The sequence below is a fragment of the Aethalodelphis obliquidens genome, unplaced genomic scaffold (assembly GCF_003676395.1).
Source record: "Aethalodelphis obliquidens isolate GAN/ISIS:26980383/991018 unplaced genomic scaffold, ASM367639v1 scaffold72, whole genome shotgun sequence".
NCBI lineage: Eukaryota > Metazoa > Chordata > Mammalia > Artiodactyla > Delphinidae > Aethalodelphis > Aethalodelphis obliquidens.
This window is the reverse complement of record NW_020838016.1, coordinates 3,353,395-3,425,483: the sequence shown is the minus strand read 5'-3', so window position 1 is coordinate 3,425,483 and position 72,089 is coordinate 3,353,395.

Below are 72,089 nucleotides of genomic sequence, written 5' to 3'. Positions count from 1 at the left end.
TGGGTCCCAGAGTGACTGTGGAAAGCACACTTTCCAGCTGACCTGTGCTGGTCCTGTAACAAAAGGAGAAATAAGTCAATGGTGGGTTGAGTCACTGAGATTTCAGGCTTAATTTGTTCACTGCAGCAAAACCCAACCTGGAAAAGTTAGAAATTAAGTCACACTGCAGAAAATAGAGTATGATTTCCAATACACCCAAATTTGTGGACTAGATTCATACCTGCCAGAAAGGTATTTGCTGTCTGTGCATCTTCTTTGGTCGTGCTGCAGGTTTTAAGCTTCTCTAGGTGTGGGGCTGTAATGAAGCCATTGGTCACACGTCCCTTCACCCTGGCATGGAAAAAGATAAAGTGTGTGAAAGCATAAAGTAAGTACAGGTCTTGCCTATGGATGGACAACCAAAATGCCAGTTCTCCTTCCTCTTCTGAAACCTTCACCTTCCTCTGGTGTGATGACTAGGGAAGCAGGTGAGAAGCAGGACAGGCTCAAGAAAAAGCATCTCCTTCAAGTGCTGAGCCCTGGGTTGGGCCTGAGACTCAGAGAAGAACCAGGAGCTGCCCTTGACCTTAAGTCTAAGGGCCCCAAAGGGGAAACTGGTGCTGTCACAACAGTAGTATGACACACAAGAATAGAAGACCAAGAGTGCTGGGATGAACAGAGGAGGGAGTTGGAGAAAGTGTGTCACGGAAATGAAGTTGGAAAGGAAATGATCCGAGCTAATGTTTATTGATCATTCACAAAGGGTGCGATGCTTTGCACACAGTATCTCATTTAACCTTCACTATGATTCTATGAGGCAAGTGCTAGTGACTCTGTGATATAATTCAAGGTCCTTTCCTCTCCAGAGTCCAGGTGCCTAGAGGGGATGGGAATGAGGCCACCTGAGAGTTGTTCTGAGCATTCAGCCCAGGAGACATGGGAAATTCAACTTGTAGCTGCTATATTGGAGGTCCCGCCAACCTCCTCAATCCCTATATTCTCAGAAAGGTCTCAGCTCAGCTTCTGTGGCCAGTTTCTACTTGTCAACTCCTAACCAGTGATGAGCCCTGAGATGGGGCACAGAAAAAGGTGTTCAGTCTCCAAAATGGGGAGGTCTGAGAAAGGACCAGACATGAATGGGGCACCTGTAATATATCATGAATTATAGAAATAGTATCTCATTCCAATTTATGGGTGAGAAGCCTGAGGCTCAGAGTGGGGCAGTGACTTGCCTAGGCTCAGAAACAGGGAATAAGAGGCAGCATCAGGATTAGAACTCAAGTCCTCTGACTGCCCCCTGGCCCCCAGCCTGTGTTCCCCAGTCATGAAGGCCTTGTTGGATTCTTTGTGGTGTGAGCACCTATGACCGTTGCTGCATCTGACCTCAGGAGCACCCCTACCAGGGGCAAGCAGATAAGGGTGTATGGATAAGAGGCGGTGGCCAAATGGCTATTTCAACTACCCATTCGCTCACTAGGCATTTATTTAGGTTCCAGGAGGTGCCGGTCCCTGAGCCAAGGTCTGAAACTACTGCCAGGAATTGGCTGGGTCTTGCAGCTCCTGCTAGAGAGGTGACCATGGGCACATTGCAAGAAGGGCCCTGGAACTTGACAGGTGGCTTCTGATGAAATGGAAGACTTATGTCAGGGAGCTTGCAGGGGCCTAACCAGGGGGAGGTGAGGCAGATGAGGCTGGGGGCTCTGCAGTGAGATAGCTGTTTTGAACCCATTCTCACTTCCAGGGCTGAAGATGCTGTTAACCTGTGACTCATTTCATGGAGTACTCAGGGTTCAAGGTCGCTTTCCCTTCATACCCCAGGGAAGGCTGGTGCATGCTACTCCAGGCCTTCTACTGCTACATTCTGACCTGGGTGCAGACATCCCTATGGGATCAGTGTGCTTCGAAGGGCTGATATTTCTGAACGCAATTGATTCTGCTGCCCAGCTGGCGCTGTGGGACCATTGGTAGGGTCTGCACTGGATTTTCTGGAGCCCAGAGCTCACCAAAGAGGTTAGCTCTTCTGGAATTGAGAATTCTGGAACTGTAAAACCTTCTCTCTGGTTTGCCTCCAACTTCCTGGAGGATCCTGGAGGGGATGAGCAGACCCAGCCTAAAGTGATGTGATGCCCTGGCCTTAGGAGATGCCCCGTCCAGAACACGGGCTGCTTCTCTCAGTTTCTTACAGATCCAGTGCAAATCCTGGGACAGATTTTTAAAGAGCCATGAGATTCAGCATCGACTCACAAGGCTGCTGTCTGAAAGCATAAGGCCGGTACAAATTTGAAAGTTTAGAATGGCAGTGGGGGTCCTAGTCCTACAGAGTCTCAGGTTCCTGTTTGAATTCAGACACCAAAGAGATCCATGAGACCCTGAATTGTGAGAAAGCCTGAAGGGCTTGGTCACCTAAGCCGTGTCAACAGCCCAGGTGTCTGGGTCCTTTCTGACCTGATAGGGCGGGGCCTGGGTAGGCTGAGAGAACCAGGTGGGGACCAAACCCAAGGCAGAGGACCTGGCTCTGTGACCCGAACAAGAGTTGGATCAGTCTGGCCTCAGTTTCTCATCTCCAAGGTGTGAACTGAGACATTTGTTAAGCTATCACTGTTACCACTAAAACAATGTGATGTGACCTTGGGCAGCTTCTCTTAAGCAAACATGTTCACAGATTTTTATTAAGTTATGTCCTCATGTGTAAAGTAAGGAAGTGGGATGGACAGGCTCGAAGCTTCCTTCCACCTTGACATCCTAGGATTCTGGGTTGAACTGAAGCTTGAGACATTCTCTGTTACGGTTTCCACCCACAAGCTGCCACTGGCGCAGCCCCAGACAGAGCTTTGGCTGGAAGTCATAAATCTGGGTGGCTGAACCTGCTGGGGAAATAAACATAGTATCAATACTCCAATTGACATACAATCATATCTGTTTGCATTGAGCCACCGCATTCATTTTCTTGCAGTGGGAAAAGACTTGTTTGAGAAGAGCAGTGCATCTCTAGACCTCATCTCCCCCACCTGCCCTTCTGTGGGGGTCGGTGTCCACTCCAGTGTGTGCTCCTCTGGCCCCTGTACTCATGCTATTGATCAGGTCAGGGGCAAAAGTGAGGAGGGCGTGACCAGCGGTGTGGCGCTAGTGGGGGTGGGGTGGGGTGAGGAGTGCCCAGATGCTGCTCAGAGGGGAAGCCCATCAGAACTGTGCCAGTGAAATTCAGTGGAGGGGTAGCTCCAAGGGAGAGGCACTGTCTGCTAGGCAGAATGAAGAAGTTTCTCCTCTGGTACTAAACATTTCCTTCCCTTGGTTATCTGTCATGGAGAGATCTCAGTGGGTCATTATCGTGTTACCACTTAGCCATCAATTAACAAAAGTCTACCCCTTTGGGTCATTTCTCATAAATCAATCTCCCAGCTCCCCTCATTATTTGGTTGTTTTCTTTTAACAGCCTCTCTTGCACTGTAATTTATGGGACCCCATCATCCAAAGGCGAGCACCACTCCTGCTCTGAGTCCCAGGAAAGCCTTTTGTGGAATTTTAAAGGACCAGTGAAAGAAAATTGCACAAGTGAGGAACATTTTGTTAGATTAAACCTTTCTGAATTAGGGTTATATTCTTTTCCTCCACAGCTGCATCCAGAAATGCAAGGGGCAAAGAGTTCTGGGGTGGGAGTGGGCGAGTCACTGAACTGGGCCTGCTTTGCATTTTCTCACTTGAATCTCATTGTGTTGTTTCCTCTTCATATTTATTACGACTTAAGGTTCATTTACATTCCCTCTCTGTCCACAGTGATCAGAGCAACACCTTCCAAATTAGCATCATTTGCAAGTTTCATTAACATGCTGTTTACACTACTTCTTTTAGATCATTAATAAAGATGACCCCCTGTGTACCTTACCCGTCCTCCCCCCAACTCCATACATTTCCATTTGCCATCACCCTTTGTTTGCAGACTTGGAGTCAGTTTTAAATTTATGTGGCAGCACTCCTTACTAAGCCAATTTGAATTAATTTTGAGTGTAACACTTTATACCACTATATCAAATGCTTTTCTTATAGTTGCATGCATTTCATCAATAGTGTCCCACTACGTTTCTATTTGGTATTCAGGTTGAAAGCTCTCAATTCTGCCTGGCATTTTAGTTCTTTAAAAGTCACTGTATCCTCTGTACTGACTAGGGACTTTCTCCTAATTTTTCGCTTATTTTGAAATGATTGATGTTATAAAAGAAAGAATTTGGAGAGCTATTTATGGCAATCGATAGCTTTCATCTTTCTCATGTCTGCTATTGTGGTTGAGTAAGTAATTTTGGTGAAATTCCTTCACATTCCAGGATGCATGAGATCTGAACCTTCTATTTGGAAGGCTATGGATTCCCCCAATATTCCTTCCTCTTGTTTGAAACCATCTGAGTGTTTTTTTTTTTTAACCTGTGCACACATTTTGAAGATATTTTAAATGCCTGGTATATCATGGGTTCTGAAGAAATTTTTTGTTATTGTTGTTGGTGAAATGAATACAATATAGAAATCTATCAGTCATTCATGCTTTCCCCTAATCTGCACCATTGCTTCATTCTGTGACGTAGTGAACAGGTAGAAAAAAAATCAAGGCTGCTAATGGAAGATATTTTATCATTCATTCATTTCTTCCAAATATATTTATTGAGATTTTACTTTGACCAGACACTGTTCTAGGCTCTGAGGCTATTCAGATGAACAGAAAGAATATTTTTCTTTCACCACAGTTTGAAAGATGGACAATGAGCAAATGTGCAGATATGAGATGGACAATGAGCAAATATACAGATATGAGATGGACAATGAGCAAATGTGCAGATATGAGATGGACAATGAGAAAATATACAGATGATGCACATGTATCAGATTTTGATGAGTGTTATGAAGAAAAATAAAGAGGAATAAATAAAGACACTGAGATTTTGTAGCATTCAGAGCTTTTTTTGTTTTTTTAATGACTGATCTACTTTTCAGCTCTGAATGTCATATCTGGGAAGATGTAGAGTTTCTAGAAGCTCCATGAGTAGAAATAATGACTACCACAGAACTTAGAATTTCATTATAACAAGTGGTTAACCATGTTCTATTTGAGACCTATTGTGTGTGCATCTGAAGATGTGTCCCTGCTGGGCCAGAATTTTGACTCTTATAGCTCCTGGGACCCTCCCAGTTCAGGTGTCTTTGACAGGACTCAAGGAGTGTTATCTTTCTGAATTTTATGAAGATAGGCTAAGAATTGGTGGAGAACACTGAATTCACCCTATGGACAGCACCAGGAACAGATTACCAAGTGGTCAACTAGGTATGAAGATACATGCCAGAGACCACAGTATCCAGACCCAGCAAAGGATATCCAGGCATGGGTCTGCAGTGGATCTGCAGTGGCCGTTGAGCTGAGGATAGAAGAGCTAGGAGGACCTCAGCTTCTTCCCCAGTCCAGAGTTATTCTCTGGGCTACTATTAACAGGGATCATTGTCCTTAAGTGAGGTCACTTGTGCAGTAAATTTCATGATGGCTGTTTATTATTTTTAGATTAATCTCTATTTCCTCTATTTCATTTTATCTTCATAACATTCTTTGGTGGAGAAATGATGGTTCCAAAATGTCAAAATTGCTAAGTCACTTTCATATTGGAAACTCTAAGATGGTACTCCTCTATCCACAGGATCAAGTACAAATGCTGAGCCCAGCTCTCACAGCCTCCTGGTCTGCTGCCTTCCCAGCTGTCGAGCCTTATGCCCTGCCCTGCTCTGCTCTGCCCTTGGGTTCTAAGAGGATCAAATTACCTATGCTACTTTCTTGCACTAGATTATGTCTTACCTCTCTGTCCTCCTGATGTTCCTTCTGAGTGGGATGTCCTCCTCCCTTGTCTTCAGCTTCCAACTTTTGTTTAGGCCTTAGACTTGTCTTAGGTGCTGCTTCCTCCAAGGCTCAGGCGGGGGTGCCTTACTTCAGCACCCTGGACATCTCCCTAGCCTCCCTCTTACATATTCCTGGTGGGATTCCAACGTGACAGTAACAATGTCTTACTCGGTTTCGTATCTATACCACCTAGTACAGTCCCAGGCACAGAGCAGGCATTCAGGAAATATGTTCAGGAAATAAATACATTCAGGAAATAAACTAAACTGAATTGAAGATGGGGAAAAATGAGGCGTCATCAACCTCATTTTGCTGTTGAGGAGACCGAGGAAGGTAAGAGGAAGGCATGCTGGGGAGGGTGGGTGGCATGACTAATGTTATCCGGGGAGAGCTGAGTGAGGCTGATATCAGAGTGCAAGGTACTGGGCACCTAATCCCCCTGATCTAGACTGATTTCAAAGTACTGTGAACTTTCAGTGCTCAGCCAGTCTCTCAGCCCACAGGCATCATTTTTGTTCAAAATACTTCTGATTTGCAGCTAATGATTTTTGGTGGTTATCACGGTTATCAGATGGCCTATTTTTGTTGGTGGAGTTTATTCTTTCTGTGAAAGTTCTTTTTTTTCTGTGAAATTCTTATGTATGTATGTATGTATGTATTTATTTGGCTGCATTGGGTCTTCATTGCGGTGCGTGGGCTTCTCAGTGCAGTGGCTTCTCTTGTTGCGGAGCACGGGCTCTAGGCACGCAGGCTCAGTAGTTGTGGTACACAGGCTTAGTTGCTCCGCGGCATGTGGGATCTTCCCGGACCAGGGCTTGAACCTGTGTCCCCTGCACTGGCAGGCGGACTCCCAACCACTGTGCCACCGGGGAAGCTCTCTGTGAAAGTTCTTATTCGTTTTCAAGTTAAATAAGATCTGACTTTTATCCCCGAAAGAACTTATATTTCAAACCCCTGATTTGAGCAGGATTTTGGTTTGAGTTTAGGTTTAACTCATCTCTGATTAAAGGCTTATCTTCTAAATAACATGTCTTAATTGTTACTCTTTCCCTTTCTAGACCTTCTAAATTTAGATAAATGAGACCAATTATTGCGTCCAGAATGTTCAGTTTCTACTCTGGTCCTAGAATTTGGTCTCTAAGAAATGTTGATTTTCTTCTTGTGGGATCATTTAAAGTCTTCAGTTTCCCAGTTGATTCCCTTACTCGAGGGGAGAAAGGCTATGGGCGGGGCCTGTTGGCTGCTGGTTCACCAGAAGCTGCAAAGGATGGCCATTTGGTCTCCTGGGAGCCTGGACATGACCCACAGGGACCTCGCTAGCTGTGGGCAGAGGGCTGTCCTGCGGCAAGTAAGCAGGTGCGTGAACAAGCCCACTAGAGCGTTGTGTCTGTGGACACCCAGGTAAGGGAGAGGAGCCTTTGAAGATGTGCTGTGTTGACATGTAACCTGCAGGGGAGGAGAGGTTTTTTTTCAATTCCTTTTCTTCTTTGTCACTTCCAGAGATGATCTTGAATCAATGATGGGGAGATACGGAACATCATTCATACATCACTTCAGTATATATTTAGTAAGTACCTGACGTGGGCCAGGTACCAAGCCACATCTTGCAAATGAGGTGGGCAGGAAGGTGTGCCCCTGCCCTGACCCTGCAGTTAGGGTGAGGGGGAGAGACTGTTACACTCAACATTTTTAGATTACACTCAGAATTCTCTTTTGCTGCTAAGAGAATTTTCCCTGCAGGGTCTCAGAGCTTGGGAGATCAGCCTGGGAACTGACCTCAATATTATAAGACCTAGAAGTTGGGAGAAGGAGCTAAGGGTCTTCTTTCCTCAGATGCCTACCTGCCTCTCTCACAGAGTTCCAGCCCTGTCAACCCTGATTTCTTATTTCTTCTTACCCAGACCCTCCCCTCAAACTGTGAGCCTGGAACTCTGGGTCCCTAGGGCCCCTGTAGACAGAATCCATTTTGGGCAGACACAGTCATCATAAGATATGACTTGCTCCGTCCAAGTCTTGTTGAATCTGAGATCATTCAGATGTTGCAGGGCTGAAGGCTTCCTCAGCTTGATCCACGGACACCAGGTTCACAAGCACTAGTGTAAATAGCTTTACAAGAGCAGTAGCCCTTTACCTGCTTGAAAGTGGAATCATCAGGGCGGCTCAGAAGTCTGCACTGACCTACAAACAAGGTAGGGTGATTAGAGTGTAAGCACAGACTAGCTCTGTTCAGAGAAGAAGGTTTTCACTAGGATCCTTGGGCTGATCCCAGCTTTAGAGGGTTTCTGAGTGCCACCCAATTGCACGTGAATTTTCTTTTTGTGAGTGTGAACATATGTGCATTTTTTTTTCTTTTTTTGAGAAGAGGGTCTGTGGTTATCATCAGATTCCTGACAGGTGCAGAATCTGGAGTGCAGGGGACTTGATTCCATTCCTTGCTTCCTTTCTTTGTCAGCTGGGTTGGGGGAGACATTAGAGCTCTGTCTTCATCTATAATGGGCTGTTCTGAAGTCAAAATGAGAAATACAGGGAAACTATAAGGTTTGCAAACTACAGACTACTATGTGGGCCCATCCCGTCCCGTCTCCCTTCCCCCCTCCTCTTACCTCCCTGCTTCCTGGCTGAATTCTAACTGTTCTTCAAGACCCCATTCCAGGAGCACTTCCAAAAAATTTTCCCTGGCTGCCCAGCTTGCTACCTCTGGGTAAGGTGCCCCTCTCTGTGCTCCATCACTGACCTCTAATAAGACAAATTTTGCTCTGTTGCCATAATTTACTTCCTGTCCTGGGTACGGACCTTGTATCCAGATGGCACAATCCTTGAGGACAGGGATGGCGACTTGGTTGTTTTCTCCACCTGGCACAGTGTAGTTTTAAAGTATCTGTGTTCAATTGATAAAATCTTAGTTAATTTGCTTTTAAATTGTGCCTTAATGAGCTAACTACGAATCATTTTTATCTATTCATCCAAGGCAAACTCAGTTCCTTTTACTATGTGTAAATGAAAGCTATAAAATGGAATCCTTTAAGAGCATCTGAGTACTGTCTATTGGATTGGCCTTCTAGCAAATGAATCTGAATTAATGAGGGTTCATCTCCCTCTCTTGAGGGAAGCAGGGCATAGGCAGTTGCCTGCTGCTGTGTCTGGCCAGGTGCCGTGCCTGCCACATTCACTGCTCTCCCCACTGGCAGAGCAGCACACGCCTCTCCAGCCTATCACCTGCGGCACATGCTGCCCATCAAGATGGAGAGGTCTGGGGTCAGGAGCTACACAGCGTGAGAAAGTGCCCCAACTGGCCTCGCCGAGGCAGCCCGTGACTGGGGCATCAGGCTGTCCCCAGGCCTGCCTTTTGGCCTCTGCAAGTACTGCCATCTCCCTAATGACCCTCTTCTCCTTTCCTTTGCTACTTGCTGGCAGGTTATTCCCAGGAGCCATGAAGGTTTGTCTTCTGAGTCTCTTCCTCCTGGTCTCTCTAGGGCCTTCCCCTATTTTATTTCCTGCTCCTATCCTAGGAAGTGTCCACATATTCCATCCTGCCTACTTTTATTTCTATTACTGGAAGGGAAAAAGGAATTATGTGCTTCCCACTGGCTCCAGCTCTGCTGGTACTAGACATTGTGTAGACTGATGCAATGTTACCAAGGAGGAAATTATTAAAAGGACGAGGCTAATTTTCTAATTCACACCTGGAAAGCAAATCTGATGGCGCTGGCACCGATCTTCAATGAAATAACATTGTTTAAGAAGTTTCCAGAGAAATTCATCACTAATTGATTTTTGAACTGTGGAAAAAGATAACACAGAGAGATGAGATATGAGCCTCCGTCTGGCCTGCCTCCGCCGCAAGGTTTTCATTTCCTTAGTTCTCTTTCCCATGGAAAAATCAATCTATAGCAGCTTCCTGAATTGGCGTTGCAGACAGTAGGGCTCACTGAAAGGTCCACGTTCGAATGTGATGTTTTTTTTCTGCTTCAGTTTTCCTTTGTGTGGACCCTGCTGTGAGGTCTTAGTGAAAAGCCATGGGCTTCCACGGTGGAGCTGGAAGATTCTTTGTGACTCAAGTAAAAGGCAGCAAGTGGGAGACAAGGACTTGAGAACAGGTTGGGGGTCCTCAGAAGTGGCAGTTCTGTAGTGGGGACACAGGGGCATAGCCTTCCCTTTGTCCCTAGGGGCTTCCCAGACCTCTTCCCTCCCTCAGTAGGCATCATTTATGTATACATATGTATTCTTTTGAGAGGCACTACTGATCTTATATTAAGTATTAACAAAAAAAATTTTAAAATAAGATTTTGTTTACATAAATTGATCTGAAACATGTGATTCCATTAGAAACCGAATGCCAGCTATGCAAAGCTAGCTCCATGATAAGTGGCCCAGCCCCTCTTCACACAGGTTGCCACACTTTCCTATCCATTCTCTATTTAGAACTTCAGAATTCTGCAACTGAGCTTTAGGCTCCTGGACTAACCAGAGAAGAGGGCTTCTGGTCTTCTCATCTTCCTACTGATGTACTCCATGAGTTTGTCTTTGGATTTACAGGAATTATGAGGACAGTGGGGGTCCTAGATCTCAGGAGGAATAGCCTTGGCTTAAAAGGCCTTATTCCAAGTCTGGCTTGCAAATGTATTAAGGTAGATAGATTGGACTTGAGGTGTTCCCCATAAAGCAGTCAGTAGTCTTTGCCAGGCCCTCTGTTGCATGTTGGGGATACAACAGGACCTAATTTTGCCCTCAAAGAGCTTACAGCTAGTGAAATGGAAGTACCGTGATGAGGAGGCTCAGAATGCTATGAAATCCATGAAGGCAGGTGCCTTCCAGGTGCCCACATTGGTGAGGGCAAATCTTCTTTACTCAGTCTACTGAATCAAATGCTAATCTCTTCCAGAAACACTTTCACAGACACACCCGGAAGTAATGTTTTACCAGTTATCTGGGCATCCCTTAGGCCAGTCAAGTTGACACATAAAATTAACTATCATACTCACTCTTCCTTCTTTGGTGATTTATGGAAACTCACTAGCATCCTCCCATGAAGTGCATTTTATCAAGGCTATACCCACATTTTTAAAATTAGTTTGTGAAAATAATATTAGTGACTATGATGTCAATAACACTCTGAAATTATATGGGATTTTTCCAGTTCACAGTGTTTTTACACATTGATCACTCTGGTTCTCTACGTCATGTCTATGAGGTGGCATATATCGAAACTTACTGTATGTACTTTAGATGCGTCGCTCCACTTAACCCTCTCAATAATTCTATGAGGCAAATACTATTATTGTTTAAACATTTCAGATGAGGAATTTGAAGGTCAGAGAGGTAAAGTGTCTTGCCTGAGGTCACACAGCTAGCATAAGTCTTTGGGGGAGGATTCAGTTCCACAGCAGTAGTGTGCTCACTTGCATCTTCTTTGAACCCTAATTATGCCAGCGACCTCTGAGCTGGGCATGGGCTACTGCTATGTGGTGACAAAGGGGTGGGTGGGCTGCTGAGCTTTTAGCTCTGGACCCCCCATAATACCAGGTCACTGCAAAATTCCTTTGTGGTCTGAACACAGGACAGCATGCCTCACTGTGTTGGATGAGCCTGGGGAACATGGGATGCTGTTCACTGGAGCAGGTAGCTAAGGGTCTGAACTGGGGAGACAGCAAGAAGAGGGAAAATGAGAACAGTTATGTAATCTAGTGGAGAACAATACAAGGAACGAAACTTTTAGAGCATTGGAGGGAGGTCTGAATATTTGAGAGGATGGCTTTAGAAGCAACTAAAGCTCCAAGGAGTCATAAGGAAGAGGAAAGGAGAAAACAATTGTTGCTTCTTAACCAGCATAAGAAGAAATTGCAGGGGGACTCAAGGTCAGTGTTGAAACATTTGGAAGGTGGTGGCAAGCTCTTGTAGAATTCCACTGAAGACAGCATACAGAGGACTCTGGCTAACTTAGGGCTTTGCAGCAAGTGGGAGTTTTGTTAGCCTCTAGGAAGGATTTCTTGGATGCAAGGTGTTTCTAACACAGTAACAGATGTAGTCAAGCTACTTGTAGTCAATAGGATATCTGTCAAGCCACTTGATAACTTGATATCTGGGCACCCAGCACTCTTGGACACCTTTCCTATATTTGGAGAATTTCTCACCTCTGAGTTTGTGTCTCCCCAAGAAAGAAGCCAGAAATGGGCTTTCCCAGTTTCTCTTGAGCAGAGTGTAGGCTTAAGGTCCTTCCAACTAGATGAACCTGTGTCAGGATTCAGTTAAGAAGCCAGGGATGCTAGAAAGCAGGTGTCCAAAGGAGTCCACTGTGGCCAGGGAAACACCAGAGCCATTTAGCATCCAGAGTTGGCTATGTCAGAGTCTGGTGGAAATACATGGTATGAAGTGTTGCCGCTGGGACATGTGGTTTCTGCGCTGGGGTGGGGTGGGTGTGCTGGTGCGGACCCTTTGGGAGCAATCTGGAGGGTGGCATGATTTGACTATTGTTCCTGGCTTCAGGACTTCCCAGAGATGCTGAGAGCTAGCAGTACTCTTTCATAAATTTCTTTCCCACTTAAATCAGCTAGGGAGGGTTCTTTGGTTCACAACTAAGAACCTTGACTGGTACAACAGGTTACAGAGCTTATAAGTCTTTGAGACTTTTAGAAACAGGAAAAGCATTCAGCTGGCATTTCAGCATGATCAGAATTTGTATCAGTCAGGGTTCTTGGTTGTGAACAACAGAAACCAACTCTGGGTATTTTAAGCAGAAAAAGAATTTATTGGAGGCTCAGAGATTCAATGGGAGGCTAGAGAAGCAGCTTGCAATATGTGCAGGAATCAGGTGCTTGAGTCAAGAGCCCTGCTAAAACAGGGCACAGTCTTTGCTCCTCCAGGATCGCACTGGACCTGCCATTAGACACCAGGAATTAGACACCCCTGTGGCTTTCAGGAATAAACATGACTTGTCCCAGTGTCATCATACCACTTCCCAGCATCTGGATGGGAGAGTCCAACTGTCTGAACTTTCAGGGAGTAGAGCCAGGCAGAATCTACCCACTGTGGGCTTCTGAAGTGAGAAGCTGGGCACTATAGCCCACCAGTATTACACACAAAGCAGCATTACCTCAAAGAGAAGGGGCATTTGATAGAACAATAATAGACGTCTGTATCCAGGCACATATCCTTAGCTCCTGGTGCTATGAGGTGTTGAGCTGCAAGAGATAAATGGAGGACAAACACCTAGCAGATGAAGAGGTGTTCATGCTGCAAAAATCAATGAAGAGACAAAAACTCATTCTTTCCCACCACAATTTCATTGTTTATTTGCATATTCTATCCCTTTTATTATTTCTTTTTCCTAAATCTAAAGCTTTAAGATCTATATCCATCCATCCACCCATCCATCCTCTAGCAAACATTTACTAAGCACCTCCTCTGGGTATGCCCCAGACAGGTGCTGGTGATGCAGAAATGAACCAATAAGGCAGTTTCTACTTTAAGGAGCTCAGTCAGTGGGGGAGCTTCTATATAAGCAGGCAATTATAGTATAAGGTATGTTCGTTTTTTTGCTGCTGTGTAACAAATTACTCCAAATTTCATGGCATACAGTTAGCTCACAGTTTTGTAGGTCAGAAGTCCATCTGCTCAGCATATCACAAGGCTGAAAGTTGTTGGCTGGACTGAGTTCTTGTCTGGAGGCTCTGTGGAAAAATCCACTTCCAAGCTGATCCTGGCAGGCAGAATTCAATTCCTTGAGGCTGTAGGACTAGAGTCCCTATTTCCATGTTGACTGTCAGCTGGAGACTGCTCTTAGCAACTAGAGCTGCTCCTTGGTCCTTGCCCTGGGCACCCCCCCCACCCCCCGCCCTCCATCAGCAGTGGAGAACCTCCTTGGGTTGAATCCTCTCATGCTTTAATTTCTCTGACTTCCTGTTTTCTGGCCAGCTGAAGAAAACTCTGCTTTTAAAGGGCTCTTGTAATCAGGTTAGGACTACCTGGTTAATCTCCCTATTTTAAGGTCAAGCATATAGCATATACAATACAGAATTATGGGAGTAAAACCCATCGTACTCACTGTCCCAGAGACTATGCAGAGTGTGTACACTGAGAGCTGGGGTCGGGTGGGAAACCTTAGGGGATATCTTAGAATCCTATCTACTGCACTAGGTGACATGTGCAAAGTATGGAGGTATACACAAGGAATGATGGGAGTACAAGGGAGGGATACCGATCCTAGTTTTGGAGGTAGGAGAAGTCAGGGAAATCTTTGTGCAGGGGTATCATCTGCACTATATTAAAGGTTGAGAAGGATTTAGTCCTGCAAAGTGAGGATCAGCCATAGGACCATTCTCGCTAGAACGAATGACTCCTGTGGGGCTGGGGTTATGACACAGCACTGTGTATTTGGAAACAGAAAGTTTGGGGTTGCTAGAGAGTAAATTCCAGGGGAGGGGGTGGTCAGACCAAGACATGACAAGGCCCAGAGGGGTCAAGTCAAAGAGGACTTTACCATCCCCAACTGGAGGAATTAGATCTTTGGGCCGAGATTGGAATTTCTGATTTGGGGTGGGGCCCAAGAATTTGCATTTCTAACAAGTTCCCAGGTGATGCTGATACTGCTGGCCTGAGACCACACTTTGAGAACTGCTGCTCTGGGGAATGAATGGAGGAGAGCAAGACTGTGCACCCGAAGGGGGCCATGGTTCCAGTGTAACAGGAGTTATTGAGGCTCTGGTGAGGCTCAGAGTCAGGGTTGTGAGCATGGAGTGGATGAGATTTGGTAAAGACTTAGGAGGCACTGCTGGGGTGTGGGTGTATGAGGCAGGACAGCATTAGGATGACCTGTCATGACAGAGTTGCGAGGGACCTTAGCCATTACATAGTCCAGACCTCTCATTCCTCTGATGGGCAGTGTGAGGCCAGAGAGAGCAAATGACCCCTTCAAAATCACACAGACTTGATGCTGCCACCAGGACCTGGGACTCAGATCCCCTGGTCTCCACGACAGAGCATTTGTAAGTTAATTTGGAAAGAAGAAAACAAAATAAAAAGGAGGCAGCCCCAAGCCCTCCCAGAAACTGGTCAGTTTCATTCCTGCAGCTCCCAGCTTCCCCTGCCTGCTCCTTGGGCAAGCACACTTCCTGGAAAGGTCACTGCAGCCTGCGTACAAGAGCCACAGCATCCCCTCCCTGGACACCAACCTGTAAGGGTTCCTGAAAGAGAGGTCAACCTTATCAAAGGAGTTTTAAGTCCCCTAACTGATCTCCTTTCAGCCCCAGGCTCTTGGTTGCAGGAGAATTTTCATGGCTGAGAGGACCTGCTAGTGACAAATCTGCTGAAGCGTGGAAACAAGATTGGGAAATTACAGCACGTTCCTGGATTTCCAAAGGGACAGATACTGAACGCGGACATTCCTTTTCACGCACACACAGACTTCAGTGCATACATACATGCCTGCGATGGAGATCAATTCTAACCCCCAAAGGCCCCTCTGTCCCACTGAAGTGCTTATTAAATGAATCTGTGTTTCCACTGGCAGCTCAGAGTCATCTAGAATAGGAACACAATGTGATGTCAGTCAGTATTTGTTACTGTCAGAGCCTTCCTCTTCCATCCACCCCTCGTTTATTGTCTTTTTGGGGCCCGTTTTATCTACTTTCTGTGGGCAAAGTCATTAATCTTCCTCCTGGCTTGGGTGCTGTGCGTCACTGACAGCCAGGGTCCCGGCTTCTTGGGCTGCTGGGTAGGGGCACCTCCCGGCCTCGCGGTGCCGGAGCTTTGATTAGAAAGAGTGAACGAGCGGAGCCATAAAAAGGACAGAGAGGGGAGGGGTGCAGACATCGGGGGTCCCAGGAGGCACTGGGGATCTGCGGAAAAGGTCACTCTGTTTCTGAATCATTTCCAGTGCACCCTGACACCAAAATACACTTAGTCCTATGCAGAGTCACTTGATAAAGAGGCTAATGAGGTGGAAAGATGTCAGCAGAGCTAAGTGGGCCAGGCTCTCGGGGATGCGCCATGATTCACCCTTCCGTTTCCATGGAAACCAGAGAGGCTTGGCTTCTTTCTTCCTCTCCTTCGTTTTGGAAGGTCTCTCCTTGGTAACCTTGACCCTTTCACATTGGCAGCCAGAGATAAGGAATTCCATTTTCCCTTATCTGGTCATGGTTGGCTGGTAGACACTGATGGGTCTGCGATGGGGGAGGGGTACTGGCCGGGGGCTCTGGCGTGCCTTAATTCAAATGCATGAAGTGGAGGGTGGGAGGCGATAGAAAAAGAACACAGTTAATTAAGGTTGATATTGCAGAGAAGGTTGTTTTCTGAATAATAAATTCTATGGGCTTCAAAAACAAGTGTAATTAAAGGAGTGCAAAAAGGAGAGACAGTTGAAGGGCAGAGGAGGACCACTTTGGTGAGAGGGTGTTTTGGGGGGGTTGGGGTGAGGGATAGAGGCTACATCTAAGAAGCCCTCACTATACTAGGATCTTGATACACAGAACAAACACTGTGTTCAGTGATAGCTTGTGATATTACTGTCCGTACAAACACCCTTTGCCTTGAGCAGTGGGGTCATTTGTGGCTTCAGCTAATGGAGAACAGCTTTGAAATTGATCCAGATGGGAGAGCTGCCTTTAGGTTGCTATCAAGGAGAAGGATTTTTCTTCAGTTTGGGCTCAGGGCTCAGAAATGTTGCTTCTGGGCAGATGCCTTCCCCAGACATGCTGTATATCACTTTTCAGTTCAAATGCCCACTATACTCTTATGTGCTCTGTGTCTTCTGGAGTAAATTATCGGAATTAGATTTTTTCTTTGTTCCGGATATATACCCAGGAGTGGAATTGGTGGATCATATGGTAGTTCTATTTTTAGTTTTTAATGGAACTTCCATACTGTTTTCCATAGTAGCTGCACCAATTTACATTCCCATCAAAATGGCAGGAGGGTTCCCTTTTCTCCACACCCTCTCCAGCATTTATTGTTTGTAGACATTTTTTTTTAACATCTTTATTGAGGTATAATTGCTTTACATTGTTGTGTTAGTTTCTGCTGTATAACAAAGTGAATCAGCATACGTATACATATATCCCCATATCCCCTCGCTCTTCTGTCTCCCTCCCACCCTCCCTATCCCACCCCTCTAGGTGGTCACAAAGCATCGAGCTGGTCTCCCTGTGCTATACGGCTGCTTCCCACTAGCTATCTATTTTACATTTGGTAGTGTATATGTGTCCATGCCACTCTCTCACTTAGTCCCAGCTTACCCTTCCCCATCCCCGTGTCCTCAAATCCATTCTCTACATCTGCATCTTTGTTCCTGTCCTGCCCCTAAGTTCTTCAGAACCATTTTTTTCTTTTTTAGATTTATATGTTAACATACAGTATTTGTTTTTCTCTTTCTGACTTACCTCACTCTGTATGACAGACTCTAGGTCCATCCACTTCAATAAAAATAATTCAATTTTGTTTCTTTTTATGTCTGAGTAATATTCCATTGTATAAATGTGCCACATGGCTGTGAAATATTCCATTGTATATATATGCCACATCTTCTTTATCCAGTCACCTGTCGATGGACACTTAGGTTGCTTCCATGTCCTGGCTATTGTAAATAGTGCTGCAATGAACATTGTGGTACATGACTCTTTTTGAATTATGGTTTTCTGAGGGTATATGCCCAGTAGTAGGATTGCCGGGTCATATGGTAGTTCTATTTTTCATTTTGTAAGGAACCTCCATACTGTTCTCCATAGTGGCGGTATCAATTAACATTCCCACCAACAGTGCAAGAGGGTTTCCTTTTCTCCACATTCTCTCCAGGATTTATTGTTTGTAGATATTTTTGATGATGGCCATTCTGACTAGTGTGAGGTGATACCTCATTGTCGTTTTGAGTTGCTTTTCTCTAACAATTAGTGATGTTGAGCATCCTTTCATGTGTTTTTTGGAAGTCTGTATATCTTCTTTGGAGAAATGTCTACTTAGGTCTCCTGCTCATTTTTGGATTGGGTTGTTTGTTTTCTTGATACTGAACTGCATGAGCTGCTTGTATTTTTGGAGATTAATCCTTTGTCAGTTGCTTCGTTGGCAAATATTTTCTCCCATTCTGAGGGTTGTCTTTTCGTTTTGTTTATGGTTTCCTTTGCTGTGCAAAAACTTTTAAGTTTCATTAGGTCCCATTTGTTTATTTTTGTTTTTATTTCCATTTCTCTAGGAGGTGGGTCAAAAAGGATCTTACTATGATTTATGTCACAGAGTGTTTTTCCTATGTTTTCCTCTAAGAGTTTTATAGTGTCTGGCCTTACATTTAGGTCTCTAATCCATTTTGAGTTTATTTTTGTGTATGGTGTTAGGGAGTGTTCTAATTTCATCCTTTTACATGTAGCTGTCCAGTTTTCCCAGCACCACTTATTGAAGAAGCTGTCTTTTCTCCTTTGTATATTCTTACCTCCTTTATCAAAAATAAGGTGACCATATGTGTGTGGGTTTATCTCTGGGCTTTGTACCCTGTTCCATTGATCTATATTTCTATTTTTGTGGCAGTACCATACTGTCTTGATTACTGCCACTTTGTAGTATAGTCCAAGCCAGGGAGCCTGATTCCTCCAGCTCCATTTTCTTTCTCAAGATTGCTTTGTCTATTCGGGGTCTTTTGTGTTTCCATACAAATTGTGAATTTTTTTTGTTCTCATTCTGTGGAAAATGCCATTGGTAGTTTAATAGGGATTACACTGAATCTGTAGATTGCTTTGGGTAGTATAGTCATTTTCACAATGTTGATTCTTCCAGTCCAAGTACATGGTATATCTCTCCATCTGTTTGTATCATCTTTAATTTCTTTCATCAGTGTCTTATAGTTTTCTGCATACAGGTCTTTTGTCTCCTTAGGTACATTTATTCCTAGGTATTTTATCTTTTTTTGTTGCAATGGTAGAGGGGAGTGTTTCCTTAATTTCTCTTTCAGATTTTTCGTCATTAATGTATAGGAACGCAAGAGATTTCTGTGTATTAATTTTGTATCTTGCTACTCTACCAAATTCATTGATCAGCTCTAGTAGTTTTCTGGTAGCATCTTTAGAATTCTCTATGTATAGTATCATGTCATCTGCAAACAGTTACAGCTTTACTTCTTCTTTTCCTATTTGGATTCCTTTTATTTCTTTTTCTTCTCTGATTGCTGTGGCTAAAACTTCCAAAACACTGTTGAATAATAGTGGTGAGAGTGGGCAACCTTGTCTTGTTCCTGATCTTAGTGGAAATGGTTTCAGTTTTTCACCATTGAGAACGATGTTGGCTGTGGGTTTGTCATATATGGCCTTTATTATGTTGAGGTAAGTTTCCTCTATGCTTACTTTCTGGAGGTTTTTTCTTTTTTATCATAAATGGATGTTGAATTTTGTCAAAATTTTCTCTGCATCTATTGAGATGATTATATGATTTTTATCCTTCAGTTTGTTAATATGGTGTATCAAATTGATTTATTTGCATATATTGAAGAATCGTTGCATTCCTGGGATAAACCCCACTTGATCATGGTGTATGATCCTTTTAATGTGCTGCTGGAGTATGTTTCCTAGTATTTTGTTGAGGTTTTTTGCATCTATGTTCATCAGTGATATTGACCTGTAGTTTTTTTTCTTTGTGACGACTTTGTCTGGTTTTGGTATCAGAGTGATGGTGGCCTCGTAGAATGAGTTTCAGAGTGTTCCTCCCTCTGCTATATTTTGGAAGAGTTCGAGATGGATAGGTGTTAGCTCTTCTCTAAATGTTTGATAGAATTTGCCTGTGAAGCCATCTGTTCCTGGGCTTTTGTTTGTTGGAAGATTTTTAATCACAGTTTCAATTTCAGTGTTTATCATTGGTCTGTGTATATTTTCTGTTTCTTCCTGCCTCAGTCTCAGAAGGTTATGTTTTTCTAAAAATTTGTCCATTTCTTCCAGGTTGCCCATTTTACTGGCATAGAGTTGCTTGTAGTAATCTCTCATGATCCTTTGTATTTCTGCAGTGTCAGTTGTTACTTCTCCTTTTTCATTTCTAATCCTGTTGATTTGAGTCTTCTCCTTTTTTTCCTTGATGAATCTGGCCAATGATTTATAAATTTTGTTTGTCTTCTCAAAGAACCAGGTTTTACGTTTATTGACGTTTGCTATTGTTTTCTTTATTTCTTTTTCATTTATTTGTGATCTGATCTTTATGATTTCTTTCCTTCTGCTAACTTTGGTTTTTTTTTTTTTTTTGTTCTTGTTTCTCTAATTGTTTTAGGTGTAAGGTTAGGTTGTGTATTTGAGATTTTTCTTGTTTCTTTTTTTTTTTCTTTGCGGTATGTGGGTCTCTCATGGCTGTGGCCTCTCCCGTTGTGGAGCACAGGCTCTGGATGCACAGGCCTAGTGGCCATGGCTCATGGGCCCAGCCGCTCCGCGGCATGTGGGATCCTCCCAGACTGGGGCATGAACCCACTTCTCCTGCACAGGTAGGCGGACTCTCAACCACTGCGCCACCAGGGAAGCCCTTTTCTTGTTTCCTGTGGTAGGATTTTACTGCTATAAACTTCCCTCTTAGAACTGCTTTTGCTGCATCCTATAGGTTTTTGGTAGTTGTGTTTTCATTGCCATTTGTTTCTAGGCATTTTTTGATTTTCCTTGTTTCTAGGCATTTTTTGATTTTTTGATTCCTTCAGTGATCACTTGGTTATTTAGTAGTGTATTGTTTAGCGTCCATGTGTTTGTATTTTTTACAACTTTTTTTCCTGTAATTGATATCTAGGCTCATAGCATTGTGTTCATAAAAGATACTTGATATGATTTCAATTTTCTTAAATTTACCGTGGCTTGATTTGTGACCCAAGATATAATCTATCCTGGAGAATGTTCCATGAGCACTTGAGAAGAATGTGTATTCTGTTGTTTTTGGATGGAATGTCCTATAAATATTAATTAAGTCCATCTTTTTTAATGGGTCATTTAAAGCTTGTGTTTCCATATTTATTTTCATTTTGGATGATCTGTCCATTGGTGAAAGTGGGGTGTTGAAGTCCCCTAGTTTATTGTATTACTGTTGATTTCCCCTTTTATGGCTGTTAGCATTTGCCTTATGTATTGAGGTGCTCCTCTGTTGGGTGCATAATATTTACAATTGTTATATATTCTTCTTGGATTGATCCCTTGATCATTATGTAGTGTCCTTCTTTGTCTCTTGTAATAGTCTTTATTTTAAAGTCTATTTTGTCTGATATGCGAATTGCTACTCCAGCTTTCTTCTGATTTCCATTTGCATGGAATATCTATTTCCATGTCCTCACTTTCAGTGTGTATGTGTGCCTAGGTCTGAAGTGGGTCACTTGTAGACAGCATATATACCGGTGTTGTTTTTGTATCCATTCAGCCAGTCTATGTCTTTTGGTTGGAGCATTTAATCCATTTACATTTAGGGTAATTATCGATATGTATGCTCCTATTACCATTTACTTAGTTGTTTTGTGTTTGTTATTGTAGGTCTTTTCCTTCTCTTGTGTTTCCTGTGTAGAGAAGTTCCCTTAGCATTTGTTGTAAAGCTGGTTTGGTGGTGCTGGATTCTCTTAGCTTTTGCTCGTCTATAAAGGTTTTAATTTCTCTGTCGAATCTGAATGAGATCCTTGCTGGGTAGAGTAGTCTTGGTTGTAGGCTTTTCCCTTTCATCACTTTAAATATGTCCTGCCACTCCCTTCTGGCTTGCAGAATTTCTGCTGAAAGATCAGCTGTTAATTTTATGGTGATTCCCTTGTATGTTATTTGTTGCTTTTCCCTTGCTGTTTTTAATATTTTTTCTTTGTATTTAATTTTTGATAATTTGATTAATATGTGTCTTGGTATGTTTCTCCTTGGATTTATCTTGTATGGGCTCTGCGCTTCCTGGACTTGATTGACTATTTCCTTTCCCATGTTAGGGAAGTTTTCAAGTATAATCTCTTCCAATATTTTCTCAGACCCTTTCTTTTCCCCTTCTTCTTCTGGGACTCCTATAATTTGAATGTTGGTGTGTTTAATGTTCAATGTTGCTCTCTGAGACTGCCCTCAATTCCTTTCATTCTTTTTTCTTTCTTCTGGTCTGAGGTAGTTATTTCCACTATTTTATCTTCCAGGTCACTTATCCGTTCCTCTGCCTCAGTTATTCTGCTATTGATTCCTTCTAGAGAGTTTTTAATTTCATTTATTGTGCTGTTCATCATTGGCTGTTTCCTCTTTAGTTCTTCTAGGTCCTTGTTAAAAGTTTCTTGTATTTTCTCCATTCTATTTCCAAGATTTTGGATCACCTTTACTATCATTATTCTGAATTCTTTTTCAGGTAGACTGCCTATTTCCTCTTCATTTGTTAGGTCTGGTGGGTTTTTACCTTGCTCCTTCATCTGCTACGTATTTCTCTGTCTTCTCATTTTGCTTAACTTACTGTATTTGGGGTCTCCTTTTCGCAGGCTGCATGTTCGTAGTTCCCGTTATTTTTGGTGTCTGTCCCCAGTGGGTAAGGTTGATTCAGTGGGTTGTGTAGGCTTCCTGGTGGAGGATACTGGTGTCTATGTTCTGGTGGATGAGCCTGGATCTTGTCTTTCTGGTGGGCAGGATCAAATCCAGTCGTGTGTTTTGGGGTGTCTGTGAACTTAGTGTGATTTTAGGCAGCCGCTCTGCTAATGGGTGGGCTTGTGTACCTGTCTTGCTAGTCGTTTGGCATGGGGTGTCCAGCACAGGAGCTTGCTGGTCGTTGAATGGAGCTGAGTCTTAGCGTTGAGATGGAGATCTATGGGAGAGCTCTTGTCAATTGATAGTATGTGGGGCTGTGAGGTCTCTGGTGGTCCAATGTCCTGAACTCGGCTCTGCCACCTCAGAGGCTCTGGCCTAACACCCAGCCAGAGCACCAAGACCCTGTCAGCCACATGGTAATCTTCCTAAAGCCAGGTCACCTGCAGCAGCAAGTTTTTCCAGCCCTTCCATAAAGCATCCTATTTGTAGACTTTTTGATGATAGCCATTCTGATCTGTGTGAGGTGATAACTCATTGTGGTTTTGATTTGCATTTCTCTAATAATTAGTGATGTTGAGCATCTTTTCCTGTGCCCATTAGCCATGTTTTTATCTTCTTTGGAAAAATGTCTATTTCGGTCTTCTGTCCATTTTTTACTGCGTTGTTTTTTTTCTTTTGACGTTGAGTTGTATGAGCTGTTTGTATAATTTGGATATTAACCCCTTTTTGGTTGTATTGTTTGCAAATATTTTCTCCTATTTTGTAAGTTGTCTTTTCATTTTGTTGATGGTTTCCTTTGCTGTGCAAAACTTTTAAGTTGGATTTAGGTCCCAGTTGTTTATTTTTTCTTTTATTTCTTTTGCCTTGGGAGACTGATCTAAGAAAATATTGCTACAATTTATGTCAAAGAATATTTTGCCTGTTCTCTTCTAGGAATTTTATGCTGTCATGTCTTACATTTAGGTCTTTAAACCCTTTTGAGTACCTTTCTGTATATGATGTGAAGGAATGTTCTAATTTCATTGTTTTACATGAGGCTGTCCAAATTTCCCAACACCACTTGTCGAAGAGACTGTTTTTTCTGTATTGTATATCTTGCCTCTTTTGTCATAGACTAATTGACTGTAGGTGTGTGGGTTTTTTCTGGGCCTTCTATTCTGTTTCATTGATCAATATGTCTGTTTTTGTGCCAGTACTGCACTGTTTTGATTACTGTAGCTTTGTAGTGTAATCTGAAGTCTGGAAAGATTATACCTCCAGCTTTGCTATTTTTCCTCAGGATTGCTTTGACAACTCTGCGTATTTTGGGTTTCCATATGAATTTTAGGATTACTTGTTCTAATTCTGTGAAAAATGTCATGGGGGTATTTTGATAGGGATTGCATTAAATCTGTAGATTGCTTTAGGTAGTATGGCCTGGAGTAAATTATTATTTTTTAATTAATAAATTAATTTTTAGTTTTGGCTGCATTGGGTCTTTGTTGCTCTGTGCAGGCTTTCTCTAGTTGCAGCCAGCAGGGGCTATTCTTCGTTGTGGCACCTGGGCTTCTCATTGTGGTGGCTTCTCTTGTTGCAGAGCACAGGCTCTAGGCACATGGGATGCAGTTGTTGTGGCTTGTGGGCTCTAGAGCACAGGCTCAGTAGTTGTGGCACATGGGTTTGTTGCTCCATGGCATGTGGGATCTTTGCGGACCAGAGATCGAACCCATGTCCCCTCCACTGCAGGCAGATTCTTAACCACTGCACCACCAGGGAAGTCCCTGGAGTAAATTATCAATCAAGAAAAATTTACTTGTCCCTGACCAATCAAAGCTTGGTGCTCCTGTGGGTTGATCATCTATTCCTGGATCAGATGAAGGGTGTGTGGCCAAGTACATATGGTTCTAACATGACCCTTTACCCACCCCCTCAATAACAAATATGGATTGGGATAAGTTCTGAGAGAAAGAGATACAGTGTCAGGCTACCCCAAATACCTTTGCTTTAAGACCCCTATCTTAACCTTCAACTTAAAACTTCAGGGATGAAATGCATATTTTAAAAAATTATTATTATAAAGTTAAAAATCTTAACATGTCTTCTTCCTTTATAATATGATCCTTATTCTTTTATAATTGGGAATCAGGAAACATATCCACAGGCGTGCGCAGGAACTGGACAATCTCAAATTTGCTAGGCTACCAAGAAGTAAGCTCTCCATGGTTGGAGACGGTGGGTTCTCAGGATTCTCTTAATCCACCCATTGTTATTACATTCTAATGGACAATAACATTGGGGCTGGGGTAAAATTATTGGGTAAAAAACTGGAGGGAGTGACACTCCCTCTTCCAGATAATTGAACAATGGCTTAGGGGAGTATTGGAAGCAGAAGGGTTTTTGTTTAGGTTCACATAGATTGTGGGCAGAGATTTCCTGTGTATGTTTCATCAGTAAAGGATTGTTCAAATAAATCATGCTACATCTATAATGAAATACAATGCAGCTATATAAGATCATGAGAAAACTCTGGAATGATATGGAAAGCTTTCCCAGATCCATTATTAAGTGAAAAAAAGCAAGAACAGAGCAGAGCAGTGTATATATTATATTTTGACTTTTATTAGAAAAAGGAGAAACAAGAACATATTTTCATATATGCTTCTATTTACATAAAGAGATTCAGGCAATACACACAATAAATAAAATTAAAAAAAATAAATTACCTATAGAAGGATGGAGTAAGAATTGGATGAATGGCTTAAAAGACTGAAAGGGAGACTATATACATTAATTTTTCTGGGAGTGAGGCAACCATAGTAGGCTTGATATGCTCTCCACCTACCACAGTTGACTGTGAGTATGAACAGCAGAAGCACACCACACATCTCTGGTCAATAGAGACTGTGCTTGTGCACAGAAGAGTATGTGAAATATACCAATGGGGCTTGGCAGAAAGTAAACTCCAGGAGAGACATGAAAATGACCTTAATTTTGAATGAACTCCCTGGCCCATACACTGATCCATCAGAAGAGCGTGCAAGAATCCCTGACTCAGGGTGTTGAAGCACAACCTCTAACTAATGTTTCATTGAACATTAAGGTATATAGACATTAGGGTGAACTCTAGGAAGCTAGGCTTAAAAATAAAACTGAGCAGAGACAGCAGCAGCCAGACACTGTGGAGGAGACAGACTTCATAGATTTGGTCCAGGCAAGTTACTCAACAAACAAGCAAACAAATTAAAAAATAGCAACAATAATTCTTGGGGAGGGGGTGGAATCAGAATCTGGAATTGCTAAAATATATGGTCTAAAATGTTCAGGATTCAGTAAAAATTGTAAGACATGCAAATAAACAAGAAAGTCTGATTTATACTAAGGAAAAAAAGTCAGTAGAAATTGTCTCTGACTTCCCCCAGATGTTGGAATTAACAGATGAATATTTCAAATTAGCTATTATAAATATGTTAAAATAACTAAAAGAAATCACATTTAAAGAATTAAACAAAAGTTGAATAACAAGGATCCAGTGAATAGAAAATCTCAAGAAAAAGATAGCAATTTTTTAAAGGAAATTCTGGAGTTGAAAAAGTGTAATAACTTAAATGAAAATTCACCAGAAGGGCTAAATAGCAGATATTAGATGGCAGAAGAAAGAATAAGTGAATTTGAAGATAAATCAATGTAAATTATCCAAACTGAATAACAGGGAAAAAAGAAAGCTTGAAGAAAAATCAGCAGAGCCTCAGAGATCTGTGGACCAATATCAAGTATATCAACATACATGTAATGGTAGTTTCAGAAAGAGAGGAAATAATGGTTAAAACTACCCAAATTTGATTTAAAAAACATTAATTTACAGATTCAAGGAGCTCATCAAATGCCAAGAAGGATAAACGCAGAGAAATTCACAACAAGACATGTCACTGTGATACTGTTGAAAGCCAAAGGCAAAGAGAAAATCTTGGAAGCAGAAAGAATAGCAACTTCTCATGTACAGGGAAACAGTATGATTGTTGACTTTTAATCAGAAACAATAAAGTCTGAAGGCAATGGAATTACATTTTCAAAGTGTTGAAAGAAAGAAAAAATTTCTAAATCCAAAAAAGCTAGTTTTCAAAGATGAAGGTGAAATAAAAACATTCCCAGATAAACAAATATTGAGAGACTTTGTTTCTAGCAGACTTGTCTTACAAATAGTACTAAAAGAAGTCCTTCAGGTTGAAAAGAAGTGACCGCAGACAGTAACTTGAATTCACCAAAAGAAATGAAGAACTCTGGAAATGGTAAATGTTTGAAAATTAAACATACTTTTAAATAACCCATGGGTCAAATAAGTAATCAGAAAAGGAAATTAGAAAATATTTTGATCTAAATGAAAATAGAGACACATTTTATAACAAGGTTTATGGGATGAAAATAACACAGCACTTACAGAAAAATTTATAGCTTTAAATGCCTATATTAGAAAAGAAGAAAGGTCTAAAATCAATAACCTAAGCTTCCCCATTAAGAAATTAGAAAAGGTAGAGCAACTAAATTCAAAGCAAACAGAGGGAGTAGATAATAAAGAGTTGAGTGGAAATCAATGGAATGGAAAATAGAAAATAAATGAAACTAAACTTTGGTTCTTTGAAAAGATTAAAAAAGTTGAAAAAAATCTGTATTAGTTTTCTATTGCTACTGTGACAAGTTACCACAAATTTAGTGGCTTAAAAAACACAATTTTGTTATCTTACAGTTCTGGAGATCAGAAGTCTGACATGGATCTCACTGAGACAATATCAAGTTGTTGATAGAGTGCATTCATTTCTGGAGTCTCTAGGGAGAATCCATTTTCTTTTCCAATTTAAGAGGCCACCTTCTTTCCTTGGCTTATGGCTCCTTTCCTGTATCTTCAAAGTCAGTAAGCAACATCAGACCAAGTCCTTCTCACACTATCCTTTCTCTGGGTCTCCTTCTTCTGCCTCCCTTTTCTACTTTTAAGAACCTTTGTGATTGCATTTTGTTTACTCGGATAATCTTCCTATCTTAAAATCAGCTGATAAGTATCCTTAATTCCATTTGCAATCTTAATTTCTCTTTGCCATGTAACACAATATATTCAAATGTTCCAGGGATTAGGATGTAGACATACTTGGGGGAACCATTATTTTGCCTACCACAAGCCCTTAATTTGACTGATCAAGAAAATAAGAGAGAAAACACAAATTACCAAAATTATGAGTAAATGAAGTGAAATCACTACTGACCATAAAGGTTTTAACAGGATTATAAGGAAATATTATGAAGGACTTAATGCCAACAAATTAGACAACTTAGGTAAAATTAACAAATTCCTAGAAAGACACAAAATTTGAAAACTGAAACTAGAAATAGAAAAACTGAGTAGACCAGAAACAAGTAAAGGAATAGAATTAGTAATAAAACATTTTTTCCACCAAGAAAAGCCTAAGTCCACATGGATTCATTGGTGAATTCTATTCAATATTTAAAGAATTCACAAATCCTTAAAATAAATAGAGAATCAATCCCCACTCACTATATGAGGCTACCATTACCCTAACACCAAAGTCAGAGAAAGACAAAAAAGGAAAAGACTTATGTCCTCCATGAACATAAATGAAAAAAATTTAACAAAATAGTAGCAAACTGAATTTGGCAGTATATTACTGACATGTACACACTGCTATATTTAAAATAGATAACCAACAAGTACCTACTGTGAAAAAAAGAAAAAATATTATATAAATGGAACAATACAGTATGTAAAAAAATACATAAATAAAAAGCATTATAAACCATTACCAAATGGTATTTATCTAAGGTATGCAAGGTTTAACATCCAAAAATCAATTGATGTAATACATCATATTAATATAATACAAGAAAAAAACTAGATGATCATCTCAATGGATACAGAAAAATCATTTGACAAAATCCAGCACTCTTCATGATCAAAATACTCCACAAAATACAGGAACTGCCTTAAACTTATAATGGGTAAAATAACTTATAACTAACTCCATATTTAATGCTGAAAAACTGAATGCTTTCCCCCTAAGATTGGCAGCAAGGCAGGAATATTCACTTTTGCCTTGTGTGTTCAACTTTGTACTGGCAGTTCCAACAAGTGCAATAAGGCAAGAATTAATGAAAGGACAAATGAATGAATGAATAAAGCCATCTAAATTGGAAAGGTGGAAGTAAAACTGTCTTTGTTCACAGATGGCATGATCCCATATGTAGAAAATTCTAAGGAATCCACCAAGAAACTACTAGAACTAATAAACAAGTTTAGCAAGTTTACAGAAACATGATCAAGATATAAAAATTAATTGTATTTCTATATATCCTAGCAATGAACAATCCCCAAAATGAAATTTTTCTTAATACCAGTCACAAAAACAACAACAAAGATAAAATACTTAGGACTAAATTTAGCAAAGAAATGCAATATTTGTTCAATGAAAACTACAAAGCATTGCTTAGAGAAATTAAAACATATCTTAGTAAATGGAGAGAAATTCCATGTTCAGGGATTGAAAGACTCAATATTATTAACATCTCATTTTCCCCAAACTGACCTATAGATTTAATGCAATCCTAATTAATTACCCAGCAGAATTTTGTAGAACTTGACAAGCTAATCCTAAAATTTATATGGAAATATAAAGACCTAAAATAGCAAACAGAATTTTGAAGAAGAAGAACCAAATTGGAGAATTTATACTACTTGATTTCTAAACTCAATATAAAGTTACAGCAATCAAACTAGTGTGGTATTGGAATAAAGAAAGACATATGGATCAATGGATCAGAATTGAGACTCCTTACATTTAGAGTCAACTGATTTTCAGAAAAGATGCTAAGATAATTTAATGGGGGAAAGAACAGTCTGTTCACCAAATGATGCTGGGACAACTGAATATCCATCTGGAAAAATAAAAATGAACTTAGACACTTACCTTATACCATGCACAGAAAAGTTAACTGAAATGATCAACAATTTGAATGTAAGAGATAAACTGGAAAACTTCTGGAAGAAAACATCAGAGAATATTTTTGTGGTGTTGGGTTAGGCAAAGAGTTTTGGGATATGACATCAAAAGCTTAAGGCAAAAATGAACAAAAATGATACATTGGATTTCATTAAAATTAAAAGCTTCTTCACTTCAAAGGACACCATTAAGAAAATGCAAGGACAAGTTACAGACTTGGAGAAAGTATTTGCATATTATATTTTTGATAAAGGACTTCTATTCAGAATATGTTAAGACCTCTTAAAAGTTTATAATGAGAGCAAGTCAATTAGAGAATGGATAAATGACTTAAATAGATATTTCACTAAACAGTACATACATGAGTGTCTATTAAGTTTAAGAAAAAGTGGTCAACATTATTAGTCATTAGGGAAGTACAAATTAGAAGTACAATGTGATACCTGTACCAACCACTAGAATGGCTAAAATCAAGAAAGCAGTTTATATGAAGTGTTGGCCAGAATGTGGGGAAACTGGAACCCTCATACATTCCAAGTGGGAATGCAAAGTGGTACCACCACTTTGGAAAACACTTTGGCATTTTTAAAAAGTTAAACAAAAACTTACCCTATGACCCAGCATTTCCACTTCTAGCAGTCTACCCAAGAGAAATGAAACATGTGTTCATACAAAGACCTATGTGAGAATGGTTATAGCAATCTTATTCATGGCCCCAAACTGGAAACAATCCAAATATCCATCAACTGGCTAGCAAGGAATGGATAAGTAAAATGTTGTATTATCCACACAATGGAATACTATTCATCAAGAAAAAGAAGTGGTGCTACAACATAGATGAACCTCTGAAACATTAAGTGAAATAAACTGGTTGCCAAGGAGTTTGTATCGTATGATTTCATTTATACAAAGTATCCAGTGAAGGCAAATTTATATAGGCAGAAAGCTGATCAGTGGTTATCTAGAGGTTGGTGTAGGGATGGGGCCTGACTGCAAATGAGCTTGAAGGTATTTCTTTTGGGTGATGAAACTGTTCTAAAACTGGATTGTGGTGATGGTTGTATAATTCCATAGGAAGTTTCCATATATTATTGAATTGTACACTTACAATGGGTGAATTATACAGTATGCAAATTATTCTTCAATAAAACTGTTTTAAAAAAATCCCTGTCAAAGAATAAATAAGGGTGGGGAATGAGATAGTGATATACAAAATGCCTTCTTGAGAACCTCTATCTCCGTTAGACCCAATGTGTCGGTTTCTACTAGTCAAAGTGTGACAGAAGATCTATAAAATCAGTCATTCAGAAATGCAACTATTCCTGTTCTTGAATCCTGAGATAAATTAATTTTGTTGAATTAATTTAAATAATTTATTCATAGTACATCTGTTATGTGCCAAGCACTGTGTTAGGTTCTGGTTACATAGGAATGACCAAACAGTCCTGGTTCTTGCCCTCCTGGAGCTTTGGGTCTATGATTCTTCCTAGGTGTGGTTCCTATGCATTTAAAAAACATAATTGAGATATTACTGTATGTTTAATTCTGTAGTTTGGTCTTTTACTTAATATTATATTGTAGGCATCTAATCATATCATTAAAATCTCTTCATGAACCTTATATTTATTTGCTACAACCTTTACCGCAACATGCCTCTGTGTTGGACATTTAAAGTATTTCCAGTTTATTGCTATTATACGTAATGCTCCAAACAGTTTCTTTGCAAATGAGTCTTTGTTTCCCTTTTTTTTCCCAACTAGAATTTCAGAAGAGATATTATTGAATCAAATTTATAAATATGGATCATGATATATAAGATTGTCATATATAAAGGTTTGATACCTATTACCAAATTGTTCTCTGGAAAGGTGATATCAGTTTACGGTCCCACCAGTAGGGTAAAGAGCTTGTTATCTGCCAAGACATTGGACTGGATTGGAGGATGAACCTTAGCCCACAAAGTGGGCCATGCTCTCAGCTCTGAAGGTTGGGTCCTAGCCTTAGGCATTAATGTTTTCTCAAAGGAGATCTTGGAGCAAAGCTTCCTCAACAAGGGCTGAAGTAATTTCTGCCTGAGCTTTGTCCTCTCTTAGGCTACAGAAAAGTGGCTGGACCAGCAATACCCAGGGGAAGGCAAACTGGCCCCAGGTAAGGAGGGAACAGTGTTATGGATTGAGCTGCTCACATTAGGCACAAGCAAGAGGAGATAGGCAAAAATACCACAGGAAAATCAATTAGTCAAAAAGTCAGGTGTGGCCTTGGAAAAGTCAGGTGAGGAACCCAGCCTGGAAGAAACACTAATCAGGTGATAAGAAGTGGCTTCCCCACCGATGTTTTCCTTTAGAGAAAAATTAGTAGGATTATAAATGTGATAGAACAAGAGCTGAAAGATGAGATGATAAAACAACAGAATGAGTTATAAAAGGAGATTGCAGACCTAAGGAAATGATTTGAATAAAGTAACACAAAATAACAAGGAACAGAGTAGTCATAGCTAAAAAATAAATTAATGGCATGAAGGGAAAGCTAGAGATAATCATACTGAATGCAGAGGAAGAAGAAGAAAAAAAGATTAAATAATTAGAAGGAAGAGGAAGTGAGACAAAGATGATTCAAAACAAGGTAATGGGTGTCCCGGTAGTAGAGAATCCAACAAACAGGAAGAATTCAGAGACTATTCCAACCCGCAAATCCGCATGTGGAAGGGTGTACCACACGCCAAGGAAAAAAGATGGAGAATGACTGACAGCAAAGATTTTTCATGGTTAAATGATTGAACTTAAAGAATAAAGAAGGAATTCCCCAGGCATCTACGCACAAAGCAATTCCTGACAGTGGGAAAGAGTAGGCTACCCTCCTATACTCTGTGATAACTTCCTGTGTTCAAAGATGATGGCACACTGTTTATAAAGTTCTGAGCTTTGGAAATTGAGACCTAAGAAAAGTATATGCAGCCAAGGAGTTGCCCACATATGAAAGCAACAGACACAAGTCTTAAATATGACCTGCTTGCATAAATCCAGAGCTCTTTGGCAGATGAGATCAGGTTTGGTGAGGCTGTAAAAAGGGACTAGTGGTGAGCAATGAATTCATTAGGATAAAAAACTATTTTTTCTCAGCAGAGTGTGGTTGCAGCATCGAATGTCACTATTATAAACTATGGCAAAGGGAACCAACCTAATCAGTAGACACTGGGGGGTGGGGGAGGGAAGGTGAGAGGAAGTGTGAGAGTATTATCACCTCCATGCTGCTTGGAGCAGCGAGTTAGCCAATACTATTTCAAATTCTTATTAAATATGAGTACAACCTCTTCAGGGTTTTTGTAACATTTAAAATATTTCTTTAGCCTTAATTTTTAAGTTAATGAAGAAACATTTGATGTACTATGAATCTTTCAAATTTCTTTCAGCTTCTTTCTCTTCTGCTAAATTCAAGAAAAATATTAGATTTACAAATAACATTCATAGAATCTTCTCATTTTTAGAAATGTCTGTCTCTATCTCCCCATCTTTCTTATTCTCTCTTTTTCCTGACCTGTGTAAATATCAGAGAGTGGCTGCAAAGATGATCACAAAATGATAACATTGATTATTTCTGATTGGTAAGATTTCCAGGGACTTGATTTCTTTTTTGTACTTTTCTGCATGTCTTGCATTTAAAAATAAAGAGTATGAATCATTATAAAACATTTGTTATTTTTCCAAAATGTTATACATGCTCTTTGCAGAAAATTTCAAGCATACAGATAAAAAAGGAAAAAGCCTGCCATATACATATATCTACCATGGTAGCCTGTTCTATTGGTGGCTCCCCATGGACAGTGCTTTTGGGTCTTCATGCCCTGTGCTGTCCCCTCCCACATTGACTCTGGGCTTGGCCATGTGTGATAGTTAATTTTATGTGCCCTCTTGGCTAGGCTATGGTGCCCAGTTTTTTTTTTTTTTTTTCTGAATACAAGTCTAGCTGTTGCTGTGAAGGCATTTTTTAAAGATGTGATTAATATTCAAATCAGTCAATTTTGAGAAAAGCAGATTACCCTTTATTTTGTGGGTGGGCCTCATCCAATCAGTTGCAAGACTTAAGAACAATGACGAAGGTTTTCTGAGGAAGAAGGAATTCTCCTCAAGATTGCAATATAGAAACCCTGTCTGAGTTTCCAGTCTGCTGCCCTGTGGAATTCAGACTCAAGACTGCAACGTCAACTCTTACCTTAATTTCCAGTCTGTCGGCCTGCCCTATTCATTTCAGACTTGCCATCTTTGGCTAATGGGGAATTAGAAAATGTAACACAGCACAGACTTAATAAATACTTGCATATGAGAGGTTATTATTTTGGAACATTTCCTCTTGGAGCCTGGAACCACCATGCGAAGAGATCTGGCTGCCCTGCTGGAAGACCATGGTGAGAGAGAGAGAGAGAGAGAGAGAGAGAGCGAGGGAGAGGGAGAGAGAGGTTCAGGCAGCCCCTAACTATTCCAGTCATCCTGGCTGTGGGGCCAGATAGGTGAGTGAAGCCCTCTTGGATTTCTAGTCTCAGTCATGCCACCAGGTGATTGCAGCTGTGTAAGTGACCCCAGGATAAACCAGGAGAAGAACTATTCAAACTGTAGAATCATAAACAAATAAATGGTTATTGTTTTAAGCCACTACTTTTGGGTGTGGTCTGTTACTTTGTAAGAGATAACTTATATAACTATTTTGGTAGATACATTTTTTGTCTTTTTATATAATTTAAATATTTTAATGAAATTGGAATCATACTCTGATTTTACATCATGAGTTTTGGGTGACATTATGATCAGTTTCGTATGTTACTGAAAGTTTTTCTTAAACCTCATTTTTAATAGATATATATTTTTTGTCCATTTCCTATTATTGCACACTTAGATTGTTTCTAATTTTTTCTATTAAACAATACTATGATAAATGTTCTTGTGTATGTTACCAGAACCACCCAGCTAAGCATCTTCTGTATTCCAGACCCATGGAAACTGTGTAAGATAATAACAAATGTTTATTATTTTAAGCCACTAAGTAATGGGAAAATTTCTTATGCAACAATTAGTAGCTAATACAGGACCACTTGGGACTTTTGGGTTTTTCACCTTTAAAGTAGGAAAACCTACCACAAGTTTGATTCCTTGTAACCCAACACTTAGCACTGACTAACTCTACCAGTATTTATGGAGGGATAATTTGAACCACATACACACTTCTTGGTCCTTTCCCTTCACAACAGGTCTTCATTAACCTCCATATCCTGACAACTCATTAATATTCATTGGACCTCTAGCCCTAGTTTCTTCCCTGCATAGGCATCTGGCTCATATTTCCAACTGCTCACCTCTTATTATCTCCTTTTTGATGTTACTTAGGTGTCCAAAATGAAGTTCATCATCTCCTGTTACAATCTTTTCCTTCTTTCTTATTTGCCTTGATTCAGAGGTGGAGCTAGGCTGGGTGGGAAGTGGGCATGTGACACTGCATTTGTTATCTATTGCTGGGAAACGACTTACCCTGAAACTAGTGGCATAAAACAACAAGCATTTGTTATCTTGCACAGCTTCTGAGATTCAGGAATGTGGGAATATATTATCTGGGTGGTTCTGGATCAGAGTCTCTTATGAGGTTACAGGCAAGACGTTGTCTGGGATTGCAGTATTCTGAAGACTTGCCTGGGGGTGAAGGGTCTGCTTCCAAGATGGCTCACTTAGATAGTTGTTGGCTGGATCTCAGGTTTTTGATGGCTGTTGGAAGAGGGCCTCCATTCTTCACCACATGGACCTCACCAGAGAGCTGCTTGAGCAACCTACAATATGGCAGCTGGCTTTCTCTGGAGTGAGCAATCCAAGAGCAAGGCAGAAACTGCAATGTCTTTGATGACCTAGCCTTGAAAGTCATATGCCATCACTTCTCCCATATTCTTTTGGTCATGCAGATCAACCTTGAAACAAAGTGGACACAAAGCCTTGAAACATAGTCACACACAAAGCCATGACTATGGGGATGAAGGAGGGGTCATTTGGAGCCATCTTGGAGACTGGTGACCACAGGTACCATTTTTGTGCCCCTGGTTTTAGAACTGAGACAATGGCTATAGGGAGTATGCTATGCGGCTTCCAGGTCAGTTGTGCCAAGATAAAGTGTTTGGAGTCAGATCACTTAATTGAAAGAAGACAAAATCAGAGGCGGAAGCCAAGATGAGACCCCGAGTGGTACAGGGAGCAGAGTAAGTTATTGTATATTTAACCTGAATGTGTGTGTATGAGTATTCCTTGTGGAGAGATCCAAACACAAAAAGACCTTAAGAGGGGTCTGTAATCTTGGCTGTCACCACTGCAGAGACTAGCTCTTCCCTTACCCACCTCTGTGCTTTAACCTTACCCAGATAACTATTTACAGTGGGTAACTGTCCTGCCTCTGGACTTTTCCCATATGGTTCTCTTTAACTGGAGCATTGTCTTAGTTTGAGATGGCCCAGCCGCAGCCCATGAGACAAGGCTTGTTAGTGCAAGCAGTTCATTTGGAAGGTGATCCCATGAGATTCTGGCAGGAGATGAGGGAAGTGCAGGTTAGTCCTATGGGCGACTAGCTTAATCCCTCTGGAGAACTCTGGGAGATAGAGTAGAGCAGTGAAGAACTGGTCTCTGAGTTATCCTACCTGAGAGATGAGATTCCTGGAGTACTTATCTACCAAATTCCATCTGTTGTTGGTCAAGGGCTCTGCCAGGAGGAGTTAATTCTCTGGCATGTTGGCTTGCCACTCAAGCAGGCAGAGCTTATACAGCAATTGGATGAAGTCCTCGGCCTCAGAGTTTCAGGTGCTAGCAGTTGAAGTCGGAAGTTGGAAGTTGGGCCTGCAGGGACATGTTAAGTGCCAAGGAGATATGGGAGGGGCACCAATAACATTTTCTGTGAGTACCATTAGAATTCAAGTCAGGCATCATCTCCCATGAGAAGCACTCCATGGCCCCTCATTTTCTCTCACCCAGTGGGTTGGGTGCCTCACTGTTTTGCTCCCATCCCAGCTGTCCTTCACTTTATTGTAACTGTCTGCATCTTTCCCACTAAAATTTGAGCAAACTGAAGATACAGACTGTCTTCTATCTCAGTATCCCTAGAGAAAGTCCTGACCCAGAAACTGGCACATGGTGGGTGCTCAATAAATCTTAAATGAATGAATGAATGAAAAGGATTTCTCTTCATCATCTGGAGTAGCATGGGTAATGCTCTATGTGTTCCTGTGTCTAAAAGCTTTATCATAAGTGATTACCATTTCTCTCTTGTGGACTTATTTTAGGGGAATAATTTCCTACAGAGGGTTCTTCCAGGTGCAGGAAGAGCACTAACATGTTTATGGTGTAGCAGCTGGCACATCAGGCCCTGGCTGATTCACTGCTGAACCTCCCCCTGGATTCTGGGAGATGAGCTGGGGACGGGGCGTGAGTGGCTGCCATGCAGCAGCTCTCGCCTAGAAAACCCTCACAAGCGGTGAGGCTGGGGGAGGAGGCATGGCAAGGTTTGTGTGTAGACTGAGAACAGCCCCAGAAATCCCACCTAGTCCCATTTTAGGTAGTCACGATTTACTCATTGTCACAGTCACTGAGCGCTCCGGGAAGCATGCATTGTCTCTGAGTAGAGAGCAGTAGTGATGATTTGGCTGTTATTATGGATAATAATTGTGTTTGCTGTCTGTGCTGCCTGGGCTTCTTCGGAAGCTTTGTTACCGCTGCTGTAATTTTAAATATTTTAATTAATGATACTTTGCTGTGCTCATGCCTTGAGGCTCCTTAAGCAAAATGAGCAATTAAACACACACACACACACACACACACACACACACACACACACACACACAAAGCAAACGAATGAAAATAAAAGAAAGGGCACTTAAAATCATTGTTTCTATGATGTTTCAGGCTTGAAAAATGTATTCAACTGCCTGCTGCAGGCAAGAGAAAATTCTCACTGCTTCTGCCTGTTATCTTTTGCTTCCATAGTCATCCGTCTCCTGTAGCTGCTGAGTGACATGGAATATACATAAAGTATCATCAAAAAGAACAGGAGAGGAGGAAAAGGGTAAAACAGAGGCCTAAATGGTCCAGCAAACCTGGAGCCCATGCTTTTAAAAGTATATCATCAACATTGATCATCACCATCAACTGTTGCCATTAGTTATTTCCATACTTTCCAGATATTGGGATATCACTGAGAAGGTACCAAAGAACTGTTCTCTATCTGAGCTCTTTCAGTGTAATTACTGGAAATGTCCTGGGTGAGCAATCATAAGCCTCAGAATGTTCTATGAGGCTAATGGGGGAATGCACGAGAGAGAGGCTGGTAGGGTAGGTGACCTTCTGAAATTTATTGTTTTATTTTCATGATGTAGGAGATATGAAGGCCTAAAAGGCAAAATTTCCCTCCACACCTCAACACCACAAGAGTTCTCTGGCCTCGGCCAGGATTCCGAACTCAGGGACTCATGGGCCTGCACAACTTGAAAATGGAGACATCAAATATGAAAATTTGACTTCCAGTCTCTTGAAAGTTCAGAAGATCTGCCGAGCCCGGCCCACATGGCAACACTGGGCTGGAGCCAGCGCTGGCCTTCTTGTGGTGTGCAGGAATGGACTAGCACCAGCTCGGGAGAGGGCCTGTGTGCTTATCTTCTCACCTCTGTCCAGTGACTTCATGGTGGTAGCTTGAGATCACTGAGTTCAGCCATAGTGGAGGTACATATCTCACGAAAACCGGCAAATGTTACAAGTTATTTTTTATCCTTTCAGGGACCCCATTGTTAAATATTTACCAGCACACCACTGTGGCCACCCCTGCAGATGGGTGTGCTGGGTGTGCATTTTCACAGCTGCACCTCCCCATCAGCTCCCTACAATGAGGCTGAGTTGCCTGCCTTGTTCCCAGGGTTTAGATCCTGAGTTTAGGATATTCTTACATAACTTCTTTGTGTTACAGGGGCCTCTATGAAGAAAACCCCTTACCCCAGACCTTCATTTGGAAGGACAGCCTCATCAAAATTGTCTCTGAAGGGGAGAAAGGGAAAGTCAGCTTTGTGCTAGGCGAAAGGGTGGCTAGATGTATGTGGTTGAGCCAGGGAAGGGAAGAGTTCATTCTGGGAGGCGGGAGATATGAAGCCCTTGTGTGGCAGATAACCAGCCCCTAGTTACACAGTGTCCTAGTTGTATGTCCACGGGGTGAACCCTGGGCACTGAAGCCTGGGGGCCTCAGGAAAGTTAGGCAAGGTCATAGGGAAGTCACATATTACTGAGCAGACCACTTGTGCTCTGGGGATGGGAGCATGGGAGAAACACCCACGGGCAGGACTGACATCATGTGACCGGTGCATTGTACTTGGTTTAACGCTCTGCTCGCACTGTTTTGAAATTCTTAACAATTTTTGAACAAAGAGACATGCATTTTGATTTTGCACTGACTGGGCTGTACCAATGATGTAGCCGGTCCTGTCCACTGGGAACTGACAACCAGAGACCTGCCCGAATTGTTCTGGGCTGCATAACCTTTCACAGGGCTTCCTGTGCAATACCAAGGACTGTGAAGAGGGGTCCTTCAAAATTTCCCACCAAACTCTGTGGGTGGGGCTGACTCAGAGTCACATGGTCAGGAACACTAAGAAACCTGTTGTTTTTGGATCAGTGCAGAGCTGTCTTAGGTACTGGACTAGGTTGATTGTGCTTTTCTTTTTTTAGCCCTTGGATGAACTGAGGGCACAGTGCCGGATTTTGGTAATATAGGACTGAATATGACAAGGCCTCTCCCCAGAGGAAGCTCAGAGTCTGGTGGGACCTGTGGAGGTAACCCACAGCTCTTACCCTACGTAGCACTGAAATCTGTAAAATGCACCATGGAGATGCAGAAGCAGGAGCCATTGGTTCTGTACAAACAGAATCAGGGGAATTTATGGCAAAGCCATAAGGTGAGTAGAGCTCTCTGGGTGTAGAGGGTGGGAAGGCGTAAAGCAGATGCTTGAGTAGAATCCTCTTGTTTAGGGGTCTGCTGTGTTTTGATGGTGCTGCAGCTTTGAGCAGTAGTGAGGTCCACCTAGCAGCTTTGTACACTCTGGAATTACTGCCTTGTTCTGTGGCCTATGATGGTGTAACAAAACCATTCTGGAGGCTGGTTCAAATGACCACTTAGTAAGCGGGTCTTTCTTGATAATGTGTTGGGATAACATTTGGAAATACTAGTGGATGTGTTTTCCCTAGTACATCCCTTACCTGGTCACCCTTATCATATATGGGCAGCTGGACTCTGGAGCATCCTTGCTTCAGGGAAGGGCAATGACAGCAGAAGCATTAGCTTCAGGTTTTGGCTGTAAAAAGCTGAGACTGTGAGGGATCTCAGGGAATAGTGAAGTCAGAGGGAGTCACAGACAGGTTTTCTGAACCCTAGGATTGGATAGTGTTTTCCTGGACTGAGGGAAGGCAGAGCCAGAAAAACAGGAAGAGGAAAGAGATGAGGGTCCCAATAACACAGTACTCTGTGGCCACCCTTCTTCAACTCATCCTGAGAAGAAGGGAAGGGAGGTAGTTGAAGACAGTGATCCTCAGTCCTATTAAAACTAAAGACTGCTTTATGTAGTAAATATTTTGTGAAGTCTTCTTTACTATCCTGAAATAAAATGAAATTCATGGGTAATATAACTCCTGCTGTTGTGACAACCACTTAATATGTCCACAGATTTCCAAAGTACCCCATGGGGAATGGGACCAATTCTGGTTGAGAATCACTGGTTTAGGGGTTTTCTTTCCTGGATAGGAAGCGAGAAAGGGCAAGACCTCAGACCGGGAGTAGCTGTGGGATGGGTTGGGAAGGGCCTAGGGAAACCTGCAGAAAGAGTCCATTCATGAGGGTCCTCGGAACTGCCAAATGCAGAGTTGGGATGTAGCAGGGTCACGCTGCGTATCCGGGACATGATCACGAAGTAGATGTGGCAGAGGGGCTGGAAGGTGGAAAATAGAAGGCAGATCCAAAAGAGCCTTGTGTTGGGAGTGAAGAATGGCCCATCAGTGACCTGCATGTCCTCACCACTCAAACCGGAAGGAGTGAGGCTGTCTCAGCAGATGCCGGTGTAGATATAGAGCTGCACCCCAACCCCACCCTGCTCAAAGCTCACTGATAGAAATGGAATCATTTTTGCTCTCTGTAATGATGTTCAGAAGATTCCCTCACTTGCCTGAGTTTGGCCTCCCTCCCACCTCCCCTGATGTCTATGGCTGATGACCCATTGCCGAAGCACAAATCCCTGCTGCTTATAATCCTGCTATGCTCATCTCTTGGAAGATGAAGATTCTGGGGCTGTCTGAAGATAGTCTGTGGGTTTTATGAAACAAAATCTTTGAGAAGATATCTCAATGTGTAGATCCCTGGGAGGTAAGGAGTAACTGCTCCTTTGGGGGACAATAATCATATAATTTCTTTTTTTTACTTTTTGGCCACAGCATGTGGGAGCTTAGTTCCCTGACCAGGGATCAAACCCACGCCCTGTGCATTGGAAGCACAGAATCTTAACCACTGGACCACCAGGGAAGTCCCTAATCATATAGTCTTGCTTTCCATCTTTGTGGGGAATGAAGGTGGTGGTGGTGGATATATTTGCTCTAGTGACAACAGAATGGGATTTAGAGGGAGAGGACTTTTGATTTGAATCTTAGTTTGTCAGGACATTTACTTATCTTCTTTGAAACTCAGTTTTTTTTTAAATCTGTAGAATGGGTGTGAGAATCAGATGGGATAATGTATAGAGAGCTCCTTGTCATCTGTAAAGTCATGGTTGTTAATTATTGTCATGAAAATCACATTAGGAGCAGCTAATCTGTGCCTTCCAGCGACCAGATGCCGGTAAGTTGATTTCCTCTGAGCTCAATAGTTTCTGCCTCAGATAATTACTACTTAAGGGTTCTTTGATTGGCATTTGAAGCTGAAAAACTTTCTTTGAAAGCAATTTAATCACTCTGTGGTTAAACTGAAAGATGTATTTCATCATACAGATGAGTGAAATGTAAACTACTAATTGCATATGGGCTATACCTGTAGGAGTTTAATTTTGATCACTAATGCTTTCACACTGGCCCTTGGTTAGTTTTTGGATTGGAGATGTATTTGTTAAAGGCTTGTTTGAAACCCATGAATCCATGCATCCACCCATCCAACCAGTAAAAGCATACTTGTTGAAGTGTTTAATTTGTACAAGTGCCTGGGAGAGGTCCTGGGGGACTGTAGCCATGAATCAGGTATAGCACTATTTCAGAGGCTGTGGATCAACCTCCTGGACTCTTGACTGTTTGCTTTTTCTATTCTGGATGTTACTTCTTGCATATTCATTAAATATTGTATACTTTATTAAGTTCAATTATTTTATTGGTAATTCCTAATTGAATTTTTTTGGGTGGTGGTGGTGATGGAAGGATCATTTGTTGGGGCTGAAAGAGACCAGGTTATGACAAAGTGATATCAAGAAGTCCTGTCTCAAACAGTAAAGTAATTGACTATGTTAAGGTATATCCTATTTTTCCTTGTTACCAAAGTAAAATTAAGAATTAAAAAAAACCCAAAATGTTAGAAGAGTATATACCCTTGGCCCTTGAGGTGGGGAAGACTTTCTAAAATAAGCCTGGAAACCCATAATCCAAAGAAGAAAACATTGACATATTAGATGAGATAAATATTTAAAACTTCTATGTCAAATGATTTCATAAACAAAACATGGGGGAAAATACCCACAACCCATGTGGTAGACAAAAGGTTCGTATCTCAAGAGCTCTATAGAGTGTTAAGAAAAAGGCGTACAGCCATTAGAAGGAATCACAAAGGCAGCTCATACCTAAGGAAACAAAAGTAAGTAAACATATGAAAAGATGTGCAGCCTCAAAGGAAGTTAGGAAATGAAAATTAAAAGAATGGAATAGCATCTTTACTCAGTCATCAGCAAAACATGAAGAGGTTGAGGATTGCCAGAGCTTGGGTTGATGTGGGGAAACAGGCTCTTTCATCTGTTGTTTGTGGGAATGTGAGTAGCTATAACATTTTGGGAAAGTAATTTAAACATATTTAAAAAATAAAAGATGGACATACTCTTTGATGCAATAATCCCACTATTTCAGCAAATAAAGTGCTAATACATAAGGGGAAATGTATAAAGGTAACTATTGCAGTAGTGATTGTAAAAAATAGAGACTGGAGAGTAGGAAATGTGAATGTTCATCAATTTAGGAATAATTGAATAACATACATATATATATATATATATATAAAATATGAAACATTATAAAGCCATTAAAAAGCATGACTTGGATTTATATTTATTGCCTTGAAAGTATCCACATTATAGCTGTTTGGCACAATGTGTGTATATTGTTAAGGCCTAGGAAAAGCTATGGAAACAAAAACCTCAAACTATTTAGATTGATTATTTCAAAGGGGGTGAATTTGAGGATAGGGGACTAATAATTGTCATTGTTATACATTTCTATTTTGTTTGAAAGCATTACAAGCAATACCTTCATGATTAATGATTTCACTGAGTTGAAGTAAAGTTAAAAAAACAAAAATGAAGGGAGGGAGGGGGAGAGAGAGAGAGAGAGAGAGAGAGAGAGAGAGAGAGAGAGAGAGAGAGGATGAGTGGCTGTTAGCATTACTGACGCCATCTTGGGCCCTTATAGTTTCCCCTGTCCTTCCCCTGACCCTACCCAGGACTGTACTGTTCAGTGAGTCACTTCTCTGTCACCAAGGGCTTTGTAGTTAATAGATATTATTTAATAATCATTAGGACCGGGTAGCCTCTATGCTCTGTTGGTCCCCAAACAATGATGAAAACCTTCCCTGACGTATTCCTGGTACCCACAAGACTAGTTACCCATTCATAAATTTTGACTTAGGAATGTACATCCTGTTTCCAAACACCTACCTCCATGCCCTAGGTTAACTATAAAATTGTCCCCATAGCCCCTTGGTGGTGCAGACTGCAGCTGCGCATGTTTCCGGTCTGTTGTCTGCCCAATCCCCCCCATCCTACCCTGTGAGTAAGTGCCCTAAAATAAACTGATCCACTGATTTTCTGGAGCTGCCTGCTCGTTTCTCAGTTTCAATATGCCTTCTCAGTTTGGTGGGCACTTTTCGTTCCTTTTGTCCTCCAACAGAGAGATAGAGGGAAAGACAGAGGGAAAGGGGGAGAGGAAGAGAGAGGGGGAGAGAGAGAGACAGAGAGAGAGAGAGAGAGAGAGAGAGAGAGGGAGGGAGAGAGTGGGGTAGAGCATTAACATTATAGACTTCAGTCTTCACGTGGGAAAGAAGAAAATGATTTTGCCAACCACAGGAAAAAGTGGTCAAAAGTCAAAGGCCAGGCTTCCCTGGTGGCACAGTGGTTGAGAATCTGCCTGCCAATGCAGGGGACACGGGTTCGAGCCCTGGTCTGGGAAGATCCAACATGCCGTGGAGCAACTGGGCCCGTGAGCCACAACTACTGAGCCTGCGCATCTGGAGCCTGTGCTCCGCAACAAGAGAGGCCATCACAATGAGAGGCCTGCGCACCACGGTGAAGAGTGACCCCCGCTCGCTGCAACTAGAGAAAGCCCTTGCACAGAAACGAAGACCCAACACAGCCAAAAATAAATAAATTAATTAAAATAGGTGTTTGGATATAATGAATTTCATCAAAAAAAAAAAAGAAAAAAAAGTCAAAGGCAGTTAGAGCTAACAGAAACACCACTATAGAATATTGCCTCTTTAACCTGACGTTGTTTTTCTTATAAATTACAGATATGGACTATTTTGGGGTTAATGTTCAGTGTTACAGTAGTGAGGCTCTTTCTAGTCTCTCTTTTTTAAAAATATTATTTATTTTTATTTATTTATTTTTGGCTGCGTTGGGTCTTCATTGCTGCATGTGGGCTTTCTCTAGTTGCGGAGAGCAGGGGCTACTCTTCATTGCGGTGCGTGGGCCTCTCATTGTGGTGGCTTCTCTTGTTGCAGAGCATGGGCTCTAGGTGCGTGGGCTTCAGTAGTTGTGGCTCACGGGCTTAGTTGTTCTGTGGCATGTGAGATCTTCCAGGATCAGGGCTTGAGCCCATGTCCCCTGCATTGGCAGGTGGATTCTTAACCACTGTGTCACTAGGGAAGTCCCTGGTCTCTCTTTTACATTGAAGAATTTGTGCCCTGATTTTTGTTGCTGTTAATGTCTTAGTTTTGTTTGTTGAAGCTTATCTGAGATCTTGGTTGTTTAAAAAGAACAGAAAATCAGAAAAGATAAATAAGACGGAGAATGTGGGAAAGAAAAAAAATATTATCTGTGCCCCTCAGTAGTTTGAAGATTGCTGTAGTTCATCTTCAAATACAGAGAGTCATGAAAGATTTATTTACCCACATTTCTCTTAAGGTCGAAGGAGTTGAGATGATCACTCTCTCATCCAGGCTCCCTTTCTTCACCCGCGTCCTCTTATTTATTTATTTTCCTCTGCTCCTGAGCCAAAATTTGAGCATCTGAGAGAGATTTTTAGTCGGTTCCCAATATTTGAAACCACTTTCATCAATACCATCAATCTCATCCCCGTGCAAGTGGCATTATCTCCACACCCTTGGCGATGAGCCTCCTCCTTACTCTTTTATCACTCTGAGCTGCACACGTGTGGTTACAAACACCCTGATACTCTTCTTGTTGGTATCTCACAAGTGAAATAACAGATAACCATTCTCCCAGTGATAACAATGCTGTCATCCCACACCTAGATAACTAGGAGAGGAGGTATCCACTCCCATTTCGTGCTGTGATTAAGATCTCACTGGTGAAGATACAAGTGAGATTGCCTTTATAAAATAATATCTGTGCTCATATCATTTTACTCAGCTCAGATAGCAGCTAACATCATTTCTTGGGGCCCTCCCCCGTACCAATCTACACTGGCTTTCAAACATGTATGCTACCACCTGCCCTACTGGTGAGATAAGAATAAAAGCATTAGATGGCATATTAAATTGTGCAGCATTTTTCATATTACTCATACAAATGAGATAACAGCTGCAGGATAGTCTGTTTCATTCTTGGCAGAACTCCCAATCTTTGTGCTGCTGAAATAGGGCTATCCTTGCATCTCAGCGGTGTGGGCTTTGGTCCGAGGGCACAATTCAGCAAGGCCAGAAGACCACCCTCCCCTAAGACCACCTTCCCAAGCTGCTTGATGTGAATTAATAAAGGGCAAATCCTTTCATTCCCAACCAGATTTAGATTTAATGTGAGGTTACTTAAAGGAAGTAATCCATAGAGTATTTCCCAAATTTCAGTTATCAAGTTCCACTTTTTTATGATTTTTGTTATACCAATATTATGAATTAATACTTTTAAAAAATGTAGTTTAATTTTTTTTTAAAGAAATTTATTATTTATTTATTTAGTTTTGGCTGCGTTGGCTCTTCGTTGCTGCACATGGGCTTTCTCTAGTTGCAGCGAGCGGGGACTATTCCCTGTTGTGGTGCATGGGCTTCTCATTGCAGTGGCTTCTCTTGTTGCAGAGGGCGGGCTCTAGGTGCGTGGGCTTCAGTAGTTGTGCCATGCGGGCTCAGTACTTGTGGCTCGCGGGCTGTAGAGCACAGGTTCAGTAGTTGTGGCACATGGGCTTAGTTGCTCTGTGGCATGTAAGATCTTCCCAGGCCAGGGACCGAACCCGTGTTCCGTGCATTGGCAGGCGGATTCTTAACCACTGCACCACCAGGGAAGTCCTTAATACTTTTCTTTAAATTATTTTAACTACCTATCTTAGCCTTATCTTAACTAATAAAAGTGATAAAATCACACGTTTTTTATGCTTCTTTTATTTTATTATATCTACAGTAAGTCCCCTACATATAAAAGAGTTCCGTTCTGAGAGCACGTTTGTCCAATTTGTTCGTTAAGTCCAACTAAGTTAGCCTAGGTACCCAACTAACACAATCAGCTATATAGTATTATATTGTTATAGGTTTATAATATTTTTCACACAAATAATACATAGAAAACAAACACAAAAAATAAAGAAAATAATTTTAATCTTACATTACAGTACCTTGAAAAGCACAGTAGTACAGTACAATAGCTGGCATGCAGGGGCTGGCACCGAGTGAACAGGCAAGAAGCGTTACTGACTGGAGGAGGGAGAGGAGGTGGGAGATGGTAGAGCTGAAGGATCGTCAGCAATAGGAGACGGAGGGCAAGATGCAATTTCACTCATGCCTGACACTGATGGTACAGGTTTTGGTTCCTTGCTGGAATCAGATACACATTTGCATCTTGGAAAGTTCACAACTTGAAGATTCATATGTAGGGGACTTACTGTAGTTGAGATTTAAAAATATAACAATTAATATTGTTTTCTGAGCACCATCTAAAATAATTTTGAGTGATACCTATGGATATTTAGGAAACATCCTGTTTGAAAACCATTAGAGTAGTTCTCACTGAAGTATACACTGCTAGCACACATCATTTCTTGGTGGCTGCTTTTGATGGACAATCCCATCCCTGGAAAGGGTAGGGAGGAAAACCTATAAAAACGTTTAGAAAGGAGACGTGAGAGGGAGGTGAGGAGCAGTCCTGTCCAAGGCATCATCTCATCCTGGCCAGACTTAGATGAGTAAGATGGAGCCAGAGACATCTTGACTACCACCTTTCTGGGTGAGATCTAGGACTAGAGGAGCACCGGGACCCCTGTGAGACCCTGAACCATAGCATATGTTCAGAAACTTGTGGTTTTAGCCACTCATGACTATGGGATGAGGGTTCTTTTTGCCTCTTCTATGCTGGCTCACAGCATGGACCCCTCAGAGAGAACCAACCCTCATGGGGGGGTATCCCAAGAGACACCATACACAGGATTGTGTTCAACCCAGTAGTGTCCATACTGGTCAGGAACACAAATCAACCAGCATCATGAAGAGGAGGCGAGCATGGCCCAAGATGGCAAGTGTCAAGTGTTGGAGAAATAAGCCTTCTGTCAAGACTATCTTATTCACCGAAGACAAGTGGCTCCATTATAAATCCACTTTATATGTGTTTATATATGTTGTTGTAAATGCAAAAACAAAACCCCACAACCAAAATCAGATGAACAAGACTGAGCGTTTAGGGCTGAAAAGCATTAATTTAGAGGTAGCAAAGGCCCCTGACAGCTGTCAGAGAAACTTCTGCTCTGAGCTTTTCTAGGTACCTATAATCCCAGGCACCCAGAGCTCTGCCATAGTAACCTCTTCCATGCCAGTCTCTGGCTCTGTGCTTCTGGTGATTATCCTGAACAAGGACTGCCAGACTTTAAGGTGATGATCTCTCCTGCTCTGGCCAGTCCCTGAGGTTCTACCATCTTGTGACTAGGTGAAGACCTCTGGCCAACTATCCCAAACATAGCCCTATATACCATAGAAGAGCTACCTTGGACATGTGGCCTCTTCTCTTGCAGAGCTTTCAGGAAACCTGCGTGGATATGGAGCTGTATAGGACACACAGGTGATTGATAGGCAGATGGACAGGAAAGAGTTAATCCCCAAACTAACCACAGTTTAGCTGTGGGCCTGCCATGCATCCAGGCTGAGCTTATGGGAGCACCACAGGGGAGCAGTTAATCAGACACCAGTTTCCAGGTGTGCGAATGACCCTACTGATGACCAAAGATTGAACTAAGTGTCTGGGGACAGTTCACATGTACAAGCCTGAGACTCACAAGAGACAACAATCAATCCCCACTTCATCCTTTAAGCCATATTGGTGGCTAACAACAGTCCAGAAAAATTCAGTGGGGGCTTTTTTTGTACTCTGGTTAAATGAAGCAGGAAGGTATCCTTGGTATTTTGTAAATAGTATTTTGCCCGGTCGGTCGGTGCTGATTAGCCCATGTTTGCTCCTCATTTTCCCAAATTAACTTTTGCCATCATCTTGCATACCCATGAAACTTGGTTTCCACATAGTGGCTGATTGCTGCATTTCCCTGCAACTGCCTGATTGTACCTGTTGTGCCCTCTGGCCACCTCCCAGAACAATCTTGCCTCTGGTCCTCTCATTGCCTGTTTCCCTCTTGGTTCCTTTCCCACCTTTGTTAATAGAAAAGGGAAGAAGAATTATTCCAAGAATTTAAACTTTTAGTAAAATAGAATATTCTTCTTTCTGATTTCTTAAAACTCCAATTGTTCCTCTTTGTCCCATGAAAGAAAGAAAAAAGGAAGAAAGGAAAGAAGGAGAGAAAGAAAGGAGTGAGGACAGAGGAACACATTTCTGCTTTTCACTAGGATTGAATCTTTTCCCAGTTAAAAGAAAAATTGGACATTTATGTGTAACGTAGCTCATTATAACGGTAATAGAATCACAGTACAGAAAAGCTGGAAAAAGGAAAAGAAAAATACCCCCATAATACTAGCAACATAACAGAATTCCTATTAGCAGGGTGGAATATTTTCTTCTAGTCTTTCTGCTTAGCACCACTTTTAAAATCTGGTTGCAATCCTATTGTATATACAAATTTTCTCTCTCTCTCTTTTTTTTTTCACTTAACATTAAGCCACGAGTATTTTTCATGGTGGTATGTGGCCTTTAAAACCATAGTTTTTAATGATTGCATAATGTTTCCTCCAGTGAAAAAAATGTCAATTTAAATAACCATTCCTTGATTGTTTTGATATTTAGACTGTTTGCAATTGAAAAATTTCACTGTATCGTGGAAATGATACTGTTCAAAGCATATGTTCCCACCCCCCCCCAACTTTTGCATTATTTTATGAGGTTCTATTTGCAGAAGTCAGATGACCAGACAAAACCCGTGGACATTTTAAGGTGCCTGATTCACAATTTGAACTAAACGCACCTGTGCCAATGGAGTCCTCATCACCCAGGTTGGAGGATCCACTGCACACCCTCACTGTGGTTCTCCCCCTCATTTTTTCTCCTTCCACAAAGGTAGAGAACAGCCTCCCCTCATAGATTTCTTATCATTTGTCCCCAGTCTGAAGCCAAGAAAAGCCTCATTTATCTTGCAAATGGTCTCCATGCTGTAGCAGATGTGTTTAAAAGAGATGGTCTTTGGTCCTTCACCACAGTGGAAGTTCAGCAGATGTTGAAGACAGGAGGGCAATGATGAGAGAAAGGGTTGTGGGCCAACCAGGGTCCTAGGAGGGGGATTTGAAAAGTAGATCCCCACAACTGATGTGTCTAAATGACTATAATAGATCCAAGAATAATTTATTGAGTACTTATGTGTATTAGCCAACGTGATGGGTATGATGGGATATACAGAGGTAAACCCTACTATTAAAGGGCTTACAGCTTGTTGGGAAATGACAGATCTTTGAATAAATGTTACAAAGACAGAAGGAAGGGCAAAAAGGGATCACAATATGCCAGCAATATAAACCCTCGCAGAAGAATCTCTGCATATCAGGCGCCATGCTTTCAAGCTTCATTTTGGTATGATCAAGGGGTTGGTGGAGGACAGAGTAGGAAGTCAATTGTGGCACCTTCACTGAAATAAGATTAATTCTGGTTTCAGGAGGAAGTAAGGTCCTGGGTGGAAGAACCTGAGTAAAGCATTTCCCTACACACTGACCATTCCCGAGAGAGTGTGCATATGTATTGATGGTGGGGTGGATGCGTGGAGCATAAGATGTTAGCTTTCACTCTGCAGCACCCCTATGGTTCCAAAGACTGAAGAATCAAGAAGTGCCTGCCCTGGGAAATCTTCTGACCTAAGAGTGTATTTACAATGAAGGGCTGAATATAGGATTAAGTAACAGATTACAGGAGTGGAATGTTAAGGGGAACCAGGTACTATGTATACCTAGGTATGCTTGGTTCTTTGGATCTTGCTACACAATGTATCTATTCTTTCACTTGTTGCTTATAAAGTGATTAATTAAAATTGTGGAGTTTTAAAATAGGAAGTGACCCTAATCACTTCAGAGGACTCTTAGTAACATGACAGACTATGTTAATGGAATTGACCATCCTGCTTTAATTCAAATACATAAAAATGCTTGATTAAAAAACAACAACAACAAAATTTTGGTGAAATTGCATTGCTGAACTTGAAAGCAAAGCTAATCTCAGATGTAGGGAAAAAGAAGGGGAAATGAAAGCTACTGTGAGTGGGTGGATAAGGGGAAGCCCACACCCAGGAGACTCATGGGGGTTTGGGTTCCACATGAGACTTGGGCCTTGGCCTATAGTGTCTACATGAGGATCAGTTATGTGGCTTCCAAACCACAGGTAATGGAAGGAGGAGGAGTTCTGTATAAAGCCTGAAAAATCAAAGAGCTTCCCTGTTCATAAAATGTGGACTGGAAAATTGTACCCATTGGCCGAGGAAAGCAACGTGGAAGCCTGTCATATATCCAGAGACTTAGGCAGATAGAAAAAAAAAAAAATCATTTGAGAAACCTAATTCCTAGGCCTGAACTACATAGAGGTATGTGATCCAAATTTACACTACCTGTCTGGTGTGGGACGCCCAAGCTCAGAATTTATCATAAACCTGGTCAAGGACCATTGAAACCCTATAGGCTACAGTAAAAGCAAATATAAAACTTCTCAGCAGCAATTCTTTCACAATCCAGGGCACACAGAATTCCATAGACCTAACACCCCTGATGAAGAGGGGCTCATAATAAAAAACAGACAAACATCATGAATCAAACTACCACACATCAGGCTCAGGAGACACCACAAACAGGAATTCCTGTCCACTACTGGCTGGAGTGTCGAATGGTAAAACCACACCAGGGGAAGACCCAGTACATTTGAAGATGGGTGCGTGCTACACCCAGCAAACTCCTGTATAGGTATATGTTCTAGAACAGCGGTTCCCAACCTTTTTGGCACCAGGGACTGGTTTCATGGAAGACAATTTTTCCACAGATGGTGGGGGCGGGAATGGCTCAGGTGGTAATGCGAGCGATGTTTCAGGCAGTAATTCAGGCAGTAATTCGAGCCTAGGAATTCGCTCCATCGGGAGCGATGGGGTGCGGCAGATGAAGCTTCACTCACTCCCGCCACTCACCTCCTGCTGTGCAGCCCGATTCCTAACAGGCTGTGATCTGGTACTGGTCCACGGCCCTGGGGGTTGGGGACCCCTGCTCTAGAAAATTCTCTTACACGTATATAAGCTGTGCCCAAAGATGTTCACTGTCCCATTGTTTGTAAAAACAAATTATAATAATAGAAAAACTCCAAAAGGTCAGAGTGGGAATAAATAAGTAAAGGGTGATTTATCTGTATGTTAGGATACTATCAAGTCATTAAAATGAATGAACATATCCAAATGTATAAATCTTAAAAACATGATGTCGAGTGAAAGCCAAGTTTCTCAAGGACAAGTATAGCATACTATTAATGTAAATTTAAAATAATCAATAAATGCTATGTAAATACTATGTATTATTTGTGAACATGTGCAATGGTAGTAAAAGTATAAAAACAGGGAAAAAACATATCAGTCTAAGAAAAGTAGCTTCCTTTTGTGTGGTAGGGAAGGTGAAAGACTTGATTCAAATCTAGGTCTGACTCTTAAACCAGTACAATACTAAAGCTATACCATATGGACTCCCTGAAAACCAATATGTTTTGTTTTTTACTATGGAAATAAAAACCCTCCCCCAATATTTTTTTTCTGTAAATTTTTAAAAAAAGAAACAATGCATTATGGAATCCATTGAAGCTTCATTTATATATCAATTCTGTCCACCCTTCACTCCCTTGTTTTTGTATGCTGTCTGTTGCCTCTTCAAATGCAAACCAAGGTCAAATCATACATTTAATCGCTCCCAACATACCAGGAAGGAAGTGGTGAAGGCAGAAGAATATAGCCATAATAAGAGATTTCTTTTTTGGAAAAAAATAGGGAATGAGGAAATAATGCTGTTGGCACTAGTGAATATCATGTACCATGCCTTCCTGGATGAACATTCCAAGGACACCCTGATGGAGGAGGGAGTTCCTTGCTGGGTCAAAATAGCTGTCCTTGATCTGGTTTGAAAGCATTTCCCTTATCTATTGCTCTCCACAACCACATGTGAGGTGGGCAGTGGGATATATTTCTTTTCTAGGAGCTGTATTTATTGTCATAGTTCATTTCTTGTTGTAGGGAGTCAAGGGCATTGGGGCTGACCTTAGGAACAGAGCAATCATGGGCCTTTATTTTCAGGACTTGTTGTTGGACCAATTAGCCAGTTGGTAGCTTTCCAGAACCTTCAAGGGATATTAACCAAAGCCAGAGATCTTATGGAGTCATGGTCTATGAATTCTGACCCTGTTTTTACAGTGTCTGTCTCTTAGCAACAGGCTCAAGAGCTCTGTTCATGCTCCTAGCCCTGGGCTTAACTGCTTCCATCTTGTCCTCTCAAACAATGGATTGAAGCAAGGCTAATGTGACCCTCATTCTGGAGCTCTTTGCAATGGGGGTAATTGTATTTTTCAAGCAGCAAGCGAACCATTGGAGGTGTTGGAAGGGGCCTGGGCCATTAGGCTCACTCCACATTCCTGGCTTCTTTTAGGTCTCAATCTTAATTGCCTCTGCATTTCCCATCTAATTACCTTGACTTACACTAACTTTAGCTTTAGGAAGACAGTATCTGACTCTTAGCCCTCTTATATTGCTGGCCACTGTCTCTTAGCAAGGCTCTCTAGCCTTCCCTTTCTGCTTGTAGTTTGGCCAGCCTGCATTGAAATAGGAACTCACTCTAACATCATGATAATATTTTCTTCTAAGCTGAATCTCAAAGCATAACATGATGGTTTAACCAGCTCTTTTGTAAATCCATAAAAACAATTACCAACTTGAATATGTGGAAGGGGAATCCTCACTATATCTCAGTCCACCTAAATTCAGCCACTTCCATGTAGGTCTGTAACTCACAGCATCACACACCTAGTACTGATGTATTGGTTAGGACACTTGTAAGAGAAAGAAAAACAATTCAGACTAGTTTAAAAAAGCCCCAGGGACGATACTGACCCATGTTTAGTAAGTAAAAGAAGTATAGGTGTGAAACCAAGCCGTACTCTGTGGGGCTCCTGGGCACAGAAACCTTCCCATGTCCCCCATTTCTTGTTTGTAGGGAACAGAATCCAGCCTCCATGACCTTCCCTGAGTTCCAAAGCACAGATTTGAACTGTTGCTAATCAGGGAAGGGAGGGGATGCAGAGACAAGGGAGGACCAGCCAAGAAACAACAGTGCAGCCTTGGGGCAGGTCCTGGTTTTGCCTCAAGGGATACACACAACAATATCTTTGAGCTCTTTACAGAAGAAAAAAACCCAACAAATGGAAGATGTTAGCATTCTTCATTCCAGAGAAAACCACTGGAGGTCAGATTAAAGGAACCAGAGAAGCTCATCAAGATATTATCTGAGACCAGATTAAAGGAGTGCAGGCCCTGCACACACTCTAATCTTATCAGCAACCCACCCTTGAACCATTTGCTGTAAAACTCCTCACCAAATCCTCCTGGGTTGGGACACACACTTTTAAGGGCACGAGCCTGCTGTGTCCCCCTTTGCCTGGCAAAGCAATAAAGTTATTCTTTTCTGCTTCACCCAAAACTCTGTCTGAGATTCAGTTTAGCACCAGTGCACAGAGGCTGAGTTTTCAGCATCAGGTGGCCTTAGGTGATCCTGGATCCAGAAGTTCAAATAGCATCATTAGGAATCTGCATATTTTTCTCTTATCTCTTGGCTTATTTGTCCTCAGCATTGGCTTCATTCTCAAGCAGACTCTCCATGTGGTAGAAAGATGGTCATCTGTAGTTCTTGGCTTATGCTTATGTAATAGTTGGTACTACAGCAAATATAGAATACTTCTTTCTAACAATTCCATTAGAAGCCCTGGGAAAGGCTCTGACTGACCTGGCTCAGCTTGGCCATATGCCCATTCCTGAATGAAACACTGTGGCCAGGGTCTGGAGTTCAGGTTCTCTGATTGACCAGGTTGGGGCCATGAGCCCAAACCTGAAATTTAGGGTGGTGTCAGCACCACTTGAACCACAACAGCAATAAGTAAAGGATGCTTCCTCAAAGAATTCCTAGGCAAAAACAAGGGTCTTGCAACAGGAGTGTTCTGAATCATTTGCGTGGTCTCTTTGTCATAGAATTTGGGTAATGAAAAAATTATTTATTTATTTATTTATTTAGGCTGTTCTGGATCTTAGTTGTGGCACATGGGATCTTCGTTGTGGCATGTGGGATCTTTTAGTTGCAGCACGCAGACTTCTTAGTCATGACATGCATGTGGGATCTAGTTCCCCGACCAGGGATTGAACCCAGGCCCCCTGCATTGGGAGCATGGAGTACAAGACACTGGACCACAAGAGAAGTCCCTGGGTAATTTTTAAAGTGAATTTTTAGTGGAAATACATTGGTAATTATGTTTAAAATAAAACTGTCACCAACTGGTCCCATTATGTGAAAGTGTTTAGTTTTTATTGCAGTGGCTCTCAAACTAGATTTTGAGAGTATCCATAGATTTTGGAAGTACACATACCCTTTTGTTTATTTTAATGGAGATTAGATCATACATTATTCAAATTTGGAGGAGACTTCAGACCCTTTCAACGTTGTATGGTATAGTGCCATATGGAAACATATGGTTCCCTATGTTTCCAAATAAGAGCTCTCTTTGACAGCCCCACATTTTATCCCACAAAATAGTAACTCTACTTGTAGTATCTTTAGAAAATTACAAACGACAACAATGACTATGTAACCAGTATTTTATTAAATGCAATAGCATTAGTAACACTTGAAAAATAACATTATATATAAGAGCTGGACCTGTAATTTAATCAGGCTGCAGAAAATGCCTGGGCACTTGTGAATTTTTTTGGATTCCTCATGAGATGGTACTTATGAGAATTGGACCTGTAGGTTAGAAACTAGTGCTGGAGTGATTAAGAATACGGTTCAATCCCAGCTTAACCACTTGTGAGCTATGTGCCTTTGGGTGAGTTATTTAACCTCTTTAAGTCTTCAGCTTCCTCAAATGGGAACTGGCAGTAACACCACCTTAGCATCCTTAAGGTTGCTGTGAGGATTAGAGATAATACAGGTAAAGCACTTGACAGAGTCCTTGACACACAATTAGCACTCAATATGTGATGACAATTATTGTTACTACTTTATAATTATTGACTTACTGCACGTCTCCTTGAAGGTAGGCATTATGCTTTATGCATCTTTATATTTCCAGACCCTAACAAGATCTTGACTTAGGCAGGATATATTTATTGAGTGAATAAATACATTATTAGAAAATTAAATGCAATCATATACCTAAAGTGTCTAACCCAGTGGCCACAGCGCGGTGAGTACCCCTTAAATGTGTCTTTCTCCTTCTTTCCATCACCCAGTCTTGGGCATGGTCCTGCCCAGTAGTCCTCAAACTACAGTGTCCTTGAGAATCTCCTGTAGGGCTTGTTGAAACAGATTGGTAGCTCCACACCAAGTTTCTGACTCAGTAGGTCTGGGCAGGACCTGGACTGTAGTCTTGAGTATTATTTTAAAGCCCTCCTCCACCAAATCTCTCTAATATGAGGTGCAAATTACTGGCATTACCACTGGACTTACACAACCACACAACCCAACTCAGGGCACAATTATCATCTGGCTGTTCTCAGCTGGCAGCACTGTAGGAGCCATCTCTAATAGGAAATAACCAACATCAGTAAGTCTGGTCTTGTATTCCTAAATTTATTGTGTAGATATCACACATGACTCAAATCCATTAGTAAACTGACATTCTTCACAGGTATGGTATTATTTCTCCCAAGCCAGTGAGTACTTGCAAATCTCTTGTACAGCCCTTTTTGTTTTATTCACTGTGTGTGTGTGTGTGTGTGTGTGTGTGTGTGTGTGCCCCAAATGCAGTGACCTTATCTTGAGTTGTTTTCTATTAGTTATTTTATAATCAAGGGATTAACTCAATGGAATCATAGGGGTAGAAAGAGGAGAGCTGCTTTTCATTTTTAAAAATCAACAACCTCTTCTCAGTTACACAATCCTTCCAAGACCCTAAATCTGCAGTCATGGGCTTTTTAAAAGCAAGTTACCATTACAAGCATGTTTGTCTGCTTCCCTCCCTCTTACTGCCTGTGTCTAGTGCTTATTTTTTTTTTTTCTTATGAACTTTAATACATGTTTAATGTGAATCTTAATGATTTGATTACAATGGCATAATTACATAATTTGAATGTATTGTGCATGCTGGTGGGAAGGAGTCTGGAAGGTGCTCAATGAATGATGTTACATAAACAGAATAATAATGATAGTGCGATAGAGAATGAGACTAATGAGAAAATGATTAGAAAAACTTGGGAGAAATGGACACTTGTGGAAATGAGAGGGGAGCATTTCTTTTGCTTTAATGATTGGGATTTATTTCACCTCTGAGGATGAGGCTTCTGAGAAGCGATGCTATTAGAATGAGGTAGGTTCAGATGATGGATTTTTGGAGGCCACTTTGGAGATGTGTGGTGGCCCCAAGCCCTATTTGTCTGGGCATAAAATAAGTCAGACTCATCACCAAGCTCTGAGACACTGCTTCTTAAGATCCTTAAAGCAGGACAAGCTTAGGTCTCTTTCTCACCAATGTCCTTGCCTTGAAATGTTTTATGTGGCACATTTGCACATCATCAGAATATTGAGAGCTCTGTTAATGTGGAATGGAACCACATTCCCCTCCCTAGTACAATTCCACCATCTCTCAGTGCTGACATATTGCTACTGAAGAGGAATGGCCCTTAGCCAATCGTTTTGTGTTCTCAGTTAATGACCACCATTACTGTGTCATTTGGTCTAGAGAAACATGTCCACTGCCTAGAGCTCTTCTCACAGTAATTAGCCTGTGCAGTGTCACTCTTACTTGATGTTCACTGTGTGTTGCTATAATCACAATGATTATTTCCCCAACTTATTTCACTATAAACATAAATTGAATCTACTCACTGATTTAGCAAACACCTATATTTATTAAACACCCATCTAGGTGCTAGTTGCTATGTGTGATGCGGAAAAATAGAAGACATAGCATTTATAGTTTAGAAATTGAAGACTAGACAAGGCATTCATAAAAAGTTAAATACTGCATATATACACTAATATGCAAAAAATGGATAACTAATAAGAACCTGCTGTATAAAAAAATAAATTAAATTTAAAAATTCAAAAGAAATTTCACACAGAGAAACACCCAAATGTGACAGACCTAATGAAAAAAAAAATACTGCAAGTCTTTACATGGTGGGTCAGAGAAATGATTCAGAATATTTTCAGTATAACCATGCACTCTTTCATCCATCAACTTAAAAATACTTACTGAGTGCCTACTGTGTGAACAGTTTAGGGCTAGAGGCAGAATGCTGAGATGTACTTAACCAAGATCCTGCTTTCAAGGAAGTTTTGGAAGGCAATCTGGAAATATCTAGTAAGAAGAAAAGTGGACATACTCTGATCCAGAATTTTCATTTCTTGGTTTGTACCAAAGATGGACATTCATTCATGTGCACAGAAAGGGCATATACAATTACGGTAATTGCAGTGATGTTCATAATATCATAATACTGCAAACAACCAATACTGCAAATGCACAATAGGTGAGTATCTAAATAAACAGAGGTTAAAGCCATACAATGAAAATTATACAAAGGTTAAGAAGAAGGGGTTAGATCTATCAGTAGATCTTTAGGGTACACTTTAGAATTAAGTAAGTGACAAGTAATTATGTATGTTGTCCTTTCTTTTATGAAAAATGTAAAGCAACGGGAAAAGAAAGCATGACACAAAATAATTTTATACATCTTCTAGGGGACAAAGATATTTATGTAAAATACAAAACAATGAAAGACCAGAAGTTCCAAAGGCTACAAATGAAAGTGATAACAGTGGTTACCGCTGGGTAGGTTTGGAGGAGCTGGGATTGAGGATATTTGTGAAAGGAAATCTTAGCTTAACTGACATTTTTTTTTTAAGGAAATGTATTTATATTTTAAAATTTTTCTTGAGTGGTAAATACCACAGAAATGGGTAAATAAAATTCTATGGGAATCCCCAGTGCCTAGTACATTGTTTACTGAATTGCACTAAAGTAAAAACTTAAGAGAAGGGGAGAGAGTTTGAGGCTGGAAGCATCAGGGCAGGCTTTAATGAGGCAGATATATTTGAGCTGGTCCTTAAAAAGGAGAGGTATTGGAGGTGTGGAGGAAAAGGGTGCCATGCAGGTTCTGTAGTGAGGACATGGGTGGAGAAATTCCTCTGTAAATAATCGTGTTATTTAGGAATAAATATTTCCTTCCTTTCCAATCTGTAGGCTGTTTATTTTTTTATCTTGCATTATTGCACTGGCCAGGACACCCAGTTCGATGTTAAAAGAAGTGAAAGCAGACACTCTTGCTTTCTTCCCAAACTTAGGGGAAAGGATTTTTTTTTGTGGGGAAAGGGTGTTGGTGGTGAGAGGTCTGTTTCTTTTCATTTATTCATATATATATATATATATATATATATATATTTGCATCCTGCGGCATGTGGGATCTTAGTTCCCTGACCAGGGATTAAACCCATGCCCCCTGCAGTGGAAGCTCAAAGTCCTAACCACTAGAACGCCAGGGAATTCCCTGAATATTTTCAACTGATCTGTCTTTTAGATTACTAATTCTTCTCTTGTCAGTGTGGAAGGCTGACACCAAACCTCTAAAAAGCCTAATCCCTGACTGCATTGGCCCCTAGAATTTAGCCCTTCATGCATCTCAAGTGAGAGGAGCTTCCTCTGTGGAGGAATCCTGATGATGTTTAATCTCCCCTCCCCTCCCTGCCCGATGAGTCTGCCCAAAGCTCTGCTTACCTTCTGAGCCTCTTTGATGCTCCTTTCTGCTCAGTTTGCCTTCTTTAGGAATGAGCAAGGCCTTGAGTGGAAAAGTTGTACCTGATGTTGGGTTCACAGTCTGCATTTCTTTTCTTTCTTCTCTGTGTTTCTGGAACCATATGTCCTGCCTATCTTGGTAGTCCTGAACTCCCAATGTGATCTCCCCATGCCCAGGACACTGCCTAAAGTTCTATTCAGGTTCTCAGGTGCTTCCAGCTGCTTTCTGCTTGACTTGCTACATCACTTAAGAAGTGGCAAATGCCTTGAAGGAAAAACTGGAATAGAATATTAGAACTCACCTCAGTGAATTTCTCTTCTCTCCAGGATCATGAACCTTTAAGTCCTAGGGCCTGATGGGTCTCTTGTGTCTTAAAATTGATTTTTTCCCCTATTATTTTTAGCTGCTCTTGGCAGGAAAGTTGGTGTGCTACAACAGAGCATATGTCTCTCTGTATCTGTCTAATGCAGTTTTGAGATAAAGGCTGGAATTCTCAGTGAGGACCAGTGGAGGGACAGTCTCCTCATAATATGGGACCCAGCTCTATGTCATGGTAGCCACAGCTGTGTTGTCAGCTAGTCGGGTTCCTTTCACAGTAAGCGTTTCTAGGCCTTTCTCACTGACCAGGACTTTGCTCAAGGCACTGAGGGACCTGCTCTTCTGAGAAGAGAATGTGGTTCACATGTACTCATATCTGAGTCTTAGCGTCTGAATCCTCCTTTGGTCCAGCTTTCAGGCCAAAGCTCAGGTGCATCTTAGCAAAAAGCCTACATATTATATTGAGGGAATTCTCTTGTGTTTCAAGGTGTATCTCTCTAAGAGTAACAGCCAAGAATTAATTTATCAAGATTTAAAATTTATCAGGGTTTTATTCTCTTCTTTTCTTGAGTGTCAGATTTTAGCTGATGTTATTTCCTAAATTATAGTCATTTAATTCAGTCCTTGGACTCTTACTTTCTGTTAATTCAGGCTCACTATGTTGGACCCTCAAAGAATCACAGCTATGTGGAGGGGAGGGTAAATGTGAACATGGTCAGAGGAGGGCCAGGACAGGTCACGGGGCTGCAAACCAGTTGGCTAAGAAGGTGATGCTTGGTTTACCCAACAGTGGAAGAGTGAAGTCCCTTTTAGTATGTGGTGGTAGGAACTAACTAAGCGTGAGAGATGAGGGGGCATATCTACACACTCTGTACAAGATGGGGAAATTCAGAAACACAACACAGAGTCACTTCATAACGTAGGACCTCCGTTTTTTTTTTTTTTTTTTTTTTTTTTTTTTTTTTTTGCGGTACGCGGGCCTCTCACTGTTGTGGCCTCTCCCGTTGCGGAGCACAGGCTCCGGATGCGCAGGCTCAGCGGCCATGGCTCACGGGCCCAGCCGCTCCGCGGCATGTGGGATCTTCCCAGACCGGGGCCCGAACCCGCGTCCCCTGCATTGGCAGGCAGACTCTCAACCACTGCGCCACCAGGGAAGCCCAGGACCTCTGTTTTGAGAATGGTTTCCTCTAGAGTCGAGAGAGCAACCCTGGGCCTGGGTGTGTCTGAGGTCAGAGCTGCTGCAGGTTGAAGACATTTCCCATCCTTAGCTCCTGTACTTTCTTATCATCTTAAAACCATCCTTGGATAACCTGCAGCCTACTCTCTAAGAAAGGTTCACTTCCCCCCTAGTTGACATGCAAGATACATGTGAATTTGAGCATTTGACCTATTGAGACCGGATGTGAGAGATGATTAAAGAACTTTAGTATTGAATGTCACAAGGCATTTAAAGCTCACAAAGAAGAAGGGCCTCCCTCAGAAAAACATTTTTCTCTGGGGTTGGAGGTGGTGGTGATGACTCTGATTGTCTCCCTGGGTGTGCTTCAAAGGGTCTAAATTGAAAGAGGACTAACAAATATCCTGAGGAAAGGGTATTTCTATTTCCTATGGAAGTCTTATCTGGAATATCTGTTTTGGAGCTCAGCTTACACCCATGCAGTGTCCTGTCTACTATGTTAACCAGATGAATACCATGATAGTAATAAAATCTCCTATAGTTCTAGAAGCCAGACATGCTATTTCATTTTAAAAACTTATTTCAGGATCTCAAGAACTATCACTCCTGAAAAGGGGGTGCTAGATTTAATAATAACTCAGGAAGGCAAGGCACCAACATTTATTTAATGCTGCCTATGTGCCAGGTGTGTATTAGCCACTTTGTGTGAGTTGCCTTGTTAAACAAGATGAGGTCTTTGACATGTATGTTTTGCATCTGTACCATCTTGCCTCACACTTATCTTAAACATTGGCTTGAAAGAGCTCTGTATTCTGTTATTTTCAAAACCGTGTGTTTCAGGTACACAAGTCTGCAAAATTGTAAGCTGGCTTCTGCTGTCTTCCTGTCCCTCACTGAGCCTGGCATGGACTGGGTACTCTGTGAGCCTCACATAAATGCTTGATGAATGAATGGATCTCTATGGAAATGGGGCTGACAGTGACAGAGAACTCCATCTTTCTGCCTCTCAGCTCCCTGGCCCTTCTGATCCCAATTAGGTTGTGTCTGCAAAGATAAGCATACCGGGGAGGATCTCAGCCAAGTTTTTCCCAGGCACATTCTACTTGCGTTGATACTTGGAGCCACCATGGAAAAGTTATCCTATTCATGTGAAAATCACAAACACTTAAACCAGGAAGAGAGTTAAATGTCAACAAAATTTGGACCTTGCCATTTAATACTTCAGTGGCTTCCATTGTCTAAAGAAGGAATTCTCAAACATAGTCATAAGACTGGGGGACAAAATGGGGCTTTTTAATAATATAAGTTTCTGGTTTAATCTGATTAATTGGACCTTGGAGGGGGCCACACAATCTGTTTTCAAAAATGATGCCTAGGAGATTCTAGATGATTCTGATGATCAACCTGATTTGGGTCTCAGTGTAAAGTAAAGCTCCTCAGCGTGGCAGGTAAGACCTTGCCCACCTCTGTAGACTCAGCTTCTGCTGTCTTTTGGCACACTTTTGCTTCTGTGTATTCCCCTGCCCTTCCACCAAAACACACACACACACACACACACACACACACATTCACACACACAGAAACATACACACATGTAGACCTACTTACACTTAGACACACTCAGACACACACACATCCCAACATGCATAGTTCTGTAGCTTCTCTCTGTGCCTTGGCACCCACTGTCCCTTTCTTAGGACATACTTCCTTTCCTCCAACCCAACTGTGATGGTTAGTTTATGTGCCCAGGAAGTGGGACTCGCAGGCTGCCCCTGTGCTCCCCTCCCCTTTCAGGGTGGGGCCTGAGGTCCTCCCTACATCAGTCTCTCAGCCCAGCCTTTTTCTATTCTCCATGACCTGTGCACTGGCCTTTGCAAGTTTGCCATCCTCACCACCCCAGCTTGGGGTGTTGGGGCATCATCCCATTTGTGCCCCAGCCTTATGACACGGATGCTACAAAGATGGCCAGAGCACACACTCTGGGTTTGACTTCTGGCTCTGAGACTTGATGGTGTGCAGTGTTGGGTGGGTTCCTCAATCTTGCTGAGTCTTAGTTTCCACATCTGTAAAAACAGAGCTAATGTTTGCTTGCCCAGGATGTTAGGTTTAAATTAGATTAGTGCTGTGGTCCATCATAGGCCCCCCTCAGGCAGCAGAGAGAAGCACAGAGCCTGGGGAGGGGTATCAGAAAGGTCTTCCTGGAGGAAATTATACCTAAACAGAGTCTTAAAAATAGCAAATATAATTAGCCTGGCCCAAAATGGGCATGTGTGGGTGTGTGGGTGTGTGGGTGGGTGGTCAGAAAGGGGATGGTGCAACCTGACATGAGAAAGGACTTGGGTGCAGAAAATATAATGACATTTAACACAAGAAAGCCATGCCTAGGTCTGTGGGCTAGAGGGGAAAAGTGTAAGGTGAAGGATAATGAGGCATAGCATTGGAGAAGTACCCAGGGCTCTGAAAGACAAGGGTAAGTAGAGAGGCTAGGAAGATTCATGAGTTAAGTTTTTAGTTCTGATAAAAGTGACTTTGCTATTTATTTAGAACCTTACATATCAGTGTTAGTGGGACTGTAGAGATGACCTTATCCTACAAATGGAAACACTGAAGCCCACAGAGGTCCACTTCTGAAAGTGACACCACTCATTAGGGGCAGGTCATGAACAACAGCTTCTCGCCTCCTCTAGCCTGGTCTTGCCACCTCCACAGTCCCCACTCCCTTCCTTGCCCAGACACGGTCTCTACCACTTTCTCAGTCTCTGTTGTGTCTGTGTAGTTTGTTAATAGCTCTGACATACAACCCATATTCTCATTCTTCTTTTCTTTTTGTTTCTCTTCTCTTCTGTTTCATTAAAATGATACTTGGTCTTGGTTTTGAGAGTCAAATAGTGCCATGATGCTTGTCATGAAATACAGCAGTGGAAGCTCCCCAAGGGCAGTCTTCCCTCAGCATAAATTGTCTGTTGGCCTAGTGACAGGAAAGAGATGCTTGAGAGGAAGTTTGTGAATGAGACCTCAGATCTGAATGGAAGATCGCATCAGGGTACAGTCCCTGGGGCCCGACTTCCTGGGTTAAATCCTGATCTGCCACTTCCTAGTCAGGTGACCTTGGGCAGGTTGCCATCGACCCATGCTCCCAGGGTTTGGTGTTCTCTGCACAGTGCAAGGTGCTGCAGAGGACCCAAAGGGGGTTCCAGAACAACCCTCGCTTCTCAAGGAGCTCTTAGGCCACAGGGGGAAGGAAGTAAGAAGCAGACATAGAGAAAGTCCCTGACAAGTGGTGAGAATACTTGTAATTACAACCTGGAGTTAGTTGAACCAGGGTTCAGATTCCAACACCACCAAGTTCTAGCTGTGACACCTCAGAGAAGTTACCTCTCTGAGCCCTAGTTTTCCTTCTGAAAAAATAAGGTCATCATGAATACATCTTTCATTGAATTATTGTGAGGATTAAATAAGATAAATGGATGAAAGGAGGAGGAGGTAAAGGAATCCACCACGGCAAGAAAAGTATCTATCCTTAGACAGATTTTGAAAAATTCTTGGAAGATAGAAAGCAGATGGGATCAGTCTGCAGAAATATAAGGGCAGAATAAAAAGCCATAGCACACAGACAACAGAAAACTACCAGGGAAGTAATAGAAATTTCAGAAATATTTTAAGCTTAGAGTCAACAAACAGAGAGACCAGGAGGGGCTTTGGCGCAACCATCAGATTAATTAACAAAGTTCAGTATTCGGAACAGCTGAGCCCACCAGACCCCTTTCCCTCCTCACACCTACTGAACAGAGAGCATGGGTGAGGTTCAGACCCAGGATAAAAGCTCCAGAAGGGGAGAAACAACCCAGAGAGGCAGAACAGAACTGGAAGTAACCCCAGACATCCAAGGAACAAAGAAAGAAAGAAAGAAAGAAAGAAGAAAGAGGGTGGCTGATTCATGCATTTGTCCCCAGAATAAACTCTGAGCATAGCTATCTGAAGCAGGAGGAGTCCTGACCCAGGAAACTCAGAAGGGCAGTTGGGCCACTGAAGGAGAGAAATGACTCCAGATGACTTACTTACATTCCTGGAGGGGTTAGTCCCCTTCTCAGAAGGCAAGCGAGCTACTAGTTTGCAATTTCTGCCCTCCACCTCCATGCCCCTCACCCACCCAAGTCACCAAAGGAAGCTGGAACCAGCACTTATACAGCACTTTGTACTCAGGTAAACAGGAGTTTCAGATTCAAGCGCAAACAATAGTTAAGAATGTCCAAACATTTAAGAAAAACAAACATCATTAAAAATAAGAACCAACATCAACAAATAAAATAGCTAACGTCCATGAGAAGGGAGAAATAGCTAAAATAAGTGTAATTAATATTCAGATATGAAAGGTTGGTACACCATCAATTAAGAACAAGTGGTATGAAAGAGAATTAATTAGGATTCCATGATCACCAACTAGTTTTGAAAATTTAATAGATATGCCAAATAGCAGCATGGGCACAGATAAAGACAGAATCCATGAATTAGTTAAAAAAAAAAAAAAAGAGATCAGAGGGCATGGAAAAGAGAAAATAAAGAAACAATATGAGAAAACTTAGAACTGAAAAAACTCTGCAGATTTTCAGATTGGAAAAGGTCACGGAGAAACATGCAAAATAAAGGACCCAAAACTCACAACCGGATACATCCTCGTGAAATTGTAGAACATCAAGAACAAAAGAAAATACTAAAAGCTTCCGCAGAGAAAGGTAACAATTTGCCTATGAGGGAACAGGTGGGCATTACATTTCTTTGCTAATCCTGGGAGCTCAAAGTCAGTGGTATCATATCTCTAGTTTCTAAGGGGAAATCATTTTCCTTTGCATTGTGCAGGTGTCTGTGGCCACATCGTCCCTCTGCCCACCTCTGGTTTCCCCATGAGGCTGCAGTGGAGATTTCTCACGAGCTCACTGACCTCCTGCTACCAGCCTCCCTCCTCAAGCTCAAGTTGTGAGTCTTCTTCCTGCCCCAGGGTCTTCTCTGATGGCCACCCTGAAGCTCAGCCTGTAGTGGGGTGAGTTACTGCCCCCGGGGGGCAACCCTCCAACTCTCAACTGATTGGTCATGGGAGCTGGGGGACAACCACCCAGCCCAGTGTTCTTCAGGGGGACAATTCTGGAAGGGTATTCTACACACTTCTAGGGGGTCCTGGCAGCGTGGAGCCACCAACCTGCAGGAACTTCCTCTGTATCACACCCTTACACGGATTTCACTCCCTGCCCTGTCTGAGATCGCTCCACCCTCCATCCTGCTGCCTGGGATCACCTCACAAATAAACTACCTCCACCCAGGTCCTTATCTCAGGATCAGCTGTTGGAGGAACCCAACACATACACATCCGATGCTTAGCTACATTCCAGTGTAAGGGCAATGTGAAGACATGCTCAGTGCAAAGACTCTTGAGTTTTTTCACACCTGGTGAGTGGATCATCTCCTCTCCCCACACCCACAGGTCGACTAAGCCCTCCCTCTACAAACTGGCACCATTTTGGAGAAGAGAAGGAGAAGGGGAAAGAATGTTAAACTGGAGCATGTACTTCCCAAAAGAGACTGTGCAAGGCAGCATGGACAGTGGAAAACATGTAAGTTGGCAAATATTGAGTTTGGTTTCTCCTCCCCACAATCCCCCTGCCCTGCAGTGAAGAGAACTTTGTGGGAGATCAGAGAGCACTTCTTCAAGGGAGAGCTATCAGCCTTTTGGGCAAACTACCTCCCAGGTCTCATCTCTCAGGAATAAAAATAACAATGATAATTTTAATAATTACTCAAATTATTTAGTTCAAATAATTAAAATTATCTAAATATTCAAATTATTAAAAGAATACTAATTTGAATAATAATTCAACAGCAATAGCTGGAGTACCTGAGGACAGCAGCCTCTCCTGAGGGAGGATTGGGAATCAGGGAATGAAGTGTGTTTGTGTTCGGGCTGTGCACACAGCAGTGGAAGAGGCTCAGGCCCTGAGTGCACGGCCAGACTGAGGGAGTCCCATCTGAGAGCAAGCTCTGCAGCTCTGCTTTACAAGGGCATATGTATGAGAAGGTGGGGGAGTGGGGGTGGGGTGATGCTAGTTATGAGTCTTTCCTTCACTCAAGGGAACAGGGAAAGTGGGGGAGGGGGTTTCTTGCCATGAAAGAGGCAGGCATTATTGTCTCCAGCTAGTTCATTTCTTGTCTTCCAGATTGTAATAAACATTTAAACATGCAATCATTCAATAGATAATTTTGTTCCTACCTTGTGTAAATTATTGTGACATACTGCATTCCCGACAGTGATGGAAATTGAGGTCCACTGTGTAAGAAATTATCCCAGCTAACAGAAAGTTTAGTTCTGGGATACGTTTAAAACAAGGTCACAAATTTTTTGACTCTCTTCCTCTTGAAAGGTGCATTCTATATTCCCCCCCCCCCTTTAGTCTGGCTGCTTCAACCTATAGGGTACAGTGACCGAGATCCTATGTGACTTCTGAGGCTAGATCAGAGAAGGCCATGCAGCTTCTGCCTTGTTCACCAGAGTCCTGAGCCACCACAGAAGCAGTCTTCTGACTCTGGAGCTGCCATGCTGGAATGGCCATGTGTGGACCCTCAGGCCAATTGTCCCAGCTAAGCCCAGGTTTCCATTCATCCATAACAAGGTGCCAGGGCAGGCGATTGAACTATCTTGGACCCTCCAGACCACACCCCAGCTGATACCACCAAGTGACCTATCAATACCTTGCACAATGGAACGATCACCCAGCAAACCTTGCCCAAATCCTTACCCTTCAAAATCATTAGATATCATAACATGACACTTGTTTCAAGAAACTAAGTTTTGGAATAATTTGTTATACAGCAAGATAGTTGGAACAACTGTGGAAATAGTTAGATTTTAGGTGTTCGCCTAGAAACTCCTCTACATCACTTTTGACCTTTCCTTGTCTATGGTGGTCATGGACCCCCTTGGAGACCCCCTTGGACCCCCTTCAAGAGAAACTGCTGCTGGGCGTGTGGATCAGTGGCAGGCTCAGCTGCTGCCCTGTGAGTGCAGAGTTAGCAGTCTGGATGGCGGGATGCCCTCCTCAGGACAAAACGCACAATGTATTAAATCAGAGACCTCGAGGTGGTGCTGTGTCCTCAGTGGGAAGGATACATGAGTCTAGGAACCAATGCCTGAAAGTATGGGTGGCTGCACTCAACATCACTCTCAATGACCCTGTGGGAATTTTGTGCTTCATGTGCTTGGAACTATGGACACTGTGAGATAAAAATCTTTATCCCCAGTGGAGATAGTAAACTTTGTCAGTGGACAGAGTAAGAATTCCATTAAACTATAGGTTATACTGTAGTCAGAGCACTCTGGACTCCTGTACCCAGGGACTAGCAGGCAGGAAGAAGAGTCTGGGATAATTGGTTCTGATCAGCAGGAAGGCTGCTTTTACGTGATGGAGGCAGGGGGGACTACTTGTGGAACCCAGTTGATTCAATTAGGTGCATCCTGGTACTTCCCATTGAATGGACCTGTGAAGCAACTCCAGCTTGAAAACTGTATGGCTACCAGTGGTTCAGGCCTCTCGAGAACGAAGATTTGGGTCATATTACCACGTAAGCCACCAAGGCTTGCTAAGGCAATGGTGAGGATGAGGAGACTTTAGAATGAATGGTGTAGAGGGGAGAGGATGAGGATCAATTGTGGCCCCAAGATTAACCACAGTATTAGGAACTATGGTTCATCTCACTAACCTCCCTCGTCTAAGTTTTCTCTTATAAAGAGAGACCCAAGGAGACCATGGAGTAGCTGTCCCTTGAACATGAGTGGAGGAATGAATCTGTGTGGTGTAAGTTATGCACGTGGTGGCCATGGGTCATGCCATTCAGATTTCCTTCATGTGAGCCTGCTATAGGGGCATAGTTGACAGACAGCCTCCAGCTGCTGCCCTATAAATACTGAGTCCATGCTTCCCTGGCACCATTTCTAGCCAATGAATGAGCATGGCAGGCTCATTCTTATCCAGTATGGAATTCTGGAACAGGAATTCTGGAATAGTGCCAACCCATTCCTGTCCCACAAGGAATTCCTCTGATGGGCAACTTTGCCTGGAAACTCCACTGGCCTGAAAGAGATCTTTTCAGAAATGTGCTTTAGTGTGGGACTCTTCCAACTCAATACTTCCATCCCTTTCTCCTTACACAGGGGTTAGATCTGCTTCATGATCTAAAGCAGCGGTCCCCAGCCTTTTTGGCACCAGGTACTGGTTTCATGGAAGACAGTTTTTCCATGGACTGGGGTCGGGGGATGAGTCAAGTGCGTTACATTTATTGTGCACTTTATTATTATTACATTGTAATATATAATGAAATAATCATACAACTCACCATAATGTAGAATCAGTGGGAGCCCTGAGCTTGTTTTCCTGCAACTAGATGGTCCCATCTGGGGGTGATGGGAGACAGTGACACCTGAAGTGTGTTGCTTACGTCCAGTCTACTCCATAATCTTGTTTTGGTTGCTGTCACGGCAGAAAACCCTGCTTCACAAAGATAGGATATTGGAAATGGAAGCAGGCTTTTCAGTACTTTTGTGGCAATCTCAGGATATTCCGCCTTGACTTTAATCCAGATTGTATGGAGATTTGAAGTTGACTCAAACATACTTTACAGGCTACTGTCATTTGTGATGTCAAGCAGTTGATCCTCGTCTTGCATGGACAAAGTTGATTCACCTGGCTTATTCACAAATGGGTCGCAGATCCATTTCTTCCCAGTACGGGGGTCTTTTGTGGTTGGGAAGTAATGCTCAAACTCTTTTGAAAGCTGAGATAGGTGATCATGCACCACCTGGGAGAAAAGAAAGCCCTGGCTCAGCCTCTTTCAAAATCTCTGCTAATGTTTGAAACATGTCAAAAATCCCAATGTTCACTCGTCGCCCCAGTAATTCCAGTTTGGCTTTGAATGAAGCCACTTTATCTGCCGACTTGAACACAGTTGTTTTTCTCTCCTGAAGTTACAGGTTGAGTTCGTTGAGCAGGTTGAATATGTCTCACAAGTAAGCAAGTTTTGAGACCCATTCTGTATCACTGGAATGTGCTGCCAGTGGCGACTGTTTTTCTAAAAGAAATCTCTGGAGCAGCTCTCGTAACTCAAAAACTCTGGCCAGCGATCTACCTTTAGAAACCATCTCACTTCTGTGTATAAGAGAAGACGTGTGTGCTCTGCGTCCATCTCCTCACAGAGCTGCGCGAACAGACGTGAGTTAAGGGCATGTACTTTAATGTGGCTGATAATTTTAATCACATCCTGCAAAACATTGTTAAGTTCAGGTGACATTTTCCGGCTAGCCAGCCTTTCTCTATGGATGACACAGTGCATAGACTCACATTCAGAAGCGACCTCTTTGACCCAAGCAATGAAACCAGAAAGCTGTCCAGTCATGGCAGCCACTCTATCCATGCATATACCAACACAAAATGACCAATTCAATTTTCTTGATATGTAATCATTCACACTTGAATAGTTCTGCAGCTGTAGTGTTGGCTGCAACAAAAGTGCACATAACATATCTGCATGCACATCCTCCTGAAAAATATATCGCACAAAAACAAGCATTGTTGCCTTGTTGTCAACATCGGTAGACTCGTCAACCTGGAGTCTGCATACAATGGTGACTCATTAATCCTCTCTAACATTGTGCCTCAATATCCTTTGCTGTTTCATCAATTTATCTACGGTGCTAGCCGAAAGAGGAACACGTGCCACCTTTTGAACTGCAGCCACTCCTAAAAGTTCACCACAAAAGTCCTCAGCAGCAGGCAGGACCAAATATTCACCAATAGTAAAGTGCTTCTTAGCCTCAGCAATGCGGTTAGCCACTAGAATGATGATGTGGCGAAGCAGTTTTGAAGGTTTCATGGCTTTGTTGGGTAGCCAGTTGCCACATATTATACAAAGCAGGCTTGGAGAATGTGAATCATCTGTTGCAATGAACCTGTAATTTAAGTAGGAGTCTTGGTATTTTCTTTTAAACGCAGCTTCTTTTTGTTGGCAGTCTTAGAGTCTTCTGCTGTCTCATCATTGGGTCTTTCCCCCTTTTCAAAGAAGCTCTCCAGTGACATTTGTTTTTTACTCATTTTGGTTATGGTTAGCTTGTGAGCTTATCAAAACTGTGACTGAGACAAGCACGCAGTGCAGGAAAGAGGTGAGGATGGAAGTGGTAAATAAAATAATGGGCAAGTCATGCACAGACTAAAATAAGTGTCAGATTCTGACTTAAAGACTGCCATCAGATGCAGCTGTACAATTGAAGTACATCAACTCACTTGCCACTATAAAACCTGCCATCAGATGCAACTTAATTGTCACTTGCCTCCCACTGATAGGATTTTAATATGTCTGCAAGAAATTGATTTATTATGGTTTCTGTGCAGTCACACCTCTCTGCTAATTATAATCTGTATTTGCATCCACTCCCCAGCACTAGCATCACTGCCTCAGCCCCACCTCAGATCATCAGGAATTAGATTCTCATAAGGAGCACGCAAACTAGATCCCTTGCATGCGCAGTTCACAGTAGGGTTTGCACTCGTATAAGAATCTAATGCCACTGCTGATCTGACAGGAGGCGGGGCTCAGGCAGTAATGCGAGCGATGGGGAGCGGCTCTAAATACAGATGAAGCTTCACTCTCTCACCTGCTGCTTAATTCCTGCTGTGCAGCCCGGTTCCTCATATGCCACGGTCTGGTACCGGTCCGTGGCCCAGGGGTTGGGGATCCCTGGTCTAAACTTCTCTCTGCCTTCTTCTTCTCCTTCTTCCTTTTATCCTTCACAGATATTTCTCCTAGTGAATCTTTTACATGTGTAATTCCATCTTGGTGTCTGCTTCATGGAGGAACTGAATTGACACAATGTGTTAATGAACAGTTTTTTATAAACATCATTTAAGCTTTTCTTGATGACTTAATGACATTGTTCTGACCATCAAACAAAGTAGCTAACTTAAATAATTATTGCAATCGGGATCGGCAAGTACTTTTCCAGTTCTTCAGAGCCTTCCCATATTTCTTTTCTATTTTTTCTTTTTGATGTAGAAAGAGCTGTACATATTTAATATATACAACCCGATGACTTTGGAGATTAGTATACATCTGTGAAGCCATCACCAGTCTATGGCATAAATACATCCATCAGGTCCAAGTTTCCTCCACCCTCTCTATTATTGTGATAAGAACACTTAATGGGAGATCTACCCTCTTAGCCAAGCTCTAAGTATATAACATGGCTTTATGAATCACAGGCACCTTGTCGTGAGGATCTCTAGAATTTACTCATCTCAGGTACCTGACATTTTGTACCCTTTGACCATCACCTCCCCGTTTCCTCCCTCCTCAGCCCTGGGCAACCACCCTTCTACTCTCTTCTAAGGGTTATTT